This window comes from Carcharhinus amblyrhynchos, chromosome 11, assembly GCF_965287045.1.
Source record: "Carcharhinus amblyrhynchos chromosome 11, sCarAmb.v2.hapA, whole genome shotgun sequence".
Lineage (NCBI taxonomy): Eukaryota > Metazoa > Chordata > Chondrichthyes > Carcharhiniformes > Carcharhinidae > Carcharhinus > Carcharhinus amblyrhynchos.
In genome coordinates this window covers 92,491,713-92,552,660 of record NC_137334.1, presented here as the reverse complement: position 1 = coordinate 92,552,660, position 60,948 = coordinate 92,491,713, and the positions used below count along the sequence as shown (strand labels likewise).

At 51.8% G+C, this 60,948-nt stretch overlaps 1 protein-coding gene across 2 annotated transcripts; it reads right to left on the bottom strand.

Moving 5' to 3' along the window:
* Nucleotides 1-4,739: 4,739 nt before the first annotated feature.
* On the bottom strand, nt 4,740-46,173 carry LOC145350346 (gap junction gamma-1 protein-like). Of its 2 annotated transcripts, none has more exons than XM_080199583.1 (3): nt 46,153-46,173; nt 8,561-9,717; nt 4,740-4,916 (listed from the first exon to the last, which is right to left on the bottom strand). In XM_080199583.1, the coding sequence occupies exons 2-3, from the start codon at nt 9,684-9,686 to the stop codon at nt 4,903-4,905; spliced, it is 1,140 nt and encodes a 379-aa protein (XP_080055709.1). In that variant the 5' UTR covers nt 9,687-9,717; nt 46,153-46,173; the 3' UTR covers nt 4,740-4,902. The 2 variants fall into 2 exon arrangements, with proteins under 2 accessions (XP_080055709.1, XP_080055707.1); XM_080199581.1 differs by lacking the exon at nt 46,153-46,173 and adding an exon at nt 19,518-19,707.
* Between the last annotated feature and the right edge of the window lie 14,775 nt (nt 46,174-60,948).

Genomic DNA, 60,948 nt, shown 5'->3' with positions numbered 1-60,948 from the left:
GCAAGTACAGAGGAGATGTTAGGGGTAAGTTTTTCACTGAGGGTGGTGAGTGAATGGAATCGGCTGCAATCGGTGGTGGAGGCGAACTCGCTGGGGTCTTTTAAAAGACTTCTGGATGAGTATATGGGGTTTAATGGGATTGGGGGTTATAGATAGGTCTATAGATTGGTAGGTGTTGATGTGATCGGCGCAACTTGTGGGCCGAAGGGCCTGTTTGTGCTGTCGTGTTCTATGTTCTAATCTAACTAAACGGTGAAACAGGTTGGAGAGGCGCCCCACACTTCTTACAAACTCGGGGAGATCTGAAGCACTAAAATAAAGTGTTATAATGGTGCAGGTCCTTTCAGAAGCATTCCAGGGATCGGGGGGTGGGGGGGGGGGGGGGCGTTGGCTGAGGGGAGGGGTGGTGAGGGGGGAGGATAATTGAGGCAAGCAGTGAGAGGTGTTTATGGGAGCACCCTCCCCTGGGACGGCGATGAGGATTCACACTCCCTGCCGTGGAGAGGGAAGGAGTCACACTGCGTCGTCACAACAGCAGCACAGCCCAGCCGGACACTGTCCTCACGGCTGCTTGATATAAAGGAGGAAGTGTCCAGAAATAAAACAAACAATGCCTTTATCACACAGGATGCAATTAGGGAACGTATGAAGTCGTTCACTCTTCTCAGCATCCGTGGAAACCAGGATCCCAGCTGGATCCCAACCAGGGCCAGGCCTGGAGAATGTTGGGAATGAGGGTGAATTTTATCCTCTTCTGGGAGGGAGGGAGGGAGACAGAGAGGGAGGGAGGAAGGAGGGAAGCAGAGAGGGAGGGAGGGAGGAGGGAAGCAGAGAGGGAGGGAGGGAGGAGGGAAGCAGAGAGGGAGGGAGGGAGGGAGGGAAGGAGGGAGGCAGGGAGGGAGGCAAAGAGGGAGGGAGAGAGGAGGGAGGCAGAGAGGAAGGGAGAGAGGAGGGAAGGAGGGAGGCAGAGAGGGAGGAAGGCAAAGAGGGAGGGAGAGAGGAGGGAGGCAGAGAGGGAGGGAGGCAAAGAGGGAGGGAGAGAGGAGGGAGGCAGAGAGGGAGGGAGGCAGGGAGGGAGGCAAAGATAGAGGGAGAGAGGAGAGAGGCAGAGAGGAAGGGAGAGAAGAGGGAAGGAGGGAGGCAGAGAGGGAGGAAGGCAAAGAGGGAGGGAGAGAGGAGGGAGGCAGAGAGGGAGGGAGGCAAAGAGGGAGGGAGAGAGGAGGGAGGCAGAGAGGGAGGGAGGCAGGGAGGGAGGCAAAGAGGGAGGGAGAGAGGAGAGAGGCAGAGAGGAAGGGAGAGAGGAGGGAAGGAGGGAGGCAGAGAGGGAGGAAGGCAAAGAGGGAGGGAGAGAGGAGGGAGGCAGAGAGGGAGGGAGGCAGGGAGGGAGGCAAAGAGGGAGGGAGAGAGGAGAGAGGCAGAGAGGAAGGGAGGAAGGAGGGAAGCAGAGAGGGAGGCAAGGAGGGAGGCAGAGAGGGAGGGAAAGAGGGAGGCAGAGAGGGAGGGAAGGAGGGAGGGCGGGAGGCAGGGAGGGAGGCAGAGAGGGAGGGAGGGAGGGAGGGAAGGTCATGCGAGTGGTTGTGGTCTGGAACGTGCTGCCTGACTCAGCAACAGAAGCAGATTCAATCATCATTCCCAAAGGGAATCAGGTAAATTCTTGGAAACAAATGTTACAGAGCTCTGGGAAAGGTGCAGGGGAACTAATGGATAGCTGTCGGCACAATGGCCCGAATGGCCTCCTTCTTAGGCCTAGTGATCATGTTACTAAACTAGTAATGATCCCTTACACACACACTATGGAAAAATAGAAGAGGGAGAGAGAAAGAGAGGGGGCAGAGAGGGAAAGAGAGGGGGCAGAGAGGGAAAGAGAGGGGGAGAGAGGGAAAGAGAGGGGGAGAGAGGGAAAGAGAGGGGGAGAGAGGGAAAGAGAGGGGGAGAGAGGGAAAGAGAGGGGGAGAGAGGGAAAGAGAGGGGGAGAGAGGGAAAGAGAGGGAAAGAGAGGGGGAGAGAGGGAAAGAGAGGGGGAGAGAGGGAAAGAGAGGGGGAGAGAGGGAAAGAGAGGGGGAGAGAGGGGGAGAGAGGGAAAGAGAGGGGGAGAGAGGGAAAGAGAGGGAAAGAGAGGGGGAGAGAGGGAAAGAGAGGGGGAGAGAGGGAAAGAGAGGGGGAGAGAGGGAAAGAGAGGGGGAGAGAGGGAAAGAGAGGGGGAGAGAGAAAGACGGGGGAGAGGGAAAGAGAGGGGGGAGAGAGAAAGAGAGAGGGGAGAGAGAAAGACAGGGGGAGAGAGAAAGAGAGGAGGGAGAGGGAAAGAGAGGGGGAGAGGGAAAGAGAGGGGGAGAGGGAAAGAGAGGGGGAGAGAGAAAGAGAGGGGGAGAGAGAAAGAGAGGGGGGAGAGGGAAAGAGAGGGGGGAGAGAGAAAGAGAGGGGGAGAGAGAAAGAGAGGGGGAGAGAGAAAGAGAGGGGGGAGAGGGAAAGAGAGGGGGACAGAGAAAGAGAGGGGGGAGAGAGAAAGAGAGGGGGAGAGAGAAAGAGAGGGGGGAGAGAGAAGGAGAGGGGGAGAAAGAGCAGGGGAGTAGAGAGGGGGCAAGGAAGAGAGAAAGTAAAGAGGGGGTAGAGAAAGAGAGCAGGAGAGGGAGAAATGAAGAAGAGACAAAGAAATAAAGAGGGAGGGGGGCGTTGGACAGGTAATGAGAGAGGCAGAGTGAAACCTTTCCATTGCTCTCAGCTAACACACAGACCACGGTAAGTGGGTCAGAATGAGCTCAGACAGTAAGAACGCTCAGGTTTTGTTCGGGCAAGGGGGGTAGAATGGGAATCCAGCATTTACAGCTCGTTTTAAAAATAAGTAGCAGCTAAAATAAGAATTCTAGCTTCCATCACCCAACTCACCAACAGCAAGTTAGGCCTGTGCCTCTCGACTGAACAACTCAGATTAACAAGGGATTCTTTTGCTTGAAAATATATTTCATTCTGCAAATCAATTCGATTAAGAACTTTTCACCTGAAGAACTTAGGAGCAGGAGGCCATTCAGCCCCTCAAGCTGGTTCCTGGGATGAGGGGACAGTATGAGGAGGAGAGAGTAAACTGAGGCTTACGCTCCCTGGAGTTTAGAAAAATGAGGCGGGTGGAAAATGTTTCCCCTGGCTGGGGACATCAGGAACGTGGGGGTCACAGTGTCAAAATAAGGGATTGGCTATTTAGGATGGCTATGTGGTGAATGGCCTTCACTCGGGGGTGATAGATGCTCGGTCACTGAGTAAAGTCCAGACAGGTATCAACAGATCTTCGATACTCGGGGAATTAAGGGATATGGGGATAGAACTGGAAGGCTGGAGTTGAGGTAGAAGATGGGAAGGCACGGTGGCACAGTGGTTAGCGCTGCGCCAGGGACCCTGGTTTGATTCCCGGCTCCGGTCAATGTCTGTGTGGAGTTTGCACATTCTCCCTGTATCTGTGTGGGTTCCCTCCGGTTTCCTCCCACACTCCAAAGATTAGGTTGATCGGCCGTGCCAAGTTGACCCTGGAGTCAGGGGGGCTAGCTAGGGTAAATATGTGGAGTTACGGGAAATAGGGCCTGGGTGGGATTGTGGTTGGTGCAGACTCGATGGGCCGAATGGCCCCCTTCTGTACTGTTGGGTTTCTGTGATTTTGTGACCCTACCTAATGGTTTGAGGGTTCGAATTGCCTGCCCTTGCTTCCATTTCTCACGGTTATGGTCAAGTGAAAAGTTGGTCGACAACTGCTGGGGCAAGGGCATTGAGGCTAATGGAACGAAAGATGGGAAAATGGTGTTAAAAACACAGACCAAACCTTGGTCTCACTGAAAGGGGTAAATGGCCTCCCCCCGTCTCTCTGACTCTGCAAAAGGAGCCAAGGGCTGATTTGAAAAGAGGGAAAGATGGCAGCTTCAAGTGGAATCCGTGCTAAAACCTTTACGAATACTTAATCTGGAGCGGAGGAGGCAAAGGGAAACGCAGAAACATTCCCCCGGAACCAGGTGGTTACCACGGCAACCCGGAGACAATCCCAGGCTGGGGAAGGCCCAGTAGGCCCAAGCCAGTGAAAATGGTCACAAGTAAAGCACAATAACTTACCAAAAAGTACCAAAATAAAAATAACTTCGTCAACAAAATAAATCATTTCATTGTCGCTCTCGCTCGACCTTACAAAATTCTGGAATGCTCTCAGGCTGTAAACAATCGGAATTAAGCAAAGAAATTGTAATTAATTGTCCTATCGCTATTCTTTTTAACATCTTGTCACTTTATATAGATACATAAACCCACCAAAAACAATCGTGAGAAAGGAAAGGTTTCTCTTCCCAATAAGTAAACTAACCCCAGACCAGAAAGAGGGAATGAATCCAAAGTAATATCAACACAAATAACTATACAATACCATCTAATTGGCCGAGTTTTGCATCTATATTGGGGGTCTCGCCCACTCCCTCTCCAATCGTGAAGGCGGGGGGGGGAGGGGGGAGGGTTCTCCCTTTAAACCCAGCCTCAAACGTCACTACCCTACGGTAAGTTCAAGAGTGACTCGACCCAATTAGGTTGCACTTGGAATGTTCCAGAATACCAGAGTGGGAGGGGGGAAAGAAAACACCAAAAAGTACAAGACTAGAAAGGTCTTAAAATGCTTGACATTTGTCAACTTGGTCCAAACCTCATGCTAACCCCCACACCACCGCTCTGGGCTCTGCCCCCCGCCCCTCCCCACCCACCCACAAGTCAGCCTCCCCGTTCACCCCAGCCCCTTTTCCAGTGACTTTTCCAGCGACATTTATTGCCGAGAAGGTTAAAATGAAATGCAAGTCTTTCCAGTCGAGGTCCCTTTTTATCTCGTTGCTTCAAGCGTCGATTCTCTCCGAATATTTCATGGTCGAAGAGCCTGTTCCGTCAGCATCACGCCCGCAATCCTGTAAAAGGCAAGAGAAGAAATGGTTAAAGGGAAGTTTTTTTTTTATATAAGTTTTGTTTTTTTCAGTCACTTACATTAACACCGCAATGAAGTTACTATGAAATCCCCCTAGTCGCCGCACTCTGGCGCCTGTTTGGGCCAACGCACCCTAACCAGCGCGTCTTCCAGACTGTGGGAGGGAACCGGAGCACCCGGAGGAAACCCACGCAGACACGGGGAGAACGCGCAGACTCCGCACAGACGGTGACCCGAGCCGGGAATCGAACCCGGGTCCTTGGTGCTGTGAAACAGTGGTGCTGACCACTGTGCCACGTGCCACCCCCAGATAGTTACCCAGGATGTCGAGGAAGCGACTGAATTCACCCACGTCAGCAAGGGGGATGCGAGAGAGGAACTCAGGAACAGGAGGAGGCCATTCAGCCCCTTGAGCCTGCTACACAGTCACCAGATGAGACTATTCAGCTCATCAAGCCTGTCACATGAGGCCATTCAGCACCTCAGGCTGTTTCATTATTCAAGTATCTGTATTTTATCTCGATCTATCCTACTTGAAGACATTTTGTACCCTCATTCTCTCCACCCCCTGATTAAGGAGGTATGCGATGACGCTGATATTTTTTATGTTTAAGGGGACTGTTTTAATATTCAGTTTTTTTTTTACAGGCGGTCAGTACGTCTGGAAAGAATACAGCTCAGGTGCCGGGAAAGCAGGGTGACTATCATTTTTGGAATGTAATGTTTACTTAGCAGAGAGCTAATGGACTCGTTTATAAATGGAGATTTCCCAGAGTTATGTTTTGATTAAAGGAATGGAACAAAGAACAATACAGCACAGGAACAGGCCCTTCGGCCCACCAAGTCTGTGCTGACACAGATGCCTCTCTAATTTAATATCTTTTTGCCTCTACATGGTCCATATCTCTCTATTCCCTGACTATTCATGTATCTATCCAGATGCCTCTTGTTGTAGAATCCGCTTCCACCACCTCCTCCAGCAGCACGTTCCAGCTATTCACTACCCTCTGTGTGAAAAACTTGCCCCTTTACATCTCTTTTAAACTTTTCCCCTCTCACTTTCAACCTATGCCCCCGAGTAATTGCCCCTATGATCCTCGGAAAAAAGTCTCTGACTATCCACTCTATCCGAGCCTGTCATCATCTTGTAAACCTCGATCAGGTCCCCCCCCCCTCATCCTCCGAAGCTCCAATGAAAACCACCAAAGTTTGTTTGACCTTCATAGTCCATATCCTGAAAACCAGGCAAGATCCCGGTTAATCTCTTCTGCACCCTTTCCAACGCATCAACATCCTTCCGGGTAGTGTGGCAACCGGAATTGTGTCCAATACTCCAAATGCGGCCTAACCAAAGTCTTATACAGTCTTAACACAAAAGCAGAGAGCTCATGATGGAGTTGTATAGAACTTCGATGAGGCCGCAATTGGAGTACTGGGCGCAGTTCTGGTCACCACATTATAGGAAGGATGTGATGGTGCTGGGGGGGGTGCAGAGGATATTCACCAGGATGCTGCCTGGGATGGAATATTGAAGTTATGAAGAGAGGTTGGATAGGCTTGGGGGTGTTTTCTCCGCAGCAGAGCAGACTGAGGGGTGACCTGATTGAGATGCTCGAGATGCTGAGGGGTGTGGACAGGGTGAAGGGTCAGTTACGAGGGGGACACAAGTTAAAAGTGAGGGGTGGGTGGTTTAGGGGGGGATTTGAGAAAAACCTTTTTCACCCAGAGGCTGGTGAGGGTCTGGAATAACAAAGAACAAAGAACAACACAGCACAGGAAACAGGCCCTTCGGCCCAACGAGCCCGCGCCACCATTTTAACAATGTGCTTTTCCTCCTCCACCCTTGACCCATGTCTATGTTTATGACAACCCACATTGGAAACCAGATTGAGGGGAGAATAATTTAGGGACAATTTGTTAACACCCATCAGCCTAAGAGCACATCTTTGGGGTGTGGGAGGAAACCCACGCAACCACGGGGAGAATGCGCAAACTCCCACACAGACACCGGCCCAAATCCATGTATCTGCACAGCTATCAGTGATAGCTGGACATGCTGCCTGGGAGGGTGGTGAGAGCGGGATGAAAGTATCTGGATGAGCACTTGGCACACCATAACATTCAAGGCTATGGGCCAAGTGCTGGTAAGTGGGATTAAGTGGGCAGGTCAGGGCCTTTCCTGCGTCAGTGCAGAGTCGATGGGCCGAGTGGCCTCTCCTGCACTGTAGGATTCTGTGATTCTGTAAGTTGCAGCAAGGCCAATTTTGATGGCATTAGACCTGAACTTTCAGAAGTTGACTGGGGAGTCTGTAGGCAAGCGAAGGGATAGCTGGTGAGGGGGAGGCTTTCAAAAGTGTGTAAACCAGGGGAAGCACATTCCTGTCAGGGTGAAGGGCAAGGCTGGTGGAAGCAGAGAACCCTGGGTGGCTCGGGATATTGAGACCCTAGTCAAGAAGAAAAAACGTTTTACAAAACCTCCAATACCTCCTCCCTTTTTATCTCAACGTGTCCTAGAATGTCAACATCCTCCTTTCCACACCCACCATCCACCACATCCTTCTCCTTTGTGAAAACTGATGCAAAATACTCGTTAAGGACCTCACCCCACCTCATCCGGCTCCACACACAGATTCCCTCCACTGTCCTTGAGTGAACCCACTCTTTCCTCAGCGACCCCCTTCCTCCTTATGTGTGTATAAGAAGCTTTGGGGTCCTCCTTAATCCTGCCTATCAAGGCCATTTCATGGCCTCTTTTTGTATAAAACCCTCATTGTATGTAAGACCCATATATACACGTGTGTGTGTGTGTGTGTGTGTGTGTGTATCTAAGACCCACCCTATAACACCCACACATATTTAGGACCCGCAGTGTGTGTATACCACTGTGTGTATACAAGATCCACACTGTGTGCGTACAAAACGATATTTGTGACTGGGTGCCCTCATTGTTCATTAATATTTCACTGGGACCTCCTCGATTGGTGAACCTTGAAAGGAGAAAGATATCCTGCATGATTGGCGGGGTGGGGGGGGGGGCGAGTGCTGCTGGAGAGGCTGGATAGTTCAGTATGTCCAAGCCTGAGATAGACAGGTTTTTAACCAGTTAACGGAATCGAGGGTTACAGGGATAAGGCGGGAAAGTGGAGTTGAGAATTATCTCAGATCAGCCGCAATCTCATTGAATGGTGCAGCAGACTCGATGGGCTGAATGGCCCACTGCTCTCCTGTGTCTTCCAGTCTCTCCCTTGGCCTGGCTGCAGGGTTCAAGGCGCAGAGGTGTCCGGTCATTATCTCGTTCTTTTACAGGAACACAGTGTGGTTACTGTGGTATTGTCGCAAAACCCAATTAGCGCACAGCAAGATCACACAAACAGCGGTGAAATATATTGAGAGTGAGGTATAAATATTGGTCCCGAGATGGTGGGGAGGAACTGCCCTTCTTTACCATAGTGACAGTCCCTTCTCTAATACACAGCATCACCGACAGGGCAGCGCTCCCTCAGAGTCACGGGTTTGCGCTCGTAGGCAGGAGCTGGGATTTGAACCCAGGACCTCCTGACTCGGAGGTGAGAGTGTGACCCAGTTAGCCATGGCCAAGCCCAGGAATGAATAATGGTCTATTTTTACCTGCTTTTCCCGAACAGGCACCTTCCTTCTCCTGGGCGAAGTTCAGTCGGTTCTGCTCCACCGCTGTGCCGTTCGACTCGGGACTGTCGCTCCTGGGTTGGTGCGGGATCTCCCCCGACGCGCGGTAAGCCATGTTCAGCTGCTCCTGGGCTAGCTTCAGGTGCCGGTGGACGGCCTCGGACATCTCGAAGCTGCCCGGCCCCAGGCCGCCGAGGTTGTCGCGGTACGGCACGCTCCCGTTGCCCAGCTTAGTCTTGTCCTTGCGCAGCACGGAGTGGTAGCCCGGGGGGCCGTAAGGGGAGCACTTGGAGGGGCGGGAGACGCGGGAGGCCTGGCGCCTGCCCCTCAAGCCGTCCCGGATGCCGCCGAGGCCCAGGTGGAAGAGCTCGGCAAAGTTGAGCAACAAGCAAAGGCCGCTGACCACGTACATGACCAACAGGAAGATGGTCTTCTCCGTGGGACGGGACACAAAGCAGTCGACGGTGTACGGACAAGGGCTGGTGCTGCAGACAAAGCCGGGGAGCACTTCGAACCCGTACAGGAAATACTGACCCACCAGGAAAGCGATCTCGAAGAGCGTTCTCAGCAGGAGTTGGAAGACGTACATCTTCATGAGGCCATCTTCCTTGATACGCCTCCTGCCATCGTGCTGCTGCTTCTTGTCGGCCGTTTTCTTGTCGGCTTCCGGCTCGGGCTCGTGTTCAACCTCCTCGCACACCATGGGGTCCTCCTCGTCGTCGCCCTCCGCCTCCTCGTAATCCCGCGCAGCTCCCCGGTGCACGATGGGCATCCTCTTCTTGGGCTTCGACTGGCTGCCCTCCATCCGGGCGATCCGGTGCACCGCGTAGCCCAGGTACATGATGGACGGCACGCTCACCATGATGATCTGGAAGACCCAGAAGCGGACGTGGGACAAGGGCGCGAAGGAATTGTAGCAGACATTCTCACAGCCGGGTTGCTGCGTGTTGCAGGTGAACTTGCTCTGCTCATCGTGGTAGATGGCATCGCCGCCCAGCGCCGTCAGGACGATGCGGAAGATGATCAGGACAGTCAGCCAGATTTTACCCACAAACGTGGAGTGGTTATGAATTTCCTCCAACAGGCGCGTCAGGAAGGACCAGCTCATCTCGGCCGAGTGAGACCTTCAGCTCAAAACACTGGGGAAAAACCCAACAGAGAACAGAGGTCAAACATCCAAGCAGCCCAATCAGGAGGAGGCCATTCAGCCCCTCCAGTCTATTCCAGCCCAGCTCAATTAGATCATGGCTGATCTGCATCCTCCATCGCTTTACCCTTCTTAGCTCCATATCTGTTAACACCGTATTGGCCAGAACCTGTTTTAAACTGGAGTTTAATATGGAAAAGTGTCAGGTGATTCACTTTGGTAAGAATAACAGGAGTACAGAATATCGGGCTAATGGAAGGACTCTTAGTAGTGTGGACGAGCAGAGGGACCTCGGGGTACATGTACATAGCTCCCTGAAAGTTGGCACCCAGGTTGATAAGGTTGTTAAGAAGGCGTGTTGGCTTTTATTGGTGGAGGGATTGAATTTCGGAGCCGTGAGGTCATGTTGCAACTGTACAAAACTCTGGTGCGGCCGCACTTGGAGTATTGCGTACAGTTTCTGGTCGCCGCATTATAAGAAAGATTGGAAAGGTGCAGAGGAGGTTTACCTGGATGTTGCCTGGTATGGTGGGAAGGTCTTACGAGGAAAGGCTGAGGGACTTGAGGTTATTTTCATTAGAGAGAAGAAGGTTACGAGGTGACCTAATTGAGGCATACAAGATGATCAGAGGATTAGATAGGGTGGACAGTGAGAGCCTTTCTCCCCGGATGGTGACGGCTAACACGAGGGGACATAGCTTTAAATTAAGGGGTGGTAATTATAGGACGGATGTCAGAGGTAGGTTCTTTACTCAGAGGGTAGTAAGGTCATGGAATGCCCTGCCTGCAGCAGTTGTGGACTTGCCAACTTTAAGGGCGTTCAAACGGTCAGTGGATAGGCATATGGATAACATTGGAATAGTTAGGTTAGAGGGTCATTAAATTGGTTCCACTGGTCGGTGCAACATCGAGGGCCGAAGGGCCTGTACTGTGCTGTAATGTTCTATGTTCTATTTATCTCTGGTGAAACAGAGCTAGCGCTCATCGCTTTCTGTGAGAGAGAATTCCACACTCCAAGGAACTCCGCAAGAAACTACAAAAGGTTGTGAATGTAGCCCAATCCATCAGGCAAACCAGCCTCCCATTCATTGACTCTCTCTACACTTCCCGCTGACTCAGCAAAGCAACCAGCATAATTAAGGGCCCCACGCACCCCGGACATTCTCTCTTCCACCTTCTTCCGTCGGGAAAAAGATACAAAAGTCTGAGGTCACGTACCAACCGACTCAAGAACAGCTTCCTCCCTGCTGCCGTCAGACTTTTGAATGGACCTACCTCGCATTAAGTTGATCTTTCTCTGCACCCTAGCTATGACTGTAACACTACATTCTGCACTCTCTCCTTTCCTTCTCTACGAACGGCATGCTTTCTATAGCACGCAAGAAACAATACTTTTCACTGTATGTTAATATATGTGACAATAATAAATCGAATCAAATTCCCAGACTGTCTTTGTGAACAAATATTTCCTAACCTTTCCCTTTCGAGGCCTGATTTCTGTTCCACAGCAGAAAAAGCTTCTTTTTATCTGGGTCTGTACTCGTTGGAGTTTAGAAGGCTGAGGGGGGATCTTATAGAGACTTACAAGATAATGAAGGGGATGGATAGGGTAGAGGTAGAGAGATTCTTCCCGCTTAGAAAGGACAGCAGGACTAGGGGGCACAGCCTCAAGATAAGGGGGGGGTGCAGTTCAGATCAGAGTTGAGGAGGAACTTCTTCACTCAAAGGGTGGTGAATCTCTGGAATTCTCTGCCCGTTGAAGTGGTGGAGGCTGCCTCGCTGAATATATTTAAGTCACGGGTAGATAGGTTTCTGATAGATAAGGGAATTAAGGGTTATGGGGAGAAAGCGGGAAAGTGGAACTGATCCACTTCAGATCAGCCATGATCTTATTGAATGGCGGGGCAGGCTCGAAGGGCTAGATGGCCTACTCCTGCTCCTATTTCTTATGTTCTTATTATCTACCAAATCCCTACAAAAATCCTAAATCCTCAATCAAATCCATCACAAACCTCTCTTGATTTTTTGTTGAACACAAGCCTGGTGGATCTGCTCCCTCCGTGTGATCTGACCCTTGGGAAAGCCACTAACCTTCTGGTGACCCTGTCCTGCCCCCTTTCAATGATCAATAGATCCTTCCTAAGGTGTGGCCCCGAGCTGGGCACATTTACCCCAGATGTGGCCTAACTGGGCCTTTGTATCGCTGTGATATTCCCTCCTGTTCCTATTCCAGTTTATTCTGACCGTTCAGGTTAATATTCCATAACCCCCGGCCATTCCAAAATGGCTAAGAGACATTCCTTTGTTCCAGGTTGTGAGGTTCCTTTGCCAGTTACACTCACTTCCTGTTACTTTTGTTGTTGTGAGATTTGCAAAAAGGTCACACCTGGCATTCTGGCCACCCAAAGATGGACAAGAGTTTAAATTTAACATTTATTTATTAATCAGCCATTTCAGAGGGCAGTAAACCACATTGGCTGCGGCTCTGGAGTCACATGTAGGCCAGACCGGGTAAGGATGGCAGATTTCCTTCCCTGAAGGACATCAGTGGACCAGATGGGTTTTTACAACAATTGACGATAGTTTCATGGTCACAGTTACTGAGACTAACTTTATATTCCAGATTTTTGAATGGATTTAAACTCCACCAGCTGCCGGTGGTGGGAGGTCCCCCAGAGAATTGGCCTGGGCCTCTGGATGACTAGTCATGGAATCTCTACAGTACAGAAGGAGGCCATTCGACCCATTGAGTCTGTACTGAGCACAATCCCACTCAGGCCCTTTTCCCATCATCCTACACATTTACCCTGCCAATCGCCCGGAACCTAGGGTCAATTTGCACGGCCAATCAACCTAACCCGCACATCTTTGGACTGTGGGAGGAATCCGGAGAAATCCCAGCAGACATGGGGGAAGGTGCAGACTCCGCCTCAGGCATGACCCAAGCCGGGAATCAAACCCGAGTCTCATAACCATTGGTAGAGGCCTTGCCATTTGGGGCATGGGCACCCTTTTTACCCCTCCCCCCCCCCCCCCCCCCAACCAAAACCTTGCCCTGGCACCACCCCCACAACTGCCCATTCCACCCCTTCTTCCCACCCCGCCCCCGCGCCTCCACCCCGGGAGGTTCCTTGGCTTTGCAAACTCGCTCCGGGGAATGAAATTCCAGCTCAGCGCAGCATTCCTGCATCCTGCTGAGAGTGTCAGCCTCGATTTGTGCGCTGATATCTCAGGAGTGAAACTTGAGGCCATGCCTTCCTTACTCTGAGGCGAGAACGTTGCCCACTGAGCCACAGTGGGTGCATTAACGGGCGACCGGGTGAACATTGAGGTGTCACACCCTGACAATGTCATAATTACATTGCTCTAGACAACATATACACATAAGAACATAAAACATAAGAACATAAGAAATAGGAGCAGGAGTAGGCCATCCAGCCCTTCGAGTCTGCCCCGCCATTCAATAAGATCATGGCTGATCTGTCGTGGCTCAGTTCCACTTTCCCGCCCTCTCCCCATAACCCTTAATCCCTCTCTTATCAAAAACCCATCAACCCGCGTCTTAAAAAATATTTAGCGAGGCAGCCTCCACCACTTCAACGGGCAGAGAATTCCAGAGATTCACCACCCTTTGAGTGAAGAAGTTCCTCCTCAACTCCGTTCTAAACCGCCCCCCCTTTATCTTGAGGCTGTGCCCCCTAGTCCTGCTGTCCTTTCTGAGCGGGAAGAGTCTCTCCACCTCTATCCTATCCATCCCATTCATCATCTTATACGTCTCAATGAGATCTCCCCTCATTCTTCTAAACTCTAACGAGTACACGCCTAGTTTATTCAGCCTCTCCTCATAGTTCAACCCCCTCAACTCCGGTATCAGCCTAGTAAACCTCCTCTGCACTCCCTCCAAGGCCAATATATCCTTGTGTAAGTGCAGCGACCAAAACTGCACACAGTACTCCAGCTGCGGCCTCACCAATGCCCTATACAGCTGCAGCAAGACCTCCCTACTTTTATATTCAATCCCCCTCGCTATGAAGGCCAGCATCCCATTCACCTTCCTGACCACCTGCTGCACCTGCAAGCTGGGTTTTTGCCAATCACTACTAACCAGAACTTGGTGTTGTACTCAGAAACATAGGATGGTTCAGCACTTAAGGAGGCCATTCAGCCCATCGAGTGCATGCTTTCTCTTTTGAGGAGAATCCAGTTAGACCATCTCTCCTGGCTCTTCACCCAAATCCCTGGAATTCTCCCCCTCCGAGTATTTACCCAGTTACTGTTCCAAAGCTACAACTGAACTCACACCCACCATCCTATCAGACAGTGCGTTCCATATCCTAAACACTCAATCTGTAAGAACATTCTTCTCCTGTTGCCTCTGGTTCTTTTCCAGTCTGGGTGCTCTGGTTATCAAGTGCCGGCCAATGGAAACAGTTCACATTATTTACCTCCTAGAAAACCCTTCATTATTTTGCATTCCTCTATCCAGGGGTGGCATGGTGGCACAGTGGTTAGCACTGCTGCCTCACAGCATCAGGGGCCGGGTTCGATTCCCGGCTTGGGTCACTCCCACATGCAGTGTGGAGTCTGCATGTCCTCCCCGTGCCTGCGTGGGTTTCCTCCCACAGTCTGAAAGACGTGCTGGTTCGGTTGCACTAAATTCTCCCTCAGTCTACCCAAACAGGCGCCGGAGTGTGGCGACTAGCAGATTTTTACAGCAACTTCATTGCAGTGTTAACGTAGGCCTACTTGTGACACTAATAAATAAACTTAAAAGCCCTTCTGCTCCGAGGGTTATCCCTCATTGCTGGAAACGTTTGGGTGAATCTTTCTCTACACCCTGTCTAGTACCTTTGAGTTCTTCTTCAAGTGCAGTGCCCAGGATTGGATTCTACTGGGAGAACAAGGAACAAGAGCAAAATCAACATTTCGAAAGCTGGCACCAATCCTAAAACCACAGGTATGTGGATCGCGTCGGGCCTGTACTTCCGCTGAGCTGGCGGGCTCTACTCGCTCACAGACCTGCCTGCCTCAGTGTGGAGCTGAGAGGAGGCCTCACGAGGACAGAAATGGGCATTAAAGATACTCAGCACACATCCTCCCCTGAACTCCCGATAACTGCCCCCCCCCCCCCCCACCGCCCCCTCGTTCTGGAGACGGATTTCGGCTCGCCCACAGACTTGAGTGGGCATGTTCCCTCGCTTGCTGAATTTGTGTTGGTGTGCCTCGCATTTATAACCATCCACAATTGCCCTCAGGAACTGGGCTGCCTCCTTAATCCATACAGTCATCGAGGTTACAGCACGGAGACAGGCCCTTCGGCCCAACTTGTCCATGCCGCCCAGTTTTTAACCTCCAAGCTAGCCCCAGTTGCCCGTGTTTGGCCCACATCCCTCTGTACCCACCTTACCCATGTAACTGTGATTGCCGGCGTTGGACTGGGGTAAACACAGCAAGAAGCCTCACAACACCAGGTTAAAGTCCAACAGGTTTATTTGGTAGCACGAGCTTTCAGAGTGCTGCCCCTTCATCAGGTGAGTCATGGTGGGGGGAGTGGGGGTGGGGAGGTGGGGGGGGGGGGGTGGATTCTCTCCCGGGCCCTGGGGCAGGTATTTAAACAGTACCTGGACCAATGGGGTGCAGCCAGAGTCCATGCACCCCTTTGGGGAGTGGGCAGGGGGGGGGTGTGGGGAACAGACCCCGCGCATTTCGAATACCGTCTGAAAACAGAGTTACGCGGAAACAGGTTCATTTCCTCACAGCCTTGGGCAGACCCTTGCTGCGAATGTCCAAGCACCTTGGGCAGGTTTCCAAACCAGTCGGTGGGAAGTTTCTCCCAGTTGAAATGCAGCGGGTTAATAAAGTGTTACATCACCGCGCTTCGAAAACGGGGCAAGGTTTGTTTCGAAATGGAAAAAGAGGCAAGGAAGGAGATCGTTTCACAAAGTCCAACTCTCCATGGGGTCACTCCCTATCAGGCACCTCACTGTATCAGAATTAACACGCCCTTCATTTCTTCATTTGGAGATTAGAGCCAACATCTCTCAATGTCAGTGAAAAACTGTTATCACCCATCGCCTCCAAAATTATCTTCCAGCAGCATAAGAACATAAGAAATAGGAGCAGGAGTAGGCCATCTAGCCCCTTGAGCCTGCCCCGCCATTCAATAAGATCATGGCTGATCTGAAGTTGTTCGGTTCCACTTATCCGCCTGTTCCCCCATAACCCTTAATTCCCTTATCGATCAGAAATCTATCTACCCGTGACTTAAACACATTTAACGAGGTAGCCTCCACTGCTTCAACGGGCAGAGAATTCCAGAGATTCACCACTCTCTGAGAGAAGAAATTCCTCCTCAACTCTGTTCTAAACTGACTCCCCCTCATTTTGAGGCTGTGTCCTCTAGTTCTCGTTTCCTTTCTAAGTGGGAAGAATCTCTCTACCTCTACCCTATCCATCCCCTTCATTATCTTATATGTCTCTATAAGATCTCCCCTCATCCTTCTAAACTCCAACGAGTACAGGCCCAATCTACTCAATCTCTCTTCATGAGCTAACCCCCTCATCTCCGGTATCAACCTGGTGAACCTTCTCTGCACTCCCTCCAAGGCCAATATATCCTTTCGCAAATAAGGGACCAAAACTGCACACAGTACTCCAGTTGCGGCCTCACCAGTGCCCTGTACAGTTGCAGCAAGACCTCCCTACTTTTATATTCAATCCCCCTCGCTATGAAGGCCAGCATCCCATTCGCCTTCCTGACCACCTGCTGCACCTGCAGGCTGGGTTTTTGCGATTCGTGCACAAGGACCCCGAGGTCCCTCTGCACCGTCGCATGTTGTAATTTTTCACCATTTAAATAACGTCCATTTTACTATTATTCCTTCCAAAGTGGATAACCTCACACTTGCCAACGTTATACTCCAGGCACCTCATTGATAACAATAGTGAGAGAGAGAGAGTGGGGGGGGTGCACGCGAGCGCATGTGAGCGCATGAGCGTGAACGTGAGTGGGGGCACGCGAGCGCGCGAAAGGGAGTGGGTGCGCAAGCAGGAGTGAGAGAGAGAGGGCGCGCGAGCCAGAGAGAGACAGTGCGCTACCCACACAGACAGGGCACACGAGCCAGATAGACGGGGCACGCAAACCAGAGGCCAGGGCAGGTGAGGGTGCGAGGCAGAGGGAGAGATGGCGCGGGGAAGAGGGGACACAAAAGTGAGGGAGCGCGAGGGAGGGCGAGCGCGAGGGAGGGCGAGCGCGAGGGAGGGCGAGAGCGCGAGGGAGGGCGAGCGCGAGGGAGGGCCAGCGCGAGGGAGGGCCAGCGCGAGGAGGGCCAGCGCGAGGGAGGGCCAGCGCGAGGGAGGGCCAGCGCGAGGGAGGGCCAGCGCGAGGGAGGGCCAGCGCGAGGGAGGGAGAGCGCGAGGGAGGGAGAGCGCGAGGGAGGGAGAGCGCGAGGGAGGGCCAGCGCGAGGGAGGGAGAGCGCGAGGGAGGGCCAGCGCGAGGGAGGGAGAGCGCGAGGGAGGGAGAGCGCGAGGGAGGGCCAGCGCGAGGGAGGGAGAGCGCGAGGGAGGGCCAGCGCGAGGGAGGGAGAGCACGAGGGAGGGCCAGCGCGAGGGAGGGGAGCGCGAGGAGGGAGAGCGCGAGGGAGGGCGAGCGCGAGGGAGGCGAGCGCGAGGGAGGGCGAGAGCGAGGAGGGCGAGCGCGAGGGAGGGGCAGCGCGAGGGAGGGCGAGCGCGAGGGAGGGCGAGCGCGAGGGAGGGGCGAGCGCGAGGGAGGGCGGGGAGCGGAGGGGCGAGGCGAGGGAGGGCGAGCGCGAGGGAGGGCGAGCGCGAGGGAGGGGCAGCGCGAGGGAGGGGCAGCGCGAGGGAGGGCGAGCGCGAGGGAGGGCGAGCGCGAGGGAGGGAGAGCGCGAGGGAGGGAGAGCGCGAGGGAGGGAGAGCGCGAGGGAGGGAGAGCGCGAGGGAGGGGCAGCACGAGGGAGGGGCAGCACGAGGGAGGGCGAGCGCGAGGGAGGGCGAGCGCGAGGAGGGAGAGCGCGAGGGAGGGAGAGCGCCGAGGGAGGGAGAGCGCGAGGGAGGGAGAGCGCGAGGGAGGGAGGCGCGAGGGAGGGGCAGCGCGAGGGAGGGGCAGCGCGAGGGAGGGGCAGCGCGAGGGAGGGGCAGCGCGGAGGGCCAGCGCGAGGGAGGAGAGCGCGAGGGAGGGCGAGCGCGAGGGAGGGCGAGCGCGAGGGAGGGCGAGCGCGAGGGAGGGAGAGCGCGAGGGAGGGAGAGCGCGAGGGAGGGAGAGCGCGAGGGAGGGGCAGCGCGAGGGAGGGGCAGCGTGAGGGAGGGAGAGCGGGGGAGGCGAGCGCGAGGGAGGGCGAGCGCGAGGGAGGGCGAGCGCGAGGGAGGGGCAGCACGAGGGAGGAGCAGCGCGAGGGAGGGAGAGCGCGAGGGAGGGGCAGCGCGAGGGAGGGGCAGCGTGAGCGCGAGGGAGGGCGAGGGAGGGAGAGCGCGAGGGAGGGCGAGCGCGAGGGAGGGGCAGCACGAGGGAGGGGCAGCACGAGGGAGGAGCAGCGCGAGGGAGGGGCAAGCGCGAGGGAGGGCAGCGCGAGGGAGGGGCAGCGCGAGGGAGGGGCAGCGCGAGGAGGGGCAGCGCGAGGGAGGGGCAGCGCGAGGGAGGGGCAGCGCGAGGGAGGGGCAGCGCGAGGGAGGGGCAGCGCGAGGGAGGGGCAGCGCGAGGGAGGGCGAGCGCGAGGGAGGGCGAGCGCGAGGGAGGGAGAGCGCGAGGGAGGGAGAGCGCGAGGGAGGGAGAGCGCGAGGGAGGGCGAGCGCGAGGGAGGGCGAGCGCGAGGGAGGGCGAGCGCGAGGGAGGGAGAGCGCGAGGGAGGGAGAGCGCGAGGGAGGGAGAGCGCGAGGGAGGGAGAGCGCGAGGGAGGAGAGCGCGAGGGAGGGAGAGCGCGAGGGAGGGAGAGCGCGAGGGAGGGAGAGCGCGAGGGAGGGAGAGCGCGAGGGAGGGAGAGCGCGAGGGAGGGAGAGCGCGAGGGAGGGAGAGCGCGAGGGAGGGAGGCGCGAGGGAGGGGCAGCGCGAGGGAGGGAGAGCGCGAGGGAGGGAGAGCGCGAGGGAGGGAGAGCGCGAGGGAGGGAGAGCGCCGAGGGAGGGAGAGCGCGAGGGAGGGAGAGCGTGAGGGAGGGACTGAGTGCAAGAGAGCACAAGAAAGCAGGAGAGTGAGAGGGGAGTGCGTGAGAGAGAACACGAGAAAGAGAAAGCACGAGAGATGTAGATTGGGAGAGAGCACAGGACGGGGGAGAGAAATGCAGAATAGAGTGAGATCACTAGAGATTTGGAGAGAGAGTGAGCGTTAGACAAAGGAAATGTTGGAGTGTTCCACAGTTTCAGATTTACAGAGAAATCTACAGCACTGAGACAGACCATTCAGCCCATCGGGTCTAGCCCAGAGCTTGTGCCCCCCTGAGTCTCCTTCGACTATCCCCATCATCTCCCCCCTCACTGTCTTTCTATTACTTTCCCCCTCATGTGTTTATCCAGTTTTCCCTCAGAGACATCGATACTATTCGCCTCGACTGCTCCACATTCCCCCCCACTCTCTGGCTCAAGGCGTTTTTCCGGTATTTCCCGTGGGATTCTTTTAGTGGGGGGGTTTGTCGATCGGACAGATGCGGAATTGGGATAAAGGCACATCCTGAGGGCGAGCTGTGCTCCGATGTTTCAGTCCCAGACTGACTGTCCCCCTCTCCGATAAACCGCTCCCACGTAAAGGGCAAGATCCCGGATTAAGATTTACCATCCAGCCTACCTTCAAATGTGAGCAGTTAAGAGTCCTCACTCCAACCTCTTCACAAACCGACCCCTTTCAGAGTGAGAGAGAAGGAAACAATAGGTTTAAAAGGCTGCAAAGACCCACTCAGTGCTGACACGGTGAGACACAAGACTGAGCTGAACTCAAATATCCGCAATAATTATGAGCACGGAACCCCTCCCCTTAGCAATCTGTCCCTAAACTAACTCAAGAGTGAAAAAAAACATTCCACTTCAAACGAGGAGTCTGATGTGGCGGAGCAGTTATAATGATCCCTTTGCCCAACATTTCTGTAACCTGTCTGTGCACGCTCCACTGCTGTCTCTATTTCAAAACCTCTCTCGCGATTCTGCTGCTGATTAACATTCGCACCTCAATCTCGCTCGGCATTTTCAGCGCTCGCTTCTTCCAATCGGAAAGACCTGCCATTCCACACTCCCTCTTCCCGTCTCGGGGCAGCCCAGGGCACGGGTGACACTACAGAAGAGGTGGACTGGCCGCGCAAAATTGCCGCTTAGTGTTGAGGGGAGGCAGCCGGTTTATTTATTAGTCACGGTTAAGGCTTACATTAACACTGCAATGAAGTGACCGCGAAATTCCCCCAGTCGCCACATTCCAGCACCTGTTCGGGTCAGCGCACCCCTAACCAGCACGCCTTTCGGAGGAAACCGGAGCACCCGGAGGAAACCCACGCAGGCACGGGGAGAATGTGCAAACTCCACACAGACAGTGACCCGAGCCGGGAATCGAACCCAGGACCCTGGCGCTGTGAGGCAGCAGTGCCAACCACTGTGCCACATGGGGTTATGGAGATAGGATCTGGGTGGGATAACTGTTGGTGCAACTGTGATGGGTCAAATAGCCTCCTTTAGCACTGAATGGATTCTTTTGGGCAAGTGATGGCCTAGTGGCATTATCGCTAGACTATTAATCCAGAAACTCAGCTAATGTTCTGGGGACCCGGGTTCAAATCCCACCACGGCAGATGTGGAATTTGAATAAAATAAAAAATATCTGGAATTAAGAATCTACTGATGACCATGAAACCATTGTCAATTGTTGGAAAAAAACCATTTGGTTCACTAATGTCCTTTAGGAAATAAATCTGCTGCCTTTACCTGGTCTGGCCTACATGTGACTCCAGAGCCACAGCAATGTGGTTGGCCCTCAACTGCCCTCAGGCAACTAGGGATGGGCAATGAACGTTGGCCCAGGCAGTGACGCCCATGTCTCACAAGTAAGATCAGGAATAAGGCTAGGAATCTATTCAATGAACAGTAACGCACACACTATTTTTTGAATGGTTTCACTGTTGTAATTGGATCAAAAGCACTCAATTTGCACATAGCAAGTTCCTACAAACAGAAAACCCTATCCACCATCTACAAGGCACAAGTCAGGAGTGTGATGGAATACTCACCACTTACCCTGGATGAGTGCAGCTCCAACAACACTCAAGAAGCTCAACACCATCCAGGTTGGGACACATTAGAGATATTTCCTTAAGAGTTATACATTACTGTGGTGGATGTATTTCTTATTTGTAATGGTTAAAAGTTCTTGCTGAGTGTCTTACTGAACATGTCAGCAATATTCTTGATTAAACTTTGGTTTTGATAAAAGCTCCTCGTGGGTCAGTTCAATCACAGCTGGAGATAAACCTCTCGTGCTCAACCTAGCTAAATTCAATGTGAAACGTTACAGGCCAGACAAGCTTCGTAGAGCACCTTGAAATATCCGACCTGACTTGTAACAATACGTAGTTCATAAGTTCCTAAGATATAGGAGCAGAATTAGGCCATTCATAAGAACATAAGAAATAGGAGCAGGAGTAGGCCATCTAGCCCTTCGAGCCTGCCCCGCCATTCAATAAGATCATGGCTGATCTGTCGTGGCTCAGTTCCATATTCCCGCCCTCTCCCCATAACCCTTAATCCCCTCGCTTATCAAAAACCCATCAACCCACGTCTTAAATATATTTAGCGAGGCAGCCTCCAACACCTCAACGGGCAGAGAATTCCAGAGATTCACCACCCTTTGAGTGAAGAAGTTCCTCCTCAACTCCGTTCTAAACTGCCCCCCCCTTTATCTTGAGGCTGTGCCCCCTAGTCCTACTGTCCTTTCTGAGCGGGAAGAGCCTCTCTACCTCTATCCTATCCATCCCATTCATCATCTTATACGTCTCAATGAGATCTCCCCTCATTCTTCTAAACTCTAACGAGTACAAGCCTAGTTTATTCAGCCTCTCCTCATAGTTCAACCCCCTCAACTCCGGTATCAGCCTAGTAAACCTCCTCTGCACTCCCTCCAAGGCCAATATATCCTTGCGTAAGTGCGGCGACCAAAACTGCACACAGTACTCCAGCTGCGGCCTCACCAATGCCCTATACAGCTGCAGCAAGACCTCCCTACTTTTATATTCAATCCCCCTCGCTATGAAGGCCAGCATCCCATTCGCCTTCCTGACCACCTGCTGCACCTGCAGGCTGGGTTTTTGCGACTCATGCACAAGGACCCCGAGGTCCCTCTGCACTGTCGCCTGCTGCAGTTTTGCGCCATTCAGCCCATCAAGTCCACTCTGCCATCTGATCATGGCTGACATGTTCTTCATCCCCATTTTCCTGCCTTCTCCCCATAACCCTTCAACCCATTCCCAATTAAAAACCTGTCGAACTCCTCCTTAAATTTACTCACTGCCCCAATATCCACTGCACTTTGGGGTAGTAAATTCCACAGATTCACAGTCCTTGTGGGGGAAGTAGTTTCTCCTCAACTCTGTTTTAAATTTACAACCCATTATCCTCGGGCCATGACTTCTCATCCAAGTATGGCCAACAAGAGGAAGCATCTACTCCACATCTACTTTGTCCAAAACTTTTATCATCTTGTATACCTCAATTTGATCTCCCCTCATGCTTCTAAATTCCAGAGAGTATCGACCTAACTTGTTCAATCTCTCTTTATATCACAAACCCCGCCATCTCTGGAATCAATCTAGTGAACCTCCTCTGAACTGCTCCAATGCCACGGCATCTTTCCGCAAATAAAGCAGCGCACAATACTCCTGGTGTTGCCTCACCAATGCCTTGTATAGCTGCAACAAAATTCCTGAATATATTTAAGTCACGGGTAGATAAGTTTCTGATAGATAAGGGGGTTAAGGGTTATGGGGAGAAAGCGGGAAAGTGGAACTGATCCACTTCAGATCAGCCATGATCTTATTGAATGGCGGGGCAGGCTCGGAGGGCTAGATGGCCTACTCCTGCTCCTATTTCTTATGTTCTTAGAGTCCAGACTATCATCCAGCCTTGCATCTCTGCATCCCAACATTACTGTCTTCGTGTGAAAACTCCCCTGATGCGGCATTCCAGAGTGGCTAACTCCACACTGAGGTGCACTCACCTGAAACAGTCCCACAAACAGGTTTAGCTTCCTGTCATCATCATAATAATAGTAATAATTGATTTGCATCACCACACTCAAACACACACATTTCCACACATCTGGAGTGAGTAATGTCCTTGCCAATACACGGAAAATGAAGTCATTACTCAACATTCGGCTGCAAAAGGTCTTTTTGACCAGGATGTAAAGTGCATTAAAAAAAGAACTTGCATTTACATAGCACCTTTCGCAACCCCAGTGTTCCCCGAAGAGGTTACCAACCAATGGGAAGCTCCTTCTGAAATTTGGTCGCTGTGGCAATGGAGGAAACGGGGTGGTTAATTTGCCCCTGCTGCCCTCTCAGTTGAACCAAACGATCACATGGAACTATCATAGAAACCCTACACCACAGAGAGAGGCCATTCAGCCCATCGAGTCTGCACCGACCACAATCCTACCCAGGGCCCACCTCATATCCCGACATATTTTACCCACTAATCCCTCTAACCTACACATCTCAGGACACTAAGGGACAATTTCTTAGCATGGCCAATCAACCTAACCCCCATATCTTTCGGACTGTGGGAGGAAACCGGAGCACCCGGAGGAAACCCACGTAGACACGAGGAGAATGTGCAAACACCACACAGACAGTGACCCGAGCCGAGAATCGAACCCAGGACCCTGGAGCCGTGAATCATCCGCAATGCTAACCACTGTGCTACCGTACTGCCCCAGTTATCTTGGAAAAAATTCTCCCAAATAACAACTTATATCTATATATAGTGTCTTCCACCTCTTGAAGTGTCCCAAGGTGCTTCCCAGGAGGGATATAAAACAAAGGGTGACACCAAGACATATGAGGAGATCATCAGATGACCACTAACTTGGTTAAGGAGCCTTTACCCAGTGCCTTCAAGGAGGGAAGTGAGGTAGAGAGACAGTGACGTGTACGGAGGGAACTCCAGACAAATGAAGGCACGTCCGCCACTGGTGGAGTGATTGAAATCAGGAATGTGCACGAGGCCAGAATCAGAGGAGCTCAGAGATCTCCGGGGGTCGTGGGGCCAGAGAAGATTCCAGAGGTAGGGAGGAGGCGAGGTGATGGAGGGATCAGAAAATAAGGATGAGAGTTTTAAAGTAAGAAGTTGCTTGACTGAGAGTCACTGTAGGTCAGAGAGCACCGGGGTAATGGGGGAACAGGACTTGATGTGAGTTAGGACACGGGCAGTAGATTTATAGATGATCCCAGAGGGTAGAATGTGGGAGAGCAGCCAGGAGTGAGCGGGAATAGTTAAACCTCGAGGCAGAAATGAGCATTCCAGCAGCAGATGAGCTGAGACAGAAGGATGTTACAGAGCTGGAGATTGGTGGTCTTGGGTCAGGAGGTGATAAAGAAAGTCGCTCTCAACACCCCATGCTCCAAAACCTCCCACCCACCCCTCAGCTCACACCCACTCCCCTCAACTGTCCCTCTTCTCCAATTCTTGCTATGGAGGGAGTGTAGAGAAGCTTTAGCAGGCTGATTCCTGGGGTGACGGAAGCAGAAGAGAGATTGTACTCACTGGACTTAAGAAGAACAAGAGGGGATCTCATAGAAACCCCCAAAATTCTAACAGGACGAGGCAGGGCGGACGCAGGAAGGATGTTCCCGATGGTGGGGGTGGCCAGAACCAAGGGTCACACACGGAGGATATGGGGTAAACTGTTTAGGACGAAGATGAGGAGAACTTTCTTCACCCAGAGAGTGGTGAGCCTGTGGAATTCACTCCCACAGAAAACAGCTAAGGCCAAAACACTATGTTTTCAAGAAGGATTTAGATACAGTGCCTGGAATGAATGGGGATCAATGGGTTAGAGTTAGGGTGAGGGTGAGGGTTAGGAGGGAAGGCGGGAAAAGGTTACTGAGTTGGATAATCAGCCATGATGACAATGAATGGCAGAGCAGATGCGAAGGGCAGAATGGCCTCCTCCTGCTTCCATTTTCCATGCTTTTATGTTTCTAACTCCTTCCAAACCACCCCCACGACACCCCCTCCCCAAGACACCCCTCCCCCTGACACCCCTTCCCCCGACACCCCTCCGCACAACATCCACTCCCACACCCCCTCCCCTGATACCCTCTCCCCCCAACGCAGCCCGCCGACATCCCCTCCCCCAACACCCCCTCCCCAACATCCCTTCCCCTCGACACACCCTCCCCCGACATCCCCTCCCCCCGATACCCCTTCCCCGACACCCCCTGCCCTGAAAACTTCTCCCCGACACCCCTTCCCCCAACAACCCCTCCCCCAATGCCCCCTCCCCCCAACACCCCCTTCCCCCAACACCCCCTCGCCCCCGATACTCCCTGCCCTGACACCCCCTCCTCACCTCCAAACCCCCCCCCCCCGCAAGGGGCCAATGAGAAAAATCTCTGAAATAATAGTTGGCATAAACTGAACCTTTAAAAATATTAAGAAAATAAATAATTGCTGAGGAAGAATAAAATAAGTATCAAAAGAAAGTTATTAAGTTTTTAAATGATCAGTATTTGAGAGGAATGTGCATGCATGTGTGTATGTGCACATGTGTGTGTGTGCACATGCGTGTGCGTGTGTGTACATGTGTGTGCGTGTGTGTGTGCACATGGGGGTGTGTATGTGCACATGCGTGTGTGTGTGCACATGCGTGTGCGTGTGTGTACATGTGTGTGCGTGTGTGTGTGCACATGGGGGTGTGTATGTGCACATGCGTGTGTGTGTGCACATGCGTGTGCGTGTGTGTACATGTGTGTGCGTGTGTGTGCACATGGGTGTGTGTGTGCACATGGGTGTGTGTGTGCACATGCGTGTGTGTGTGCACATGCGTGTGTGTGTGTGTGCACATGCGTGTGTGTGTGTGCACATGCGTGTGTGTGTGTGTGTGTGCGTGTGCACCAGGCTCACTCCCAGTCTCACGCACTCACTCTCATCCACTGACAGCAGCTGTGAGCTTGTGTGAGAAACCTAACACTGGGAGTAAGGAACACTTGCTCTCGCACACTTCCTCTCGCACACTCGCTCTGGGAAATGCAGAAGGCAGTGGCTGGCCTCGGCTAATCTGGAATATAAAGCTAGTCTCAGTGATCATAGAATCCCTGCAGTGTCTGCACCGACCACAATCCCACCCAGGCCCTATCTCCATAACCCCACGCATTTACCCTAGCTAGACCCCTCACAGCAAGAGGCAATTTAGCACAACCAATCCATCTAACCTGCACATCTTTCGGACTGTGGGAGGAAACTGGAGCACCTGGAGGAAACCCACGCAGACACGGGGAGAATGTGCAAACTCCACATAGACAGTGACCTGAGCCGGGAACCGGACCCGGCTTCCTGGTGCTGTGAGGCAGCAGTGCTAACCCACTGTGTCACCGTGAAACTCAAATGAGTCACGGTGACCATGAAACTATCATCCATTGCTGCAAAAACCCATCTGGTTCACTGATGTCCTTTCGGGAGGGAAATCTGCCACCCTTACGTGACTCCAGACCCACAGCAACGTGGGTGACTCTTAACTGCCCTCTGAAATGGCCAAGCGAGATACTCGGTTCAAGGGCAATTAGGGATGAGTAACAAGCACTAGCCCAGCCAGTGACACCCTCATCCCATGGAAGAATAAAGGAAAGGAAGAAACTTCAAACAACACCTGCTAAGTATTGTAAGTGGAGGGTGGGGAAAGTTCAAACTCAGCAATTTGCCTGGGGAACCTCCTGTGATCTAGTCTAAGAGGGATTCGAGTGAGAAGTTGCTCACCCATCGTAGACTCATTCTGCCTCTGCCCAATTGCATCCCGGCAACAGGCCCTGACATGAAGGCGCTGTGCGTCACAACAACTGACTCAATTGCAAATAAAACTGCCAATTTCAGAAGGGCAGCACAATGCACGTCCCCACTTCCCTGGTACATTTTACATTCCGAATTAGCCCTGGAGCGACCGAGGCTGCACACAGGTGGACACAGCCACAGGTCAGCTCGAGTGAACAGGAGATACAGAGTGAAAAGCTCCCTCTATTGCCCCTGTTTGTGATCAGCAGTGTCACCAACTATTAAACACACATCAAAGTAAAACGAGGCAGCGATTCCAGGCTAAAGGAGCCACTTCCTTCATCAAACTCAGCATTACTCAGCACAGGGTGACAGATAAACACGGTGCACACGGGGGTGACCTGAGGAACCAACATCTTGACCACAGGATTGCTTTGTTACAGCAGCTGAAAGGGTCACTCCGGAGACCAGCGCACTTCCCAGCCCAGCTCCGGGTACACTCTCACCTGCACTGGCAAAGCTCAACGCATTCAACATGTTCACAGACAAGACACATACAAGAAGGAGGCCATTCAGCCCTGTGAGTCTGTTCCACCGTTCAGTGAGAGCATGGCTGATCTGTTGCTTAACATTTTGCCATCTTTGCCCTAATCCACTTCACCCTTTGCTTAGCAAATTCGATTAACATCAGACTTAATCTGTCTATGGCTCTGGCATTGATCACCATTGGCGAGGAACAGTCATAAACACCCGCAACTTTTGTGTGTAGAGTACTGACACAATCCCCAGGGACCCCCCTGTAAATACTGACACAATCCCCAGGGACCCCCTGTAAATACTGACACAATCCCCAGGGACCCCCTGTAAATACTGACACACTTCCCCCGGGGACCCCCTGTAAATACTGACACACTCCCCGGGGACCCCCTGTAAATACGGACACACTTCCCGGGGACTCCATGTAAATACTGACACACTCCCCCCCGGGGACCCCCTGTAAATACTGACACACTCCCCGGGGACCCCCTGTAAATACTGACACACTCCCCCCCGGGGACCCCCTGTAAATACTGACACAATCCCCAGGGACCCCCTGTAAATACGGACACACTCCCCGGGACCCCCCTGTAAATACTGACACACTCCCCGGGACCCCCCTGTAAATACGGACACACTCCCCGGGACCCCCCTGTAAATACTGACACACTCCCCGGGGACCCCCCTGTAAATATTGACACTCTCCCCTGGGTCCCCTCTGTAAATACTGACACACTCCCCGGGACCCCCCTGTAAATACTGACACACTCCCCGGGGACCCCCCTGTAAATACTGACACACTCCCCGGGGACCCCCCTGTAAATACTGACACACTCCCCGGGGACCCCCTGTAAATACTGACACACTCCCCGGGACCCCCCTGTAAATATTGACACTCTCCCCTGGGTCCCCTCTGTAAATACTGACACACTCCCCGGGGACCCCCTGTAAATACTGACACACTCCCCGGGGACCCTCTGTAAATACTGACACACTCCCCAGGGACCCCCTGTAAATACTGACACACTCCCCGGGGACCCCCTGTAAATACTGACACACTCCCCAGGGACCCCCTGTAAATACTGACACACTCCCCAGGGGACCCCCTGTAAATACTGACACAATCCCCAGGGACCCCCTGTAAATACTGACACACTCCCCAGGGGACCCCCTGTAAATACTGACACACTTCCCGGGGACTCCATGTAAATACTGACACACTCCCCCCCGGGGACCCCCTGTAAATACTGACACACTCCCCCCGGGGACCCCCCTGTAAATACTGACACACTCCCCCCGGGGACCCCCCTGTAAATACTGACACAATCCCCAGGGACCCCCTGTAAATACTGACACACTTCCCGGGGACTCCATGTAAATACTGACACACTCCCCCCCGGGGACCCCCTGTAAATACTGACACACTCCCCCCCGGGGACCCCCTGTAAATACTGACACACTCCCCGGGGACCCCCTGTAAATACGGACACACTCCCCGGGACCCCCCTGTAAATACTGACACACTCCCCGGGACCCCCCTGTAAATACGGACACACTCCCCGGGACCCCCCTGTAAATACTGACACACTCCCCGGGACCCCCCTGTAAATACTGACACTCTCCCCGGGGTCCCCTCTGTAAATACTGACACACTCCCCGGGACCCCCCTGTAAATACTGACACTCTCCCCGGGGTCCCCTCTGTAAATACTGACACACTCCCCGGGACCCCCCTGTAAATACTGACACACTCCCCGGGACCCCCCTGTAAATATTGACACTCTCCCCTGGGTCCCCTCTGTAAATACTGACACACTCCCCGGGACCCCCCTGTAAATACTGACACACTCCCCGGGGACCCCCTGTAAATACTGACACACTCCCCGGGACCCCCCTGTAAATACTGACACTCTCCCCGGGGTCCCCTCTGTAAATACTGACACACTCCCCGGGACCCCCCTGTAAATACTGACACTCCCCGGGACCCCCCTGTAAATACTGACACTCTCCCCGGGGTCCCCTCTGTAAATACTGACACACTCCCCGGGACCCCCCTGTAAATACTGACACTCTCCCCGGGGTCCCCTCTGTAAATACTGACACACTCCCCGGGGTCCCCTCTGTAAATACTGACACACTCCCCGGGACCCCCCTGTAAATACTGACACTCTCCCCGGGGTCCCCTCTGTAAATACTGACACACTCCCCGGGACCCCCCTGTAAATACTGACACACTCCCCGGGACCCCCCTGTAAATATTGACACTCTCCCCTGGGTCCCCCCTGTAAATACTGACACACTCCCCGGGGACCCCCCTGTAAATACTGACACTCTCCCCGGGGTCCCCTCTGTAAATACTGACACACTCCCCGGGACCCCCCTGTAAATACGGACACACTCCCCGGGACCCCCCTGTAAATACTGACACAATCCCCGGGGACCCCCTGTAAATACTGACACACTCCCCAGGGACCCCCTGTAAATACTGACACACTCCCCGGGGACCCCCTGTAAATACTGACACACTCCCCGGGGACTCCATGTAAATACTGACACACTCCCCGGGAACCCCCCTGTAAATACTGACACACTCCCCGGGACCCCCCTGTAAATACTGACACACTCCCCGGGGACACCCTGTAAATACTGACACACTCCCCGGGGACCCCCTGTAAATACTGACACAATCCCCAGGGACCCCCTGTAAATACTGACACAATCCCCAGGGACCCCCTGTAAATACTGACACACTCCCCGGGGACCCCCCTGTAAATATTGACACACTCCCCGGGGACCCCCCTGTAAATACTGACACACTCCCCGGAGACCCTCTGTAAATACTGACACTCTCCCCGGGGACCCCCTGTAAATACTGACACACTCCCCGGGGACCCCCCTGTAAATACTGACACACTCCCCGGGGACCCCCCTGTAAAGACTGACACACTCCCCGGGAACCCCCCTGTAAATACTGACACACTCCCCCCAAGGGGACCCCCTGTAAATACTGACACACTCCCCGGGGACCCCCTGTAAATACTGACACACTCCCCGGGGACCCCCTGTAAATACTGACACACTCCCCGGGGACCCCCTGTAAATACTGACACACTCCCCGGGACCCCCTGTAAATACTGACACACTCCCCCCAAGGGGACCCCCCTGTAAATACTGACACACTCCCCGGGGACCCCCCTGTAAATACTGACACACTCCCCGGGGACCCCCTGTAAATACTGACACACTCTCCGGGGACCCCCTGTAAATACTGACACACTCCCCGGGGACCCCCCTGTAAATACTGACACGCTCCCCCCAAGGGGACCCCCCTGTAAATATTGACACACTCCCCCCAAGAGGACCCCCCTGTAAATACTGACACACTCCCTAGGGACCCCCCCCGTAACTATTGACACTGTCTCAATGGCCACTCCACAATCCTTATTTCCGAAAAGGAAGCAAAACACTAGCGACAGAAAGATAACAATAACTGTGGTAATAACACGAAGGGGAAAGTGATCAGAGGCCTCGAGGGAGGATGTCAAGACTCTGTGTTACGTGGTCTAAGACTCTGACTCTCTCCCTTACCACCAACCCCCCTCCCCGGTACTGAGGAGAGCAGGAAACAGCGATATGCACTCCGGTCATTAGAATGACCAGCTTTCCCTCAGATTTACTGCCATCCGGTTAGACCTATTGAGCGGATGTGCCGGCCTTGGAAAGGGTCCAGAGGAGGTTCACAAGAATGATCCCTGGAATGAAGAGCTTGTCGTATGAGGAACGGTTGAGGACTCTGGATCTCGTTGGCGTTTAGAAGGATGAGGGGGAGATCTTACTGAAACTTGCGAGGCCTGGATAGAGTGGACATGAAGAGGACTGAAACTTGCGAGGCCTGGATAGAGTGGGCATGAAGAGGACTGAAACTTGTGAGGCCTGGATAGAGTGGACATGAAGAGTACGTTTCCCCTAACAAGACAAACTAGAACCAGAGGGCACAACCTCAGGCTAAAGGGACGATCCTTTAAAACAGAGATGAGGAGGAATTTCTTCAGCCAGAGAGTGGGGAATCTGTGGAACTCTTTGCCGCAGAAGGCTGTGGAGGCCAGATCATTGACAGAGATTGAAAGGTTCTCGATTAATAAGGGGATCAGGGGTTATGGGGAAAAGGCAGGAGAATGGGGATGAGAAAAATATCAGCCATGGGTGAATGTCGACGGGCCGAGTGGCCTAATTCTGCTCCTACGTCTTAAGGCCTGATGATAGGCATCTGCAAATGGTTCATCCAACACTTGTCCGGCATAAATCCCTCCTTTCCACCCCCTCCCCCGGCTCCCATGTTATATCAGGGTGCAGTTTCAGTGACTGCTCAGCTGAGGCAAAGCCACCCCAAGCAATCCAAACTCTGCAAAACGCAGAGAAACATTTGTTTTCCGCGCCACAGGTTAGTATTTTGATTTCCTTTTCATCTTTCTTTGCTCTTCGCCCCCCCCCCCCCCCCCCCCCCCATCCTCGTTCAGCCCTCAGCAGTCAAGAGGGCAAGGAATACAACAGGCCAAGTAACTCTGCACAAGAGTCCAGGAATGCAGGTTGAGCCTGTTAAGCGGAGCCTGGAAGTCTGCATAACCTGTAAGCTGAGTCGCAGTGCCAAGCAGTGATTGCTGAACCCAGCCCCACTCCTGGAGGCATCAAATTCTTTCATTTCATTAGCCAGAGAGATCTGAGAGGGCCACAGCTTCCCTCCCCTAAGGGGACACCCATCAAGCAGTTTAGCCAACAATCTGTGCTCGCCTCTTTTTGTGATGCGTTCATGGGACGTGGGTATCGCCCAGCCAGCTTTTATTGCCCATCTCTGCGTTGGCACGGTGGCACAGTGGGTTAGCACTGCTGCCTCATGTCGCCAGGGAGCCGGGTTCGATTCCCAGCTCGGGTCACTGTCTGTGCTGAGTCTGCACATTCTCCCCGTGTCTGCGTGGGTGCCCCCCGGGTGCTCCGGTTTCCTCCCACCGTCCAAAAGACTGGTTGATTGGCCATGCTAATCGTGGGAGGACTAGCTAAGGTATTGGGAATAGGATGGAGATGTTGGCGTGGGCTCGATGGGCCGAATGGCCTCCTTTTGTACTGTAGGGTTTCTATGATACTAGGAGTCAACCACATCACTGTGGCTCTGGAATCACATCCAGGCCAGACTGGGTAAGAATGACAGATTTCCTTCCCTAAAGGACATTGGTGAACCAGATGGGTTTTTCCAACAATTGACATGGTCATCATTAGACTTTTAATTCAAGCCTTTAACCAAATTCAAATTCCACCATCTGCTGCAGCAGGATTCGAATCCCGATCCCCAGAACACTAGTTTATTTCATTCGTATCATCAGTAAGCTTACATTAACACTGCAATGAAGTTACGGTGAAAATCCCCTAGTCGCCACACTCCGGCGCCTGTTCGGGTTACACTGAGGGAGAATTTAGCACGGACAATGCACCCTAACCAGCACGCCTTTCAGGCTATGGGAGGAAACCAGAGCACCCGGAGGAAACCCAGGCAGACATGGGGAGAACGTGCAAACTCCACACAGACAGTGACCCACGCCGGGAATCGAACCCAGGTCGCTGAAGCTGTGAGGCAGCAGTGCTAACCAGTGTACCACCGTGCCGCCCTATCAGGGTGTTTGGGGTTAGGGCAAGGATTCTGGTGGACAGATAGGAACATGGAGCTAAGGCCACTATCAAACCAGCCAATATCTTATGGAATGACGGAACAGGCTCGATGGGCTGAGTAGCCTGCTCCTGCTCCTTTTTTCAAAACCACTTTATGACTTTGAACATAAGAACATAAGAAATAGGAGCAGGAGTAGGCCATATAGCCCCTCGAGCCTGCCCCGCCATTCAGTAAGATCATGGCTGATCTGTCGTGGCTCAGTTCCACTTTCCCGCCCTCTCCCCATAACCCTTAATCCCCTCGCTTATCAAAAACCCATCAACCCGCGTCTTAAAAATATTTAGCGAGGCAGCCTCCACCACTTCAACGGGCAGAGAATTCCAGAGATTCACCACCCTTTGAGTGAAGAAGTTCCTCCTCAACTCCGTTCTAAACCGCCTCCCCTTTATCTTGAGGCTGTGCCCCCTAGTCCTACTGTCCTTTCTGAGCGGGAAGAGTCTCTCCACCTCTATCCTATCCATCCCATTCATCATCTTATACGTCTCAATGAGATCTCCCCTCATTCTTCTAAACTCTAACGAGTACAAGCCTAGTTTATTCAGCCTCTCCTCATAGCTCAACCCCCTCAACTCCGGTATCAGCCTAGTAAACCTCCTCTGCACTCCCTCCAAGGCCAAAATATCCTTGCGTAAGTACGGCGACCAAAACTGCACGCAGTACTCCAGCTGCGGCCTCACCAATGCCCTATACAGCCGCAGCAAGACCTCCCTACTTTTATATTCTGCTGCAGCAGGATTCGAATCCCGATCCCCAGAACACTAGTTTATTTCATTCGTGTCATCAGTAAGTTTACACTAACACTGCAATGAAGTTACTGTGAAAATCCCCTAGTCGCCACACTCCAGCACCTGCTCGGGTACACTGAGGGAGAATTTAGCACGGCCAATGCACCCTGACCAGCACGTCTTTCAGACTGTGGGAGGAAACCGGAGCACCCGGAGGAAACCCACGCAGACACGGGGAGAACGTGCAAACTCCACACAGACGGTGACCCATGCCGGGAATCGAACCCAGGTCACTGATGCTGTGAGGCAGCGGTGCTAACCAGTGTACCACCGTGCCGCCCTATCAGGGTGTTTGGGGTTAGGGCAAGGATTCTGGTGGACAGATAGGAACATGGAGCTAAGGCCACTATCAAACCAGCCAATATCCTATGGAATGACGGAACAGGCTCGATGGGCTGAGTGGCCTGCTCCTGCTCCTTTTTTTTGAAATCACTTTACGACTTTGTGGACAAGATTCGATGGTAAACCCGTTGAGGAAATAACGCGCAAACAGACATTAACACTGCAAATTTCTTGGGGAATTTCCAATGCAATTTACAGCTAATTAAGAGCTTCCGAAGTGCAGTCAGTGTTGTAATGTAGGAAACAGCAAAAGCCCCAGCTCTGCATGGCAAGATCCCACAAACAGCGTTGCTAATGACTGAGGTATCTGTTTGCAATTGGTGATGCTGGTTGAGGGACAAGTGTTGGCCCCCAGGACATTGGGAAGGTCGGGGGGAGGGATACAGGGAACTGCCTTACTTCCACCCGGGAAGGCAGAGACCTCACCTTCACACCGTTTTGGCACCTCTGACAGTGCAGCACTCCCCTCACTGCCCCACACTGGGAGACCCAGCCTAGATCACATGCCTCACTCTTGGGATACATTTCTGGACATTAAAAGGCATCAAAGGCTTTTGGGGATCGGGCAGAAAAATGGCCTCGAGTTGGATCAGCCGTGATCTCACGGAATGGTGGAGCAGGTCCGAGGGGCCAAACGGCCTACTCCTGCTCACATTTTCAAACCCCACGGTCTCCTAACTCAAGAGGTGAAAACACGACTCAACGATAATCCACGGGAACAGTCCGAAGTCTGAGACCTGGTAAGAGCCCAGGCAAACACTAAGCTCAGAACACTCACAAAACTCTGAGCTTGGCAGCAGAGCCTGTGTACACTGATGGGAAGGTAACGAGAGACCCATTCACCCCAGGGACGAGGAGGAGCCAGCGCTGTGAATAAGGCTCTTGCGGTCTGAAGGAGATTCCTGAAAAACAATCCATCAGCAGCCCTGGAACTTCCTCACGCGTATCAAAAAGAAGGTTGGCCAATGAGTTTGTAGATCGGGTACAGTTACTCCAGTGTCAGGTTACGGGAGCACAGCAACTGGAGCAGGGGGGGCTGATACAATAGACACGCACGCAGCCCCACTAGATCCACATCCCCAATCATCTCTACTGCACTGTAGGAAACACGGCAGCAAGCTCCTACAACGTGACAATGACCACTGTCACAGTTTGAGGCACAGACACTGGTCCCAAGGGATTGGGGAAAATACATCCCCTATTCTCAGTGTCACTGGATCCGACACACCCGGCTATCCAAAGAACCTTGCTTTAAGGTTTACTCGATTAAGGAAATTTGGTATGTCCGCTACGACTCTCACCAACGTGCACCATAGAAAGCACTCTTCCTGGTTGTATCACAGCTTGGTGTGGGTTCCTGCTCTGACCAAGACCGCAAGGAACTACAAAGGGTCGCGAATGAAGCCCGATCCATCACGCAAACCAGCCTCCCATCCATTGTCTACACTTCCCACTGCCTTGGAAAAGCAACCAGCATAATTAAGGATCTCACGCACCCCGGACATTCTCTCTTCCACCTTCTTCCGTCAGGAAAAAGATATAAAAGTCTGAGATCACGTACCAACCGACACAAGAACAGCTTCTTCCCTGCTGCTGTCAGACTTTTGAATGGACTTACTTTGCATTGAGTTGATCTTTCTTTACACCCTTGCTATGACTGTAACACTACATTCTGCTCCCTTCCATTTCCTGCTCTGTGAACGGTATGCTTTGTATAGCGCGCAAGAAACAATACTTTTTACTGTATGCTAATATACGTGACAATAATAAACCAAATCCTCTGACAGACAGCATCTTTGACAGTGCAGCACTCCCTCCGCAGTGCTCTGGGAGTGTCAGCCTGGATTTGTCACACTGAAGTCTCTACAGCGGGACCTGAATCCATAACTTTCTGAGTCAGAGACAAGCGCGCGACGGACTGAGGCACAGCTAGCTCACTCACAACAGCCACTGGAGATAAAAGCAAAACACTGCGGATGCTGGAATCTGAGACCTGGAGAAACTGTTTCCATTGGCAACTGGACAGACAAGCAGGGAATACAGATGTAGGATAGTTGGCCAAAGGGCCAGTGATAACATCTGGAGACACGCCAGACAACGGCGAGTTGTTATGATCCACAATATTCTGGCAGGGAGGAAAGGGCGGTGGAATCAGATTCAACAATAACTTTCAAAAGGGAATTGGATAAATGCTTGAACAGGAAAAAATATTGGCAGGGCTATGGGAAGAGAGCAGGCAAGTGGGGCTAAATGCGTAGTCTTTTTTTCCAAGGTGGCGGTGTAGAACAAAAAGGGCCAAATGGCCCTACACTTCCAGCCTGTAGCATCGCTAATAGATTCCCAAGCCAGTTCAATACTGAGGACAGTTGCCAGCATCCACACCACCATCCACCCCCCCCCCCCCCCACCCCCCTATAGAGTTCCCTTTTTATTATTCAGCCTCAAGTTAATGACAGGAAAGAGAACGTTAAGGGTTCTAAAGGGCAGTGACGCTCGGTACAGTTGAGTGAATCAGAGGGAGGGAGGGAGGGAGGGAGGGAGGGCGGGGGCTGCGGTATCACACAAAGGTTCAGAGACAATACCCGCCGTTTAAAACAACAGGGATACGACGTGGAGGGGATTAATTCACAGATGGTACAAGGCAGTTAAACTGCTTTGTGAAGTGTCAAATTCCGAGCCCCCTCCCCACCCTCCAATAATCCAAAGGCCAATTTGCAAGTAGAACTAGCACCCCGTTGTAACACTGCTCCATCATGGTACCGCTAGCCCATAAACCCCACACAAAACACACTGCATTCAAAGAGGCCCCAGGACATGAAGGAACACCATTTATTCTTGTCTAACTGGAGGGTACTCACACATGGCATTAATTTCACTCCCCTCTCTGCTTCCAAGGCCACAGATGTTTTGATTTGATTTATTATTGTCACATGTATTGGGATACAGGGGAAAGTATTGTTTCTTGCATATTAGACAGACAGGGGTGGCACGGTGGTTAGCACTGCTGCCTCACAGCGCCAGGGACTCGGGTTTCATTCCCGGCCTGGGCCAGCGCCTGCGTGGAGTTTGCACATTCTCCCCGTGTCTGCGTGGGCTTCCTCTGGGTGCTCCGGTTTCCTCCCACAGTCTGAAAGATGTGCTGGTTAAGCGCATTGACCCGAACAGGTGCCGGAAATTTCACAGTAACTTCATTGCAGTGTTAATATAAGCCGTACTTGTGCCAAATAAATAAAAACTTTACTAAATTTTACTAAACTCTACAATGCAGAGAACAGGAATAGAATTGCACTGTGCAATGGCCATTTGGAAATGTCTGGAATGTTCTTTCAAATATCTACTAGTTAAAGGATATCTTTGCAAAAAAAAACAAATTTGCGATTAGCGAAGGAGACAGGCTGGAATTTCTCTCCCTAAAAGAGAGAAGGATGAGGGGTGATGTGATAAAGCTCTTTAAAATTGTGAAGGAGTTCGGCAGGGGAGACATGGAGACGTTCCTGCTCATCTGGGAGACCAAGGCGGGAGCTACAAACGTAACGTATCATTAACAAATCTGGCAAGAAACGGAGGAGAAACTTCTTTACCCAGAGATTGGAACTCGCTATCACAGGGAGTGGTGGAAGTGGATAGCATAGAGGAAACTAACGCAAAGTCAGGTAACCACGAGGGAGAAAGGAATAGAGGGGTATGCTGATGGGGTGAGATGAGGGATAGTAATAACCTGTTGGGCCGAATGGTCAGTTTCTGTGCCATTTAAGAATGGTGCAATAAATTGGATCTGATGTTTACAGCCCCTTTACCTGGTCTCAACAGCAAATAGAAACACCTTCTCCGCATCTGTCCGACTGCAAGCTCTCCATCAGTCAACCTTAACCTTCTCTTTCCAAGAGAAAAGACAATCAGACTATTCAATCTTTCTGGATAGATACAGCCTCTCAGTTCTAGGTTCCGTTCACGTATATCATTCTTGTATATCCCACCACTGCCTCCCCCACCCCACCTCACACCTCCCCATAGCGGATAATAACTACTCGCTATTGTATGGGGGATTGGCAAAGGGTTTCCTTTGCTTCTTTGGCCAATTATCTTAAATCTGTAATCCTTGGGCTGTTAATCATAAAATCCCCTCTCCACAGAAAGAGGCCACTTAGCCCATCGGGCCTGTACCGACAACAATCCCATCCTGGCCCTTATATCCCTGTAACCATAAGATCATAGGATATAGGAGCAGAATTAGGCCATTTGGCCCATCGAGTCTGCTCCGCCATTCAATCATGGCTGATATTTTTCTCATCCCCATTCTCCTGCCTTTTCCCCATAACCCCTGATCCCCTTATTAATCAGGAACCCATCCATCTCTGTCTTAAAGACATTCAATGACCTGGCCTCTACAGCCTTCTGTGGCAAAGAGGTCCACAGACTCACCACTCTCTGGCTGAAGAAGTTCCTCCTCATCTCTGTCTTAAAGGAGTGTCCCTTCAGCCTGAGGTTGTGCCCTCTGGTTCTAGTCTCTCCCGCTAGTGGAAACCCCACGTATTTACCCTGCTAATCCCACTGACACTAAAGGCCAATTTGCGCATGGCCAATCCACCTAACTCGCACATTGTAACAGCAGCCTTTGTATAATATGGAGAGCAGTACTGTGCACGGTGACTCCAAACATGGTCTAACCAGGGTTCGAAAGCTGAGAACATAAGAACATAAGAAATAAGAGCAGGAGTAGGCCATCTAGCCCTTCGAGCCTGCCCCGCCATTCAATATGATCATGGCTGATCTGTCATGGCTCAGTTCCACATTCCCGCCCTCTCCCCATAACCCTTAATCCCCTCTCTTATCAAAAACCCATCAACCCGCGTCTTAAAAATATTTAGCGAGGCAGCCTCCACCACTTCAACGGGCAGAGAATTCCAGAGATTCACCACCCTTTGAGTGAAGAAGTTCCTCCTCAACTCCGTTCTAAACCGCCTCCCCTTTATCTTGAGGCTGTGCCCCCTAGTCCTACTGTCTTTTTTGAGCGGGAAGAGTCTCTCCACCTCTATCCTATCCATCCCATTCATCATCTTATACGTCTCAATGAGATCTCCCCTCATTCTTCTAAACTCTAACGAGTACAAGCCTAGTTTATTCAGCCTCTCCTCATAGCTCAACCCCCTCAACTCCGGCATCAGCCTAGTAAACCTCCTCTGCACTCCCTCCAAGGCCAAAATATCCTTGCGCAAGTACGGCGCCCAAAACTGCACACAGTACTCCAGCTGCGGCCTCACCAATGCCCTATACAGCCGCAGCAAGACCTCCTTACTTTTATATTCAATCCCCCTCGCTATGAGCTTTTTGATTCTATCGCTGTGGAAATGAAGAGCGGGGCTTGGTTCCCCCACTCATTGTCATTAACATTAATCACCATTAGCAACTGGGGCATCTGTATTCCAAGATGCCCCTGATCCTCTATCCTATTTGACCTCAGGATGTAACAGAGCCAAATTGAAATATTGGTCCATTTAGTCTGCCCTGTAAAATCATGAATTGCTTGGTATCTACTTGCCCAGAGCCTGGTGGGGGGGGAGTCTCCCAGGAGAGGAGCGGCACGGTGGCACAGTGGGTTAGCACTGCTGCCTCACAGCGCCAGGGAACCGGGTTCAATTCCAGCCTCGGGTCACTGTCTGTGTGGAGTTTGCACATTCACCCCGTGTCTGCGTGGGTTTCCTCCGGGTGCTCCGGTTTCCTCCCACAGTCCAAAGATGTGCGGGTTAGGTTGATTGGCTGTGCTAAATTGACCTTAGTGCCAGGGGAATTAGCCTGCGTAAATGTGTGGGGTTACGGGGATAGGGCCTGGGTGGGATTGTGGTCGGTGCAGACTCGATGGGCCAAATGGCCTCCTGCTGCACTGGAGGGATTCTACGAGGGAGAGCAGATCATTAAAAGGGGTTTGCACGATCAGGAACGTTCCAGTCTGATCTCTTTAGGTGATGATCCCAGAATCTCGGCAACAACTTCCGTTTATCTCTCAGTTTTATCATAAAATGTTTCCAAGGTGACGTCAAACTGACCCTCATCGGGAAAGGTGGGAAGTTTGCTCAAAGACGGAACCTCTTCGAGTGAGGAGAGGGGGAGTATCAGAACCTCGGGCCCAGGGACAGATTTACAGAATGTGAACATCGCTGGTAAAGCCAGCATTTGCCGCCCGATCCTAAGCGCCCTTGAACTGAGTAGTTACTATGGCAGCACAGTGGTTAGCACTGCTGCCTCACTGCGCCAGAGTCCTGGGTTCGATTCCCAGCTTGGGTCACTGTGTGGAGTTTACACATTCTCCCCGTGTCTGCGTGGGATTTCCTCCGGGTGCTCCGGTTTCCTCCCACAGTGCAGGTTAGGTGGATTGGCCGTGCTAAATTGCCCCTTAGTGTCAGGAAGACTAGTTAGGGTAAATGCAAGGGGTTATGGGGGTAGGGCCTGAGTGGGATTGTGGTCGGTGCAGACTCGATGGGCCGAGTGGCCTCCTTCTGCACGATAGGAATTTTATGATTATAATTAAGAGCCAACCACATAGTGTGGGTCTGGAGTCACATGTAGACCAGATCAGGTAAGGCTAGAAGATTTCCCCCAGTAATAGACTTATAGAATAGAATAAGAACATAAGAACATAAGAAATAGGAGCAGAAGTAGGCCATCTGGCCCTTCGAGCCTGCCCCGCCATTCAATAAGATCATGGCTGATCTGTCGTGGCTCAGTTCCACTTTCCCGCCCTCTCCCCATAACCCTTAATCCCTTCTCTTATCAAAAACCCATCAACCCGCTTCTTAAAAATATTTAGCGAGGCAGCCTCCACCACTTCAACGGGCAGAGAATTCCAGAGATTCACCACCCTTTGAGTGAAGAAGTTCCTCCTCAACTCCGTTCTGAACCGCCCCCCCTTTATCTTGAGGCTGTGCCCCCTAGTCCTACTGTCTTTTTTGAGCGGGAAGAGTCTCTCCACCTCTATCCTATCCATCCCATTCATCATCTTATACGTCTCAATGAGATCTCCCCTCATTCTTCTAAACTCTAACGAGTACAAGCCTAGTTTATTCAGCCTCTCCTCATAGCTCAACCCCCTCAACTCCGGTATCAGCCTAGTAAACCTCCTCTGCACTCCCTCCAAGGCCAAAATATCCTTGCGCAGGTGCGGCGCCCAAAACTGCACACAGTACTCCAGCTGCGGCCTCACCAATGCCCTATACAGCTGCAGCAAGACCTCCCTACTTTTATATTCAATCCCCCTCGCTATGAAGGCCAGCATCCCATTCGCCTTCCTGACCACCTGCTGCACCTGCAGGCTGGGTTTTTGCGACTCATGCACAAGGACCCCGAGGTCCCTCTGCACCGTCGCCTGCTGCAGTTTTTCGCCACGTAAGTAATAGTCCTTCCTACCATTCTTCCTACCAAAGTGGACCACCTCACACTTGCCAACATTAAATTCCATTTGCCATTTCCTGGCCCATTCGCCCAGCCTATCTAGATCCTTCTGCAGACTCTCCACACCCTCCGCACAATTTGCCTTTCCCCCAATCTTGGTGTCATCAGCAAATTTCGACACCCTACACTCGGTTCCCTCCTCCAGATCATCTATATAAATGGTAAATAGCTGAGGCCCCAGCACCGACCCCTGGGGCACCCCACTAGTCACCAACCGCCAATCCGAATAGCACCCATTGACCCCCACTCTCTGCCTCAATCCCTACAATGCAGGAGGGGGGCCATTCAGCCCATCAAACCTGCGCCAACAATCATCCCACACAGGCTCTATCCCCATAACCCCACATATTTATCCTGCTAGTCCCCCTGACACTAAAGGTCAATTTAAGCATGGCCAATCAAACTAACCCGCACATCTTTGGACTGTGGGAGGAACCCGGGGCACCTGGAGGAAACCCACGCAGACACGGGGAGAGCATGCGAACTCCACACAGTCACCCAAGGCGGGAACCGAACTTGGCGCTGTGAGGCAACACTGCTAACCACTGTGCCACTGATTAATAAATTAGTGAAGCCGGTGGGTTTTTACAGCGCCTGTGGCTTGCTTTCGATTCCAGAATGTATTAGATGAATTTAAATTCCACTAGCTTCCATGGGCAGGATTTGAACCCGTTTCCCCAGACCATCAGCTCTGGCCAGTGGATTACGGGTCGGATGATATTACCGCTACAACACTGCCTCCCGCACCATGTGGAGGGGCAAGTACAGTGAGAAATGATCGAGAGGCCAGCACTGGAGGAGTGCAGAGATCTCACAAGGTGGTAGGGCTGGAGGAGGTTACAGAGACTTGGGGAGGTGGGAGGTGACAAGAATCTGAATGCAGAGTTTGAGAATATTACATTGGCCATAGTGTCAGACAGAGAGCCTAAGCAGGTCAGCAGGTCAGCACGGGGGAATGAGGAGGAGACGTACCAGTGTGAGCAAGGAACAAGAGTACAGGAAGGTAGAATTGGAAGAGTCAAGTCTGGAGGTAGCACATGCTTCAAATTGTTGAATTTAATTAGACAAACAAAACTGCTTTTAATTGCGTCAATTAAGTGATAAATATTGCCTAAGACACCAGAGAGATCTCCTCAGCTCCTACTGCAGTGTCCTGGGGGCTTTTACCTACAGCTGAGGGGGTAAATGGAGACTCAAATTCAGATCTCAGCCAGAACATGGATTTCTAGTCACACGGAGAGTCACTGCCACCCCAGCAAAGAAACCCCTTCCTCGGGTATCCAAATCTGGGAGACTTGAGACCTTGACACTTTTGAATGGACCTATCTCGCATTAAGTTGATCTTTCTCTACACCCTAGCCAACACTACATTCTGCACTCTCTCCTTTCCCTCCCTATGAATAGTATGCTTTGTCTGTATAGCGCGCAAGAAACAATACTTTTCACTGTATATTGTTACATGTGACAATAATAAATCAAATCAAAAACCTCCAATTCTAGAAGAAGAGAACAGATTTGGAGAGAGTGCAGAGGAGATGGACCAGAATGAGGGAGGGGGGTGGGGGTGTGATCACAGAATCTCTAGTGTAGAAGGAGGCCATTCAGCCCATCAAGTCTACACAGACCATAATCCCACCCAAGCCCTATTCCTATAACTCCATGCATTTACCTTAGCTAGTCCCCTGACACTAAGGGGCAATTTAGCATGGCCAAACCACCTAACCCACACATCTTTGGACTGTGGGAGGAAACCGAAGCACCCGGAGGAAACCCACACAGACACGGGGAGAATGTGTAAACTCCATGCAGAGAGGGACCTGAGGCTGGAATTGAACCCGAGTCCCTGGTGCTGTGAGGCAGCAGCGCTAACCACTGTGCCACCGTGCCACCCTGGTGTACCAGAATGAGGGGGTGGAGGGAATGTACTAGGATGAGGTGGGGGGGGGTGGGGGAGATGTACCAGAATGAGGGGGTGTTGGTGGGGTGTGGGTGGTGGGATGTACCAGAATGGGCCCAGGGATGAATGAATTCAGTTAATTAATGAGTGGGGAAGTCAGGGATAGTTCACCTTCGAGCAGAGCAATGGGAGAGGGGATCCAATACTGATGGTGGACTTTAGGATTGGTTTTGGGAAGAGTCAACAAGAGGAACGAGCTTCCACTGGCAGAGGGTCAATAATCAGAGGGGGACAGGTTGAAGGCGAGGGGCAGAGGTGGAGGGGTAACATTGTCAAGCAGCCAGTTACTACAATCTGGAGTGAAGCAGCGTTGCAGGCAGGGTTAGGATCACCAACAGCTGAACATGGAAGAACCGGTGTTTCTGGGGCTCCTGCAACCACTCACACCCCACCCCCCCCCCACTCTACACAGCGACTCCTGCTCAGGTATGGGTCCCAGGTGATGTTGAGATTTGGGGGGGGTGGGGGGTGGGTGTTATACTATCAAGGTCAGGGATGGAGGGGGTGCGAAGGCAGAATAATGGTCTGTAATAATGGAGTGGGGAGCAGAGGGAGACTAGGGGCTCTGTCCTCAGGGTCCGGGAGGGTGGGGCTGCGCAGCGGTAGAGGGAGAACAGGGGCTCTGTTCTCAGGGTCAGGGATGGTGGGGGTGGGGGAGATTAGGGGCTCTGTCAGGGTCTGGGAGGATGAACAGGGGCTTTGTTCTCAGGGATGGGGGGTGCGGAGGGAGAATGGGGGGCTCTGTTCTCAGGGTCAGGGATGACAGGAGTGGGGGAGACTAGGGGCTCTGTTCTCAGGGATGGGGGGTGCAAAGGGAGAATGGGGGGCTCTGTTCTCAGGGTCAGGGATGGCAGGAGGTGGAGGGAGGGTCTCTGTTGTGATGCCTCCCACAGGCAAGCATTCAATACTTGATTCCCAGGCCCAATCAGGAAGATCAATTATATATAAAGTTTTTAAAGTTTATTTATTAGTGTCACAAATAGGCTTACATTAACACTGCAATGAAGTTACTGCGAAAATCCCCTAGTCCCCAAACTCTGGCGCCTGTTCGGATACACTGAGGGAGAATTTAGCATGGCCAATGCACCTTAACCAGCACGTCTTTCGGACTGTGGGAGGAAACCGAAGCACCCGGAGGAAACCCACGCAGACATGGGGAGAACGTGCAAACTCCACACAGACAGTGACCCGAAGCCGGGAATGAAACACAAGTCCCTGGCGTTGTGAGGTACCAGTGCCAATCTCTGTGTCACCGTGCTGCCCCCCCACCCCCCAACCCCACCCCACATCAGGGTCTGGGGGAGGAGGGTGGGGGTTACTGGATGGATGGAGGTGGGCAAAAAATTGAAATCGGATCTCCTTGAGCAAGAGAGTTGTGTGTGCCCCCCTCCCCACACACACACACCCCCCAGTACCTGTGCAGCAAACAGCACAACCATCCCACACTGTGTAAATCTGAGGCAGTGCCAGAGATCAAATAACCGGGAACAAAGGATAGAGTGAGGAAAGGAGGAGGAGAGAGGGAGAGGAGGGGGTACAATTAACCCAAACCCCTCACTTTTCACACAAGGTTTCTCCCAAAGACAAAAAAGGTGTTTTTGTTTTAATATATAAGAGTGGACAGAGCCCTCTCCCTCCTCCTGTCCCACACTCTCTCCAGCTGGCTTTCTCTCTCTCCCCCTCCCACACTCTCCCTCTCTCAGTCCCGATCTTCGCGCCACCTTTCCAAAGGCACCGCCGACTGATCCAAACCTCTCCCACATACACCCGGGCAGAGTGTTTACCCTCAAAGGGTGACTGAAGGTGTTGACAAGGTCCACAAACTCCGAGTTAACGAGAGGGAGAGAGGGACTAGGTGGGAAAAATGCAGAGAAAGTTTGTAAAACTTTGCTGAAAGTTTGTTGTGAAATTGACCTGAAATCGCCGGAGCTGGAAATGACCCAGAGGCAAAAACTGTGGGAGGGGCAGAGACCCCCAGCACTGGGGGTGTGGTTGGGGGGAGAGACAGGGTCTCAGCACTGAGGGGGGGGGGAGGAACGGGGTTCCAGCACTGGGGGGGGGGGGGGGGGGAGAGAGGGGGACAAGACTCCCAGCACTGGGTGGGGGGTGGCACAGGACCCCCAGCACTGGGAGGTGAGGGGGAGGGGGGTTGAGAGAGAGGGTCTCAGCACTGGGGGGAGAGGGGGACAAGATCCCCAGCACTGGGGGAAGACAGGGTTCCCAGTGCTGGAGGAAGGGGAGGGGGGGAGAGGATTCCCCCCCCCTCAACACTGGGGAAGACAGGACCCCCAGCACTGGGGGGGGGGGGGGGGGAACAGGATCCAGCACTGGGGGAAGGGGGGAGAGACAGGACCCCCAGCACTGGGGGGGAGAACAGGATCCAGCACTGGGGGGGAGAGACACGACCCCCAGCACTGGGGGGGAGAGACAGGACCCCCAGCACTGGGGGAAGGGGGGAGAGACAGGACCCCCAGCACTGGGGGAAGGGGGGAGAGACAGGACCCCCAGCACTGGGGGGTGGGCACACGATCCCCAGCATTGGAGAGGACAGGACCCCCAGCACTGTGAGGGGACAGGACCCCCAGCACTGGGTGGGGTGGGGTGGGGGGGGGGCTACAGGGTTCCTCCCTGACCTGGGAAAGTCACTGTCCCCGGGAACAGATACAAATACTCACCAATCGACTGGGACTCCCCCCCCCGGGCTTGCAGCAACAACTTGTAAGATGCACAATCTCTCTCTCTGCCTCTCAAACAAAGACAAGGCAAGGAGAGAGAGGGAAAAAAAAACCTGGCAGAGAAACAGGAGAAGGCACGTGATTCCCGAAACCTCCTAAAATCTCCCCCAAGTCCTTCCCCCTGCTGTACCTTCTCCTCCCCCCACCACCCCCTCCACCCCCCCCCCCCTCCTCACATTAGCAGCCCTGGGATATCTAACACATGGCAGCCTGCTCTCTCCCAGCTGAAACCCTCAGCGCTGTCGGCAGGAAGGAGGAGGCTGTATTCATGTTATTAAAGTCCTCACTGTGAGCATGAGTCCCCCCCCCCCACCGGTGGGGGGGATGCTCCGGGTGGGGTGGGGGGGTTAGGGATCAATGGGGTGTTTTACAGACAGCAAAAACTCACAAGGGCCAACATTCAGCACCTTCTCCTTCCCCCCCACCCACACACACCCCTCCCCCACAGATAGAATCTTTCACCTCTTCCCGTTTTGGAGACTTTGTTTTATCTTTGCAGAAGCAGCCATTACCCCCACCCCAGCAACTGCCCCCCCCCCCCACATCCCACATCCCACACTCTCCTCGCTCCTGTACCCACTCCCCCTCCCACTTCTGTATATTCTTGCATCCCCGCTCCCATATCCCACCCTCCGTTCCCACATCCCACCACCCGTTCCCATATCCCACTCCCCCTTTCTTGTATCACACTCAGTCCAATATCTCATTCCCCCCTCATTCCTGTACCCACTACCCTAACCCCATTCCCATATCCCACTCCCCCCTCACTCCCGTATCCCACTCTCCATTCCCATATCTCACTCCCCCGATTCCCATATCCCCCTCCCCCCTCACTCCCATATTTCACTCCCCCTTCGCTCCCATATCCACTCCCCATTCCCATATTTCATTTTCCCATTCCCATATCTCACTTCCCCATGATTCCCATATCCCACTCTCCACTCACTCCCATATCCCAGCCCCTATTCCCATTTCTCACTTCCTGCCTTCCCATATCTCACTCCTCTCTCACTCCCAAATACCACATCCAAACTCCCCCCTAGCCCTTATCCCACAGTCCCCTAACTCCCATATCCCATCCCCCCATTCTCGTATTCCCATATTCATCCCTCCAGCACCTCCCTCCTCTTCCATACCCCACCCCACCTCTTTCTTTAAAGGGAGACCTCTTGTTTTTGTACCATGTGCCCTACAAGAGGAATTATCCTTCGAGTATCTATCCTGTCAAATCCCTTCAGGATCTAATACTTTCATAACGCCCCATCCCCTTATTAATCAAGAACCTATCTATGTCTGTCTTAAAGACACTCAATGATGTGGCCTCCACAGCCTTCTGCAGCAGAGAGTTCCACAGATTCCCCACTCTCTGGCTGAAGAAATTCCTCCTCATCGCTGTTTTAAAGGAATGTCCCTTTAGCCTGAGGTTGTGCCTTCTAGTTCTAGGTTTTCCTACTGGTAGAAACATCCTCTCCGTGTCCACTCTATCCCAGCCTCGCAGTATCTGGGAGTTTCAATAAGATCCCCCCCATCCTTCTAAACTCTAAGGAGTACAGACCCAGAGTTCTCAACCATTCCTCACACGACAAGCTCTTCATTCCAGGAATCATTCTTGTGAACTTCCTCTGGACCCTTTCCAAGGCCGGCACATCCTTCCTTAGATACGGGGCCCAAAACTGCTCACAATATTCCAAATGGGGTCTGATCAGAGCCTTACACAGCCTCAGAAGTCCATCCCTGCTCTTGTATTCTAGCCCTCTTGACATGAATGTTAACACTGCATTTGCCTTCCTAACTGCTAACAATGAGCTTCTTTGTTGTTATAAACTGTTCCAACTGACTTCCACCTTCATACAGACATCATTGGCTGTCATGCTAACAAAGCCTGCTGACCCATCCCTTCCATTGCTGTTGCCGATTTTACCTTAACAACACCACTTTTTATTTATTATAGCACCTTGGTTTCGTAAAATATCCCAGGGTGCCACACCAAAGCTTTATCAAGTAGGAAAAAGTACAAAAGTAAAGTTTATTAGTCACTAGTACAGCTTACATTAACACTGCAATGAAGCTACTGTGAAATTCCCCTAGTCGCCACACTCTGGCGCCTGTTCGGTTCAATGGATTAACCAGCACGTCTTTCAGAACGTGGGAGGAAACCGGAGCACCCGGAGAAAACCCACGCAGACATGGGGAGAATGTGCAGACTCCACACAGACAGTGACCCTAGTTCGGAATTGAACTCTGGTCCCTGGTGCCGTGAGACAGCAGTAGGGGGTAGGGAGTTTTAGTTAAGTTGGGCAGCATGGTCGGTGCAGGCTTGGAGGGCCGAAGGGCCTGTCCCTGTGCTATAATTTCCTTTGTTCTTTGTTCAGTGCGAACCATAGTGCCGCGAGGAGGTATTAAAAGCCCAAACACTTTCTCAAAGGGGTTGGTTTTACAGAGCGTCAGGAAGGGAGAGAGAGAGAGGAAGGTGGGGGGAGATGGAGAGGGTTCCGGAGGGAATCCCGGAGCTTAGGGTCTAGACACGACTGCCAGTGGTACAGCGATTGAAGATTGAGGATGTGTCAGTGGCCAGAATTAGAGAAGGGCAAAGATCACAGAGGGGGACCAGCTAGAGTAAGCACACGGGGTTAAGGGGATAGGGCCTGGGTGGGATAGTGTTCGGTGCAGACTCGATGGGCTGAATGGCCTCCTTCTGTAGGATTCAATGATTCTATGTTTGGAGGGCTGGAGGAGGTTACAGAGGTAGGGAGGGTCCGAGGTAGAATTTGAAAACAAGGATGTGATCTTCATAACTGAGGCATTGACAGATTGGGAGTCACTCTGGGCCAGGTGGGTGAACACAACTTGGAATGAGGTTGGGTGAGCTCAGGTTTATGAAGGGTTGTGAACCATATTGACCCTGCCTGAATCTCTCTCCTTAATACAGTCCCCCCTTCTCCATTCATACTTTCCCTTCTCGTGGTTAGCGCTGCTGCCTCAGCTCCAAGGGACCTGGGTTCAATTCCACCCTTGGGTCACTGTCTGTGTGGAGTTTGCACATTCTCCCCGTGTCTGGGTGGGTTTCCTCCGGGTGCTCCAGTTTCCTCTCACTGTGTAAAGATGTGCAGGTTAGGTGGATTGGCCATGCTAAAATTGCCCCTTAGAGTCAGGGAGACTAGCAAGGGTAAATGCCCGGTGTTGTGGGGATAGCGCTTGGGTGGGACTATCGGTGCAGACTCGATGGGCCGAATGGCCTCCTTTTGCTCTGTAGGATTCCATGACCCTCCTTCTCCATTAATACATTCACTCCTTTTTAGAACATAGAGCATAGAACACTACAGCACAAACAGGCCCCTCGGCCCACTAGTTGCACCGATCACTTCTATACCTACTAAGCCATAGACCTATCTATAACTCCCAATCCCATTAAATCCCATATACTCATCCAGAAGTCTTTTAAAAGACCCCAGCGAGTTCGCCTCCACCACCACCGACAGCAGCCGATTCCATTCACTCACCACCCTCTGAGTGAAAAACTCACCCCAACATCTCCTCTGTACTTGCTTCCCTGCACCTTAAATCTGTGCTAAAACTTTCGCCCCTTTGTACTGAGACTCCTCACACATTACTTATTTTATCCTCTGAACTGTGTTATTTATTGATATCTGCTCCTAGATGATTTTATTCATGTTAAATCCCAATCTGCATCAGGTACAATTGCCCCTAATTCCTACATTTTATTCGCCGCACTCTGAACACAGATAGTGGAGGCACCTTATCTAAATGTGTTTATTCTTCACACTACTCTTCCCTTTGATTCCTCTGCCCAAGCCCATCACCTCACTCCTTTATCTGAAGCTTCATTCTGTATTTGTGTGTTTGCCTCACCCTCTTTCACTTTCTGGAACCTCCCACCATCCCTGCCACCCTCATCCCAATTTTGACTCCTCACTTCCTGGTTTACCAATCAATTAACACCTTTCTCTGTTTGGATGTAGCCCAGAGCAGAATGAGAGGTGATCTCACGGAAACACACATTTTTCCGAAGGGTCATTTCCCACAGCTGGGAAAGCCAGAACACAGAGTCAAAGGTCTCAGAATAAGAGGCCATTGAGGACTAAGATGTGGAGGAATATCTTCACTCAGAGGGTGGCGAATCTTTGCAATTCTCTCCCCCATGGAATTACTGAATCACAGAATCCCTACAGAGCAGAAGAAGGCCATTCTGCCCATCCGCACCAACAACAATCCCAACCAGCCCCAATTCCTGTAACTCCATCTATTTACCCTGCTAATGCCCCTAACACTAGGGTCAATCTAGCACGGCCAATTAACCCAACCCACACATCTTCGGACGGACTGTGCGAGGAAACCGGAGCACCTGGAGGAAACCCACACAGACACGGGGAGAACGTGCAGACTCCCCACAGACAGTGACCCAAGCCAGAAACTGAACTCGGGTCCCTGGCGCTGGGAGGCAGCAGTGCCAACCACTGCACCACCGCTTCACCCTGAGTCTGCTCAAGTCAGAGGTCGATAGATTTTCGGGTGCTAAGGAGAGAGGGGGACACGGGAGTCCAGTGGTAATTTCACTGGGCTAGTATTCCAGATGTTCAGGCTAATGCTGGGGGAACATGGGCTTTAGGTTTACACGACTAAAGTGCACCAGACCTGAACTCATGTGAAATTACACAAGAAGACGCTGCTTGTACGTCCTTATGTCATCACGCCAGCGATACGGTCAGCGGGCAAGTGTGGAAATCGGAAGCTTCTGCCGACACCTAAAAACCAATGAAGGCCATTAATTTACCAATTAAAGGCAATTTGACATTGTATGTGTGATATACGGTTGTCGCATGGAGAGGCAACCAACACATTTTCCTCAAATTCTTATCCAGGGAATGATAAAAGAATCATAGAATCCCTACAGTGCAGAAAGAGACCATTCGGCCCATCGAGTCTGCACTGACCACAATCCAACCCAGACTCTATCCTCATAACCCCATGTATTTACCCTAGCAAGTCACCCTGATACCAAGGGGTAATTTAGCATGGCCAATCCATAAGACATAGGAGCAGAATTAGGCCACTCGGCCCATCGAGTCTGCTCCGCCATTCAATCATGGCTGATATTTTTCTCATCCCCATTCTCCTGCCTTTTCCTGGAACTCCTGGTCTCCTCATCAATTAAGAATCTATCTATCTCTGCCTTTTGGTCGCCGCACTTACGCAAGGATATTTTGGCCTTGGAGGGAGTGCAGAGGAGGTTTACTGGGCTGATGCCGGAGTTGAGGGGGTTGAGCTATGAGGAGAGGCTGAATAAACTAGGCTTGTACTCGTTAGAGTTTAGAAGAATGAGGGGAGATCTCATTGAGACGTATAAGATGATGAATGGGATGGATGGGATAGAGGTGGAGAGACTCTTCCCGCTCAGAAAGGACAGTAGGACTAGGGGGCACAGCCTCAAGATAAAGGGGGGGCGGTTTAGAACGGAGTTGAGGAGGAACTTCTTCACTCAAAGGGTGGTGAATCTCTGGAATTCTCTGCCCGTTGAAGTGGTGGAGGCTGCCTCGCTAAATATTTTTAAGACGCGGGTTGATGGGTTTTTGATAAGAGAGGGGATTAAGGGTTATGGGGAGAGGGCGGGAATGTGGAACTGAGCCACGACAGATCAGCCACGATCTTATTGAATGGCGGGGCAGGCTCGAAGGGCTAGATGGCCTACTCCTGCTCCTATTTCTTATGTTCTTATGTTCTTAAAGACACTCAATGACCTGGCCTCCTCTGCTTTCTGCGGCAAAGTGTTCCACAGATTCACCACTCTCTGGCTGAAGAAATTTCTCCTCATCTCTGTTTAAAGGACCATCCCTTTAGCCTGAGGTTCTAGTTTTTCCTACTCGTGGAAACATCCTCTCCACGTTCACTCTATCCAGACCTAACAGTATTCTGTAAGTCTCAATAAGATCCACCCTCAACCTTCTAAACTCCAATGAGTACAGATCCACAGTCCTCAACCTAACCTGCGCATCTTTGGACTGTGAGGAAACCGGAGCACCAGGAAGAAACCCACGCAGACACGAGGAGAACGTGCAGTCTCCACACAGACAGTGACCCGAGCCGGGAATTGAACCCGAATCCCTGCCACTGTGAGGCAGCAGTGCTAACCACCGTGCCACCCAAGAGGAGCCATAGTGCAGACAGTGGCTTGGTCAAAGGGCTTGGTTTTAAGGAGCGTCTCAGCAGGGGAGAGGCAGAGGTTTTGGGAGGGAGTTTCAGGGTTTGGGGCTCAGGTAGCTGAGGGCAAAGTCGCCATCGATACAGCGACTAAAATCGGGGATGCTTACGAGGTCAGAAGTGCAGAAACGAGAGCGTTGGGAGAGTTGTGGACCGTTACAGAGATAGGAACACAACCCAACCAGGCGAATCCTTAACCCGAACCTCAAACTTAACCGCTCTGCCTTAATACAGTGTGTCTATAACCTGCCCGCTCACCATATGCTTCCAGCGCCTACGGCCCACAGGGAGATCGGTCCTTGAACTAACAGCTGGTAACTGCTTGACAGATTTCATCATCAAATATTCATGAAGCCTGCCTATGAATATGTATCCTTGCCCCCGTTCATGGCAGTGGTGACTACATCCCTGGATCAATAATCTCAGCAAATTTAACCCCAGTTGGAAATAAAAAGCAGTGAAAGTCACTCTGAAGTTGTCAGGATGTTGTTTAAAAATCCCAACTGGTTCAGCAATGTCCCTTCTGGATAATCTGGACGTGAATCCCGTCCCACAGCAACCTGGCTGATTCTTAACTTTATTGGTTTATTGATTAGTGTCACAAGTAGGTTGACATTAACACTGCAATGAAGTTACTGTGAAAATCGCCACATTCCGGCGCCTATTCGGGTACACTGAGGAAGAACTTAGCACGGCCAATGCACCTCAACCAGCACGTCTTACAGACCGTGGGAGGAAACTGGGGCACCCAAAGGAAACCCACGCAGACACGGGGAGAACGTGTAGACTTTACACAGAGAGTGACCCAAGCTGGGAATCGAACCCGGGTTCCCGGTGCTGTGGGACAGCAGTGCTAACCATGCCATCCGTGACCTGTGATGTGAATCATTCAACCAAAGTTCAAGACTGTAGGAGTCACACGCTGATGTTACGGTGAAGAATCAGCCCAGCTCGCAAACACACCTGTCCGTCTCCCTTTACACCAGCCTCCCCTTACATCTGAGTAACTGCAGTTAAGATGTAAATTGTGATTGATGACCTTACTGAGTGACGGAGCAGGCTGAAGGGGTCAGATGGCCTTGCTCTGCTGCTGTGTTTGTCAGTAAGTGGATGGTGGCGATGGTTGATGCTGCGTTGTTGGGCCCACAGTGAGTGTCCCACTCAAACAGGATGCCCGAGACTGACTGACGGCAACCCATACACAATCTGCGGCAGTGACTAACATACAGATGTTGAAAGATGTCCTCATAAGAGCAGAATATGGTGTTTGACTCATCGATCGACAGTTCCGACGCAGCACAGCGAAAAACTGCACCGACCTCCTCAGAAGATAAACACGGAACACAGCGGACAGAGTACCCTTCATCATCCAGAATTCCCCGGAGCGGAGAAGCTATGACATCTTCTCTGGAGCCTTCAACATGTCATTGATGAAGACGAACATCTCGCCAAGGCCATCCCCACTTCTTGCCTTCAAACAACAGCACAACCTCAAACAGACCATTGTTCGCAGCAAACTACCCAGCCTTCAGGAGAACAGTGACCACAACACCACACAACCCTGTCACAGCAACCTCTGCAAGACATGCCGGATCATCGACATGGATACCATCATCTCAGTGAGAACACCATCCACCAGGTACACGGTAAATACTCTTGCAACTCGGCCAACATTGTCTACCTGATACGCTGGAGGAAAGGATGTCCCGAAGCATGGTACATTGGGGAGACCATGCAGACGCTACGACAATGGATGAATGAACATCGCTCGACAATCACCAGGCAAGACTGTTCCCTTCCTGTTGGCGAACACTTCAGCGGTCACGGGATTCAGCCTCTGATCTTCGGGTAAGCGTTCACGACAGCGCAGAGTCACTGAGCAGAGACTGATAGCCAAGTTCCGCACACATGAGGACGGCCTCAACAGGGATCTTGGGTTCATGTCGCACTATCTGTAACTCCACAGCTTTCGAAATCTCACTAGCTGTCCTGTCTGGAGACAATACACATCTCTTTAACCTGTGCTTAACCCTCTCTCCACTCACATTGTCTGTACCTTTAAGACTTGATCACCTGCAAAGACTCACATTCCAACCATTATCTTGTAGATTGAGTTTGTGTCTTTATATGCCCTGTTTGTGAACACAACTCCCACTCACCTCATGAAGGACAAGTGCTCAGAAAGCTAGTGGCTTGTGCTACCAAATAAACCTGTTGGACTTTAACCTGGTGTTGTGAGACTTCAGACTGTGTTTACCCCAGTCCAATGCCGGCATCTCCACATCATGGTGACCAACAGACAGAGACTGAATCACAGCCCAGCTTTCGAGGGTAACAAGAGGGGAAGGGAGTTCAGGAACAGATTCAGCCAGAAAAGAAAGAGCTTGCATTTACCTGGCACCTTTTGTAACCTCAGAAGCTCCCAAGGTGTCACTTTTTGAGAGCAGTCACTGTCGTACTGTAGGAAATGCAACCCCTAATCTGTGCACAGAGAAGGCAGGATGAGAATGGGGATGAGAATCATATCAGCCATGGCGGAGCAGACTTGATGGGTTGAATGGCCTAATTCTGCTCCTATATCTTGTGGTCTTATGGAATATTGCTGAAGAAAGAGACATGTTGCCAAAGTTTGTCATCTCACACTCATCAGGACAAATGCAAACATACCAAATTTCAAACTATCAAAATAATTTATACTAAAGCAGAACAAAGAACAAAGAACAACCCAGCACGGGAAACAGGCCCTTCGGCCCAACGAGCCCGCGCCGCCGCATCACCCTACACCTATTCTACCCTGCATGTCTACGAATGGAACCCTACTCAGTCAGATTCAGGGAAGAAATAGTGTCAATTTGGTAAAAAAAAGGGAGGAAGACCAATCAGCACCCTTGGGAAATAGACCAATCAGCACCCTTTTCTCCTGTGGTATAAATTGTTATGATTGTTTGAAATTTGGCATTCTTGTGTTTGTCTGATGAGTACAAGATGAAGAGCTTCAACAACACATTCCCCTTTTCCACAACAGTTAACAGCAATGTGACAGTAACCAGATAATCTGTTTTTTTTTTATTAGTGATGTCAGCTGCGGGGTAAAAGTTGGCCAGGGCAGCAGGCCAATGTTCACCAACATTTATGATCCTCAGTTTTGGTCTTTGGCCACAAGTAGAGGAATCTACCCTACGTCTACTCAATCAAATCTCTTCATAATTTTAAAGATCTGAACTAGATTCTGTCAGTTTTTCTCTTTCGGCTGGCCATTTTACTACCAAGGGTATTAATGTTTCTTGCTCCACATTGAAGAATGTCACCGATAATTCCAATTTGGGATATTTTACCTAGAGAATATGGTGGGAATGTGGAACTGCCACCATAGGGGGCGGCTAAGAAGAATGGTTTTGATTCCTTGGTGGGCGAAGCTGGATTTAGAACAAAGAACAGCACAGGAAACAGGCCCTCCGGCCCTACAAACCCACGCCGCCCATTTTAACACTCAGTGAGTGCCTCATTCCAATCCTCCTTCTACCTACGGCTTTTGTCTACATCTAGTGGACTCCACAATAAAGGTGTGCAAATTTAGAGAATTATATGCGCCCCAGATTAAGGGAGGTCTAAGGGATTTACATATGGGAGAGAGAGGAATAGGGACATGGAGGAAGGATGTTTCAGATGGTGGGGGAGGATTGAGGGTAGACCATTTAGGATGGAGGTGAGGAGATATCTCTGCACCAAAAGAGTGGTGAGCCTGTGGAATTCATTACCACAGGAAGTAGTTTATGCCAAAACATTGAATGTATTCAAGAGGCAGCTGGATAGAGCACTCGGGGTGAATGGGATCAAAGGTTATGGGGAGAAAGCAGGATTAGGCTATTGAGTTGGATGATCAGCCGTGATTGTGGTGAATGATGGTGCAGACTCGAAGGGACAATTGGCCTCCTCCTGCTCCTATCTTCTATACTTCTACGTTTCTATGTGGGGTGCGCCGTTGCCAGGGCCAGAGGACCCCAGCACTGTGAATTCCGGGCCCATGGCTCCATTTTTTGAGGGGATCTTGCTGTGCACTTTGGAGAGTTGAAAGGCGCAGGCTGACGAGGTAAGGAGAATCGTGTTAACGCTGGGAATGGGTTGGGGTTGTGAGGGTCCACCTTGCATTAATCAAATTCCCACCAGCGGGAGCGTCTCCATGGAAACGGGCCTAAGTCTCTGCAGAAAGCCTTCAGCACGAATAAGCAGCTTCTCATCAACAGGCCCAGGTTGTAGCTGCCCACTGGCACCAAGCAGGGCTCCACGTCACATCAAAGGGGCTTCAGCTTTCATCTCAGCCCTCCGGAGGTCGGTGCACTCACTAATATTCTCCAGGTGGAAGCCCGAGCCCCTCCCACAACCCTCTCCCACGCAGCCCCCCCACCCACCCCCCCCAACCCTTCACTCTGCACCAAACACAAAGGCCTCTTTCTCCTTATTAACAAGCCAGCTCTCTGTAGAGCGATACAGGTCAGCCTGGCATCAGCCTGGCGAAGGGAATCACAAAGAGGGCCTTTCAAGGCTGAGATTGATAGGTTTTTTTTTTGCTTCACTTAGTGAGGGATTGAGAGAAAGGCTGAGAGTTTACAGAACAGAAACAGGCCCAATCAATCAATGCCAGTGTGAATAGAAACATAGAAGACAGGAGGCCATCCAGCCCTTCGAGCCTGCTCCGCCATTCATCACCATCATGGCTGATCATCCAACTCAAGAGCCTGATCCTGCTTTCTCCCCATAACCTTTGATCCCATTCACCCCGAGTGCTCTATCCAGCTGCCTCTTGAATACATTCAATGTTTTGGCATCAACTACTTCCTGTGGGAATGAATTCCACACTCTTGGGTGAAGAAATGTCTTCTCATCTCCCTCCTAAATGGTCTACCCCGAATCCTCAAACTGTGACCCCTGGTTCTGGACTATCCCCCACCATCAGGAACATCCTCCCTGCATCTACCCTGTCTAATCCTGTTGGAATTTTAGAAGTCTCTATGAGGTTGCCCCATCACTCATTTGAACTCCAGCGAAACTAATCTAACCGAGTCAACCTCTCCTCATACATCAGTCCCGCCGTCCCCGGGATCAGCCTGGTAAACCTGCGCCGCACTCCCTCGAGAGCAAGGACATCCTTCCTCAGGAAAGGAGACCAAAACTGCCCACAATACTCCAGGCGTGGCCCCACCAAGTGTTTCCTGGCGGAATGTGGTGAAGTCAACAGGAGACTCCACTGGCGACGGTAGGAACAGAAGATCTCGCCGGCAGTGAATGTCACACCACCTCCCCCCCCACCACCACCACCACCGTCCCCGCACCCCCCACGCCGCCGCCGCCCACACACTGCGGGAATGCCGGAGAATCTCCCCTCCTCCCCCCCCACCATAGTTCCACAACACTGAAAGAGGCCCTTCAGCCCATCATATCTGCAGTGGCCTAATGCAGCCAATCATGAGTTAGTTGGCCATCAGTTCATACCAGCAGTATCTGTCAAAATCTCTTCTTGTACTGGGGACAACCTCTACAAAGGGAGAATAGAACCTGCATTTCTATAGCACCTTTCTCATCCCAGGATATCCCAAAGCACTTTACAGCCAATGAACTGCTCCTGTTCGTGTAGTCACTGCTGTAATGTAGGAAAACACAGCGGTTGGTTTGTCAATAGAAGCACGGAAACCCCACAGTGCAGAAAAAGGCCATTCGGCCCATCGAGTCCGTACCAACAACAATCCCACCTGGACTCTATCCCCATAACACCACATATTTGCCCCGCTAATCCCTCTATCCTACACATTCCAGTTCACTGAGGGAGAATTTAGCACGGCCAATGCACCTAACTGGCACATTCTTGGATTGTGGGAGGAACCCAGAGCACCCAAAGGAAACCCATGCCGACATGGGGAGAACGTGCAAACTCCACACAGACAGTGGCCCAAGCTGGGAATTGAACCCAGGTCTCTGGCGCTGTGAGGCAGCAGTGCGAACCACTGTGCTGCATAGCAAGATCCCAAAAACAGCAAATAATAAGCACCAGATCATTGGGTGTAAGCTGCTGGTTGAGGGATGGATATTGACCAGGGCTCAAGAGAGAGTGCGCCCAGGCTCATCTTCCAAATATTGCCCCCTCAGGATCTTTTACAAGCAGCCGAGAGGACTGATCTATATCCACTGGCCCTTTGAATGTCCCTCCAGAAGTTGCCTCCACCCCCCCTCCCCCCCCCCCACCCCATCCCCCTTCCCCCACCCCCTGGCTATCGAGAGACTGTGACAAGACTTGAAGCGTAACTGACATGATGGAATACATGAGTCAGGTCTGGGCAGTGAGGTGTCAGTCAGTAGCTGCTAATTCTTAAGCAGACATTGCCCAAGGGGAATATAGGAATGATCAGTAGCTTAGGGGACATGTTATCCTGCTACCTCACTTCAATTCCCATCACGCCAGCTCCAGGATAGTTAAAGTAAAGGTAAAGAACGCTGAAAGGCCTGGATAGAGTGGACGTGGGCAAGTTGTTTCCATTAGACTAGGATCTGAAGGCACAGTCTCAGAATAAAGGGACACTCCCTTATCACTGAGATGAGGAGAAGTTTCTTCAGCCAGAGGGTGGTGAATCTATGGAACTAATTGCCCTATAAGGCTATCAGGTCATTGAGTGTATCTAAGACAGAGATAGATAGGTTCTCAATTGGTAAGGAGATCAAAGGTTACGGGCAAAAGGCGGGAGAATGGGGTTGAGAGTCTTATCAGCCATGATTGAATGGCGGAGCAGACTCAATGGGCCGAATGGCCTAATTCTGCTCTTATATCCTATGACCCGGTGAAGGTGATGACAGAATCCCTGCAGGAGGCCACTCAGTCCAACCAACTCTTCAAAAGAGCATCTTACCACAGCCATTGGGTGGATGGGTGGGGGGGGTGCCTTCAGCTGCCTGGGCCAATAGCTCTCCCCCACCCCCCAGCACACCCCTCCACTTCCCCATCTCTCTCACTCCTCCACAGCTGTTAGCAATGCTGCCTCACAGCACCAGGGGCCCGGGTTCGATTCCCGGTTTGGGTCACCGTCTATGTGGAGTTTCCATGTTCTCCCTGTGTCTGCACAGGTTTCCTCTGGGTGCTCCGTTTTCCTCCTGTAGTCTAAAAGAGGTGCTGGTTAAGTGCATTGACCATGTTAAACTTTCCCTCAGTGTTATAGAGCCAATGAGTCATAGTGGTTTTCAGCATGGGAACAGGCCCTTCGGCCCAACTTGTCCTTGCCGCCCATTTTTTCAATCCCTAAGTTGTCCCAATTGTTTACGTTTGGCCCATATCCCTCTATACCCATCTTACCCATGTAACTATCTAAATGCTTTTTAAAAGACAAAATTGTACCCGCCCCTACTACTACCTCTGGCAGCTTGTTCCAGATACTCACCACTCTCTGTGTGAAAATTTGCCCCTCTGGACACTTTTGTATCTCTCCCCTCTCACTTTTAACATATGACCTCTGGTTTTAGACTCCCCTACCTTTGGGAAAAAATATTGACTATCTAGCTGATCTGTCCCCTTCATTATTTTATAGACCTCTATAAGGTCAGCCTCAGCCCCCTACATTCCAGAAAAAAAGGTCCCAGTCTATCCAGCCTCTCCTTATAACTCAAACCATCAAGTCCGGGTAGCATCCTGGTAATTTTTTTCTGTACTCTTTCTAGTTTAATAATATCCTTTCTATAATAGGGTGACCAGAACAGTATTCCAAGTGTGGCCTTACCAATGTCTTGTACAACTTCAACAAGACGTCCCAACTCCTGTATTCAATGTTCTGACCAATGAAACCAAGCATGCCGAATGCCTTCTTCACCACTCTGTCCATCTGTGACTCCACTTTCAAGGAGCTATGAACCTGTACCCCTAGATCTTTTTGTTCTTTAACTCTCCCCAGCATCCTACCATTAACTGAATAAGTTCTGTCCTGGTTCAATCTACCACAATGCATCACCTCGCATTTATCTAAATCACACTCCATCTGCCATTCGTCAGCGCACTGGCCTAATTAATCAAGATCCCGTTGAAATCCTAAATAACCTTCTTCACTGTCCACTATGCCACCAATCTTGGTGTCATCTGCAAAGTTACGAACCATGCCTACTAGATTCTCATCCAAATCACTAATATAAATGACAAATAACAGTGGACCCAGCACTGATCTCTGAGTTCACCGCTGGTCACAGGCCTCCAGTTTGAAAATCAACTCTCTATAACCACCCTCCATCTTCTGTCATCAAGCCAATTTTGCATCCATTTGGCTACCTCACCCTGGATCCTGTGAGATTTAACCTAATGCAACAACCTACCATGCAGTACCTTGTCAAAGGCCTTGCTAAAGTCCATGTAGACAACATCAATTGTACTGCCCTCATCTACCTTCTTGGTTACCCTTCCAAAAAACTCAATCAAATTTGTGAGACATGATTTTCCACTCACAAAGCCATGCTGACTGTCTATAATCAGACCTTGTGTCTCTAAATGCCTGT

Bases quoted from the DNA above. Each gene is read 5' to 3' on its own strand.
- LOC145350346 (XM_080199583.1), bottom strand. From the start codon at position 9,686: ATGAGCTGGTCCTTCCTGACGCGCCTGTTGGAGGAAATTCATAACCAC.